The sequence below is a fragment of the Manacus candei genome, unplaced genomic scaffold, assembly GCF_025592945.1.
Source record: "Manacus candei isolate 608988 ecotype Guabito, Panama unplaced genomic scaffold, ASM2559294v1 h1tg000014l, whole genome shotgun sequence".
Lineage (NCBI taxonomy): Eukaryota > Metazoa > Chordata > Aves > Passeriformes > Pipridae > Manacus > Manacus candei.
Genome location: NW_026138062.1, coordinates 73,759,006 through 73,830,693, shown reverse-complemented (window position 1 = coordinate 73,830,693; position 71,688 = coordinate 73,759,006). Strand labels below are relative to the sequence as shown.

General features: G+C 39.9%; 2 protein-coding genes across 4 annotated transcripts; one reads left to right on the top strand and one right to left on the bottom strand.

Moving 5' to 3' along the window:
• Positions 1-12,151: 12,151 nt before the first annotated feature.
• POU1F1 (POU class 1 homeobox 1) lies at positions 12,152-35,617 on the top strand. 3 transcript variants are annotated; one of them, XM_051779082.1, is made up of 7 exons: positions 12,152-12,351; positions 27,676-27,741; positions 28,660-28,773; positions 29,813-30,058; positions 31,767-31,931; positions 33,323-33,383; positions 35,279-35,617. In XM_051779082.1, exons 1-7 carry the CDS (start codon positions 12,219-12,221, stop codon positions 35,490-35,492), a joined length of 999 nt encoding a protein of 332 aa, XP_051635042.1. In that variant the 5' UTR covers positions 12,152-12,218; the 3' UTR covers positions 35,493-35,617. The 3 variants fall into 3 exon arrangements, with proteins under 3 accessions (XP_051635042.1, XP_051635041.1, XP_051635040.1); XM_051779081.1 differs by lacking the exon at positions 12,152-12,351 and adding an exon at positions 24,652-24,826; XM_051779080.1 differs by lacking the exon at positions 12,152-12,351 and adding an exon at positions 24,652-24,826 and having other exon boundaries at positions 28,660-28,777; positions 29,817-30,058.
• Positions 35,618-38,390: 2,773 nt separating this feature from the next.
• On the bottom strand, positions 38,391-50,512 carry CHMP2B (charged multivesicular body protein 2B). The gene is made up of 6 exons (XM_051779083.1): positions 50,346-50,512; positions 47,148-47,239; positions 44,134-44,328; positions 42,190-42,292; positions 41,058-41,164; positions 38,391-40,917 (listed from the first exon to the last, which is right to left on the bottom strand). The coding sequence occupies exons 1-6, from the start codon at positions 50,377-50,379 to the stop codon at positions 40,804-40,806; spliced, it is 645 nt and encodes a 214-aa protein (XP_051635043.1). The 5' UTR covers positions 50,380-50,512; the 3' UTR covers positions 38,391-40,803.
• Positions 50,513-71,688: the final 21,176 nt, after the last annotated feature.

The window sequence follows — 71,688 nt, the reverse complement described above, 5'->3', positions numbered from 1 at the left end:
CTGAAGTTAACAACTTTCTTGAAAGGAGCTTAAGAGAGAGTGAAGCACTAGAACAGTGCTTTCATGAAAATAATGAACAAAGAAGTCAAGGTAAATGATATGAAAGAAACACTGATCCTCTGAGCATGAGGAGATGGATTTTTCAGAGACAGGCTGCTGTGGCACAAAGTGAGCTGCTTTGCCTTGGAGGAAGATTGCAAGGAGACATTTCTGTTGAATTCCAGTGGTGTGAAACTACAGCAGGTGTGCAGCACAATGCTGAGCGTGGGTTGTGTTCATCTCATCCATGTGCTGCCTTCTCACTGTGGTGATGAGCAGAGGTCTGGGGCAGGAGAACGGCAGCTGAGCCCTGGAGTTGCGCTTTGAAAGCCTCTTCTTACAGGGGACCTGCTGCTGACCATGGAGCTTCCTCTTCTCCATTCAGACCTGGAGGATTTGCAGCATTTCAAAGTCTGGCCTTGTGCTGTTCTCTGGTGAAAACACCTCTTCCACAGGCACAGTGTTTTTCAGAACTGCCATTTCAAATTTTTCTGCTGTTTTTGAATCTATGACCTGAATTTTGTGTCTTGTATGATCTAACTACGTAGTTCAGGTTGTAGCTTGACCTTAATTTTCAGTATTCTCTCTTCTGCTGCTTTGTAAGTAACAGAAAAGAGAGATTTTGGTGTCTGGAGTGTAAAGAACAGATGCTCCTGTTGACTTGTGTTTTGAGTTTTGTGTGCTGAAGGAGGAGGGGTACCTGAACATTTTCCTAAAAAATAATTTCAGAGTTCATCCAATGTCAGTTTTCCCTGTTCCTGCACACTTCAGTAGCACTGAGGGGTCTCACCCATGAGTTACCTCAGGTGTTTTTCCCTGTGTTTGCCATACATTTTTTGCTTATTAGCAGTAATTAAATATAAATAATGAAAATAAGACAAGAATAGGTGTCTTACCAGAAATCAATGAAGAAATTAAACTTTTATTCTTTCATGAAAAAATAATATTTTGTTTTCCAGTGGCTTTTCATCCAGGGAATCTTAGAGCTTGTCAAGCATATACAACTCTTTTCAGAGATGGAACAACTGAAGGTCAGACACACAGAGTACAGAGTACAACAAAAGTCCTAAAAACCAGTGGTCCCTAATTCAGGTGCCCCCCACCCCACTAAAGGCAGTGAGTGGTGCTTTGGAACCTGAAACCTTTAGAGGAGTTTGGTTTTTCCCTTGGACATGCTACTTCCATATTCTGGGAGAATATCTGACTGTATTTGGGATGGCCTGCAAATTTGCTTTCTCTTCTCCATCTCTGCTGAGACTACTGGTGACAATGCCAGCATTAATTGGGATGGAGTTTGGTTTGTGATCTGGATACCTACCTGTCAGGAAATTAGTTGGAACAACTTGGTCTTCTAGGGATTGAACTGAGGGAGAAAAACAATCTGTCTGTCTCAGTCATATTTTTTGCTTTGTACAAGAATGGATTTTCCAAAGTCCAGATTCTGAATTCATCGAGAACAACATTTATGGGTTTCAATGGCAATTTTTCAGGAGCAAAGGCCACGTTTCTACATATCACATAGGGGAAATGTGATTTCAGGGTAACACAAAATTTAGGAGAAGAAGAACTCTAGAACTTCTAGAATGTTTCCTTTACTGTTTTCCTGGAGAGAAGGCAGTTTTTCAGAGACTTGGTAGACCTGAAGTCCAAGAGTCTACAAGACATCCTTTAAGGTACTGTCTTGTACCTGATGCTTGGATTTGTGGTTGGGTTTTTTTAATCTACTGAACAGCTTACATTCTGGAAAACAACTGTGTTTGCAGCTTTGCCAAAATGTTTGCTTTTAAATAAGAAAACATTAAGCAGAACTCGGAATATTCTCTTGTCTTTATTTGTTTCTGTTTTTGCTTTATTCTTTCCTTCTGTCTATGAGGATGTGCATTTGGAGCAGGAACTAATTTAGCAGGCATTTCACCTTCTGTTGTTTTATGAGCCACCAGCAGTTCATGAACTACAGACTGAAAAACAATTTAGTGTGTTGGGCTGGAGCCCTCTTCCTGTTTAATCATGCAGAGCAGTAGGATAAAATTTTGGCCTGATGTTCAAAACTGGAGAGAAATAGAGGGAGAGATTTGACTGATCATTTCTCCCAGTGTGCCACGAGTCCTGTTTTCTTGGCTAGTGGGTAATAGCCAGCTTATTCCCTATACAACTAGAGGTTTTGCTGCATAGGCTGAGGTGCATGGTAGAAGGTACACACACATTTCTGTATGTCCTTGTGACCACTTCCCTGTGTTTTATGCAGCTTTTGATCCATAAGTAGTGAGCATTGTTTTGTAATTAATTCCTGATTCGCATTTGTTGAAGAGTATTTATTTTCCAATTCTCTTTCTTTAAAGCATTCTAGATGCTGGTGCAGCTCTCTGGAATGTTAATTATTTTCTTCGTGAGCTTGTTATTCTGTTAAATCACTAAGACTCAGAAAACATTCTTAGGGTCTGAGATACTCTGCCATTGCTACTACAATGTGCACCTTTATGGTAGTATTTTTTGAACTATAAGCACATCAATGAATCTCCATGAGAGTCATTTCTATTGAAGGTCTATTTCCGATGCTTAAAAGAGATGATGGTTTCTCACTGTGTAGTTGGGCAGAGATCACAGTGCTAATATGAAAGCAAAAGCAAAACAGGTACCTAAGGGAAAGGATTGGGACAAATAGCCAAGGTTCAGAAGCTTTCAAGTCTAAGGAAATCCTCAGCAGGGGAAACCTGAGGGATCAGAACCTTGAAAACAGGGACAGATGGTTTTTCTTGTTAAAACTCTCATAAACTGTGCATTTCCTAGCATCTGATCTCTAGTTATTATTCTCTTCTGTGCCCAGCAGAGTGCAATGCTTTCCTGCTCCATAACTGGGAATAAACATGCATCTTAGATGGAGTAGCCCCCCAGCAGAAAAAAAAGCCTGACTGGAATTCCTTGAAACAAACCCAGCCTTTTCATCTTTAAAATCATAAAGATAGCCACCTGGATGAATAGCCAAGGAGCAGAATCTTAGAAAGAAGTCTCAGAAAGCATAAGATTTCACCAAAATGTACATTTGGGTTAGTAAAATAAAGCTGCAAAATGAGCATATTTGGTGTTAGACAGTGGGCAATCAAGGGAGGAAAAAAAAATACTACCACTGCAAGGAAAGCTTCACACACGAACCAGTGATCTGTGGAAAGGCAGACTTAAATTGTCTTGCACAAGAAACGACTTGGGGTTTTTTGGAGAGACTGTGGCTGTTCGGTGCCACTGGAACAGGACTTCTAAGCTTGTATTTGAAAAAACACAAGGGTGCATTGCTTGATGGATGAGTTGCAGGCTCAGGTCAGGCTCTGCTCCCACATATTTACTCCATAACACTGTGCTGGGGCTACTGCAGTGGAGCTCCTTCCCTAGGGCACCCTGTGTAGGAGTGCAGTGTAGTGTAGGAGTGAGGGGAGGACACTGAACAGGTCCTTGCTCAGGCCCAAGCAGGGAGTTTTAAGCAGTCACTGTGTCATTCAGGGTAACTTGTGCCTCAAGGGTCTCAGCTGAAAGAAACGTTTGGGGTTATATATTTTCTAAACTGCTTCCAGGCAGCACTTAGTGCTAGGAGAAGGGACTTTGAGAAGTACAGGTGACAAAATCTGAGTGGCTATCACACCTTAACTTATATTTTCGAAGTTTTCTTTTTTGGGGAGGAGAAAATTAAGAGTGTCAGAGAACTCCAACCGGAGGAAGACAACTACCACCGTAGGTTTCATAGTTTGATGTCATCCCCTTAAAACGACTGTTGTTCTTCCCAAATGATCAGCCACTTTCCTCGTTTGATATGAAACATCTTTTTTTTTTTTTTTTCTTTTTGACAGTGTATTTCTATACATAACAGTGAGGATTTTGACTTCTGGGCTCCAGGAGTAAAATCAAGCAGTAAAAATTGCTGCTCACTGCTTTGAAACAGTGTTTTGTGTATTCTATTCTGTCAGATCTCTGCTCAAATACTCTGTCATTAGCACCCACTTCTCCGCTACAGACCGACACAGAGGAGTATCAAGACCTGCAAAACAGATCTATTAACAATTTAACCGGGTAAACAACCATGTGTGTGGTGGCAGCCCCCTCTCAAAGGTCTGTGAGATCAGAGGATGGTTTGGAACTGATGTGAAAGTGTGCTGATTCCTTCAAAGAGAGGTCAGAATGGAAGTTCTTGTGCTTTTCCCTTCAAATGAGCACACACTAATCTTTGTTCCCTTTCAGTGCAGGAGGTTTACAGAGTGGGAAAAGCGGAGGTGCGAAGAGCTTAGTCTGGAAACAGAATAAGAGCAGTATCCAACAGAATAAGAGCAGTATCCAGCCGTCTTGAACATTAGTACTGACCCTTCACTTAAGGCATTGATTCAGCACATGAATGTGGCATTGCAACTGTTAGAGTTGAACACCCACACGCTGTCTGACGTGACACCTGGGTTGGAATGCCTTTTTCCTGCAAGTTTCTTGCACTGTCTCTAAGTTTGGAAGCAACACCATAGTGACATAGGACACAGAGGGTAGAGGACATGGTTTCAAGCTGCGTCAAGAGGGGGGTTCAGGCTGGGCATCAGGAAGAATTTCTCAATGGAAAGGATTGTTAAGCATTGGAACAAACTGCCCAGGGAGGTAGGAGAGCAATCAAGATCCACAGGAGCGATCGAGAAGCAACTGGACATGTCTCAGTTGATGAGGTCTAGTTGATGAGGTCTAGCTGATGATCTAGATGATCAGGTCAAAGGTTGAAATCGATGATATTGGAGGTCTTTTCCAACCCTGATGATTCTGTGACAGTGATCCCTGTAGTGATATAGCGTCCCCTCCTCAACCATCATTCAGCATTTAAAGTTCTTTTTCTGTTTGTCTGCAGAACAATCAATCCGTGCTTCTTTATGTTTGTAACAGCCCTCCTACTGCTTTTAGAAAGTGAAGAACTGTACACCAGGCAGAACACCACTCTCTCCTTCCCTTGACTCTTCAGTATGGGAAGTCTTTTGAATGGTTCACTGACACTTCCATGATTTGGCTAGTTCAAAAGTGTTTGATTCTTTAAGCACCCTCTTCAAAAAATGAGTATTCACATGCTAGCACATGAAATGACTGTGTGTAGAAACCTGGTGGGGAGCCAGAACCTTATCTGCCAACTGGTGTTTGGAAAGTCTTGCTGGTTATGGCTAAAAGTCTTGCTAAAAATTCTCTAAGAGAAATGCTAAAGAATACACAACTCTGTAGCAGAAATGTCCTTTATTGCTCTCATCCTATACATATCTAGGCAGAAAATGTGGAAGAAACTATCATGTAGTAGCTTCCACTCACTAAATGAACCTGTTGCTAGAGCTATTAAAATTTTGACTAAGTTAGCTGTGCTGTGGATGGACTTACAGACACTCACCTCTTTGGAGGAAGACATAACCCACATGCACTAACTGTTCTAGGGACTTCTGTCATGAGGTGATGATCCTAGCACTATGGACAAAACTTGCAGTAACAATAATTGTGAATGTCCCTGACTGCATTAGAGGTGGGACTGACTTGGACCAAGGGTTTACAGAGCATGTAGGTCATCTTTAAATGATGTTTCTCAGTGCTTCTGTGATTAGAAAAAATACTGTATTGAAACCTGGATGGACAAAGAGCTATAACTGGTGTGGTTGAGATGGGTTAAACTGTTCCCACAGGTTTATCAGCTTATGCTCCATGAGATAGAAAGGAATGTACTAAGCTAAACATCATGAATGGAGAAACTTTTCCTCAGTGAGCAATATGCTCATCTAAGAGCAATTATGATTTAGTTCTGCAAGACACCAAACAAATAAAGCTTTGAGACCACTGATGATGTTTAAGACTTTAGAGTGTTGAACCCTTTGTATTCAGAACATGGTCTAAGGCTTAGAGTTTAGCCCATGAGAGAATTAAGTTTGTCCTGTTGTTCTTTCACTACTTTTACTATAGATATGTACATGAGACACTTCTATCAAAGGATTAAATGAAATACTTAGAGGCTAATTCTCTCAGCTTTACTGAGGTAGTCAACTTAATTTATTGTTCTTGGCTTATACAGATAGTAGTTCTCACCAACTAACTTATTCTCTCAACAGGTGGTGAGATAATTAAACTGGATATTTTATTGCAATGAAAGGATGAATTTTTTTGTGTTTGCCAGGAATCATTCATATTTTAAATCAGTGTATGAGAGCAGTAAAAGTATTGGGCAGGGGGGAAGGGTGATGGAAATGGCTTAAGAGTGTTGGAGAGAAGTTTTATTCCTTGGAGCATCTGACCTCTGCACATGGACTGTCCCAATTCTTCTCCTGTTTATCACATTGAAGTCTGTATGTTGGTTCCCTTGGTACCTCACCCTTGTTTTCCCTTGGCTGAGATTATGAGAGATAAAATACGATTTTTATATATATAGGTGTATTGTGAAGTTGTAAGATATCCAAGTTCCAAATGGGACTGGTATCAGGGTCTCTTTCGGCTGGATAAGGGAAATATAAAAGTTCTGAAAAATTAAAATCTTTCAGGGCCATGTGGAAATTTTGTACACAGGGGTTTCTTCTCTCTCTTTGGGCTAAGAACAAAGGAAGATCCATCATTTTTGACAGAGGACGCCTTGGAATCACAATGCAACTGGAAGGAAGGGAAAACCCCTTTTTCAGAGGAAAGAAACCTTTTTAGGCAAAAATGAATATATTAAACTTATCTGAAAAGGGTGGGATTTTGTGAAACTGTAAAATGTATGGAATTTAAATCCAAAGGGTCTTTCTCCCTGGAAAACTCAGTGTGAGATGAGACCCAGTACGCTGAATAAATCCCTTCTTTTGTTTCATGAGTTTTTGCCATCTTTCAAAATTCAAATGAGAGATATTTCTCACAAGATGGTGCTTCCATTGCACAGATAAAATCACACTGTGTTACGAGTTCCCCTGCAAAAGCTGCAGTGTTGAATAACTGTTTGCACACACAATAACCATGAGGGAATTGGGTAAAGAAAGAATCAGTGCCTGCTGAGATGTGTACCGTGCACGTCTATAAATAACCTCTTAATGCATTATGAAGATTTCATCGAAAAGCTCTCAAGATAAGTCAGGTCATCTGGAGAAAGGAGAGAAATCTCCATCTGCAAGATGTACCTCTTATGAAATTACAGAAAACAGGTGTGTTGTATCCTGAGACAGTTGTCCAACACTACACCTTGAGTAGCTTCCTGAAACAGTGTTCATGTCCCAAAAAATAATGTAAGGTTCACACTGTCTTGCTTTAAAAATACAGATGGTGTTTTCATGTGCCTCTCTTTCTGACAACGGACCTCTTAAAACCTTATCTGCAGATGCTTGTTTTTCGGGGGAGATGGAGAAACGTTTTACAGGCACGTGGCCAGGTTGCTTTTGAACTGATGATGTTAATTGTGCAGAGAAGTGTTAATGGCTCTTCAGAGCTCCCGGGGAGGGAACAGTTTTCACTGAGAAAATGTGTACATAGGCCTATTATGTCTGACCCTGTTGTCCTGCATCTGTTTTATGGTCAATGGAGAGAAATGGGCACTTTCCGTTCCAATTCATCTCATTTGGGGGGGGGGAGGGAGGGGAAGTAGTCTAAAGAGGATCAGATAATTGGGCCCTGAAGTACTTATTTCTGGCTATTGATTATGAAGAGAGTCTGAGGTGACAGGCTCAGCTACTGGCACCTTCACTGCGGATTTCTAAAGTTAAGTGAGATAAATAGGCTTTGGAAATAAATGGAAAATGAATCTCACTTTAACCACCAACATTCCCTCTCCCCTACCCTGTTCTTGACTCTAATTTTAAGAACTGAGGTGTTTTATATACTTTCCTCCACCCTGAGGTATCCACCCAACACTACACAGAAGATTAAAACCAAGCAAGCTCTGGTAGCAGAGTCTTTCCACTGACTCCTCTGCTCCTCTGCTTTTTTATCTTTCCTACAGTCTGTTAATTTCTTGTATTGTAGGGCCTGAGGTGGCTTTTTTGTGGTTGTTGTTGTTGGAAGATTTCTTTGTTTGAACAAATCAATTATTTTAAGTCCTGGAAAAAAACCTAAGAATTAAATGAATTTGAAGGTGATAACGTTGCCTTTGTGTTCAGTGGTCATTAGCATAACCTTCACCTGTCATAGAATCATAAAATGGCCTTAATGATTATCTAGTTACATCCCCCTGCCATGGGCAGGGACACCTTCCACTAGACCAGGTTGCTCAGAGCCCCACCCTGCCAACACCTGAAAATCTGTCGAATGCAGTTTTGCACTTTTTTGGATGTGTTAAGGAAGACGATCTGACTGCATTGTAAGTTTGAGGCTTTGTTCTTTGTCCTCGTTGTCCCCGGATAAATGGTAGAAAAAGGCACGCAATGTTTACATTAACATACTTTTATCACACTTAGCGCATTGGTTTCTAAGGTACAGAAAAGCAAGCACACAGGGATGTGTGCTTTTTATACTGTTACACACATTTTTTAAGTTTACACACTTCTTTCAAACCTTTTAATAACACAGTACTATTGTTAAATATATACCGGTACGTATTCTATAAGTGGTGTTAGCCTAAAACAGTTTTGTCTATCTTATTTTTATCTTTAAGTGCAGGTACCCAAAACAGGTTTTCCTCCCCAGGAATTAACAGCTTCTTTTCTCTCCTTCCCAGGCTGCCCAAGGTCTTTTAGTGAATTCCTGCGTTATCTCAGGACCTCTATCTGGAACACCTGTTTGGTTCCCTACACCACCCAAACTGGCCTTGAACACTCCCAAGAATGGGGGCATCCACAGGTTGTCTGGGCAACCTGTGCCAGTTCCTCACCACCCTCGCTCTGTCCTGAAGGCTGGGGACCAGGAAGCATCAAACAGCCTTGGGAATAGCTGAACGGGCGTGTGCTGAGGTTCAGAGCCGTGTTTGACATCCGAGACGGCGATCCCCGAGCGAACCTGCCGCAGCTCTGCGGGCTGTCAGGTCTGACGGGCTGAGCTCTCACCTCACCTTCCCCCCCGCCGAGCTCCCAGCTCAGCTGCCTGTGTGTTTTCAGTCAAACCGCGAACGATGTGCGCCACCGAGACAGAAATACTGATGTGCAAACAGATGTGCGCACACACGAACTGCGAGCGCAGCCTCCTCTTCCCGCTGAGAAACCGGGACGGTGCTCGGCTGGCTGTTGGGGGCTGCTCCCTGCTGGCAAGTACAGGGAATAACTTGCTTTTCCGCCTTTCAGGGAGCAGACCGAAGCGCAAATGAGCTGCAAAACTACATGGGCATTTCTTCTGATTAACTTATTTATTTATTTTTAATTTATTTATTTTTAATTTATTTTTAATTTATACAGTTGTTATTTTTCTCGAATATAATTCACGTGGGTTTGCTGCTAGTTTTTTGGGTTTTTTTGCAGATTAAGCAGATTACCAAATATTTGAAAGCAACGTGTAAATTATATAAAATGCCAAGGCTCAGTTCTCATTTATTGTGGTTTTTTTAACAACTTTAACGATTTTTTTTTTTTCAAAGGGACCTAAAAGACCTGAATTCAGCTATCCCATTAAAGCCCCAGACTTCCAAATTGCCTATAGCAGCTTTGGAGAACTCACCCTGACATGCCTTTCAAAAGCTGCTCAGGATGAAAAGAGCATTATTTGGTGCCCAGAGCTGGTCAGCATGCAAAGAAATGGTATAATACCCAGCCTTTATTTTGTCCAAAGAAGATGCCTGTCCTGTTCATTTTTCAGTTTTCAATGTATCATTCTCCAGAGAGTGACTAAGATGACAGGAAGAGGGAGGTGCTCTGGATTTCCTCCTGGAATTAAGTGTGACCACTGAACAGCCCGTGTTGTTCCCGCCTCGAATTCAAACACGCAAATTTTGTTGCAAAGTGTAATATTAATATTGTAGCCACTGTCTCTGCTCCATCGACTCCCTTTGCCTACACAGCCTCTGTTATCTTGAAGATCTTATGCACTACAAGGCATTAGCAGCTTGGATCTCTGCTGTTCAAGTTCAGAGGTGCACAGCAAACATGACAGAGGGTGAGGAGGTGTTCTTGGAAGGTGTAAGGTGTGGTGTGTGCTACAGCTCCGTGCTGGCTGCCGTGAGTCGACACAGACCTGCTGGTTGAAGCAGGTCAGTTTTGAGAAACACGGCACCTGAGAGTCCCAGGGAGGTGTTGCTGGACTTTGGTAGCCCTTTGGTAGCCCCCAGTGAAGGGGATGTGCACCGGAGAGGGGGCCTCAAGCATCACACTGCTATCTAAATGCTCACTTGTGACTCCTGGCTTAGTGTTGCCAACCTAATCTCATTGCCTTCTGAATAACATGTACTTCTGCACAGTACAATAATTACCAGCTATCTCCTGGCAATTACTAATTGAAAATCCTGTAGAGTGTGTGCCATTCCCCACTCGAGCAGCGATTTGATGACTTGTGAAGCAGGAGCTGGGTGTGGGCGAGGTCTGAGACATCCTGTGGCAACCGCGAGGAAGGGGAGACATCTCGAACACCTCGAGTGAGGACCTGCAGGTCAGATGCTTGAAGGGGACCTGCTGTAGCAGGGTGGTTTTACTGAAGACCACAAAGTCTGTGCTCTCTGGTCCTGCTCCATGCCATTGCACACACCTCTTGTTTGCCCCTGACAGGCACAAAATTAATTTTCAACTGGATCTGTGCATAGGGGTTCATGGGGTAGTCCCTACTCTCTGCAAGGAGACCTACTTTCCATCCTTTCTGCATGGGTACAGGGACAGGGAGCACACAGGGTTCCCTCTGCCTCTTTTTTGGGTTTTGGTGGGTTTTTTTGTTTAGTTTTGTTTTGGTTTTGTTTGGTTTGTTGTTTCTTTTTTTCCTTCTCCCTCCAGTTCATGAAAGGATTTTCTACTTCTCTACCCACTTTCCCTGTTGAGGTGTTTGGGTGCTGGAGGTGGGGCAGCTGATTCCTTGGCTTTCAGCTTTGTTTCTTTCAAGGCATTAAAACAGATGTCTATTCCCTTCCCTGACAAAAAATATGTTGAGTTATATATCAAACTACCTGTTATTAAGGCTGCCCTGCCTTAATTGTGCTTTGATATCTACAGCTATCAGGCTTTGAGCACTCAGGATGATATTATTTCAAATAATAATCCAGATTTAATTTGCATCAGTGGAAGAGGAGTAAAAAAAACTTGCATGACAGTGAAGTACAAATGGATATTTATAATCTGAACCAGTTATCATATTGCCCTAACATGCACTGACTGGTATCAGGGTATGTTTTTCCTGTTCTGTGCTTAAAGACCATAATGTGTCAAGGGATTTTTATTTTATAACTCCCACTATGCCTTTTTTGCTAATACTTTTGTTTCTTCAGCTTTACTCTGAACTGTTAATATTCAGGAACACTGTGAAATTATTATTTCAGTGTCCTTTCATGGAAATAAAAACTATCTTAGTTTTGAAAGGGGCTGTAGACCTGCTGAACAGCTTCTGTATTTCAGCTCTATGTGTAACATAAGCACACAATCAGCTGTCTCTCTGTCCAAAGTAAGGTATGTGTATGAATTTGTATAGAAACAAATATATGTTGCAGACTTTTGCCTTTTTTGCCCACGGATTTCCTATGGTTACAAGATGATTCCTGATCACAGAAAAATTCTGATCTTGCAGAAGTTACCTTCTGAGAGTTGGCAGACCTGCAGTGAGAGCAAAGCATGCTGCCAAAACTACTGTTAGATTAGTAGCCTTATTTTTAATTTGGAATTTAACGTAAGAACATGGAAACTCTTTCTGGATTATTTATGTGCTTAAATCCAAACACACTAAAATGGTGTCTTGCCTTCCCCTTCCGTGACAAATAATTTTGAGTCAGCATATAACTCCTTTCTAATATCATTGTAGTATCTTTGACTACAAAGGTGATTTTTGAAACAAATATGACCCAATGTGGTAATTTACTGATTTGTATTATTCTTAACCATTGAGCAAAGAGTGAAAATTAAATAAGCAATCTTTACCTAAGAATGATTATTTAAAGCTAAGCTATTAATAAAATCCTCTGACAGGTGGAGGCACTTAGTAATATCAATTAGTTCTCTCTTGAGATATGAAGTATTCATTTTATAAATTTATTTATTCTCTATATAAAGTTTGTTGCCCCTTGGAAAATGGCTTGCTATTGGGAATACATCACGCTATTCATTTGGAAGAATATTCCTTAGATGACATGGACATGCTTTCTGAAGCTTGAGGGAAAAAAGAACAAGTGGCTATGTTTTGCAAACATGAAGATGAGTCTGAATGTTGGATTAAGAAAAAGATTAAGAGATGGCTTTGTGGAAATCTTCTGCTCAGGTACCGTGTTTGCCGTGTGGAGATGAGGGGTTATCATAGGCATTGCTAGCAACATATGGTTTTTTCTATAATACCATATTTCTTAGTTATCTTTCTCTGTTTTAAACCTTTTGTGAACTCAAAGATGATTTGTTTCAGGCTAATAGAGAAGAGTCACTGAGAGTAGAGGCAGAATTCTGTTGTAAGGACTTAATTTATCATTCGGATTGCTTGGCTGATGATCTGTTTGAAAACCTTACAGCGAAATAAATAACAATAGCTGTGAATCACATCAGCATGGGAATGTTAAAAAAATCAAATATGGGGGTTTTTTTCTTTTTTTTTTTTCCCCCAGGCATTTTAAAAAGTCATCATGTTCTCTGTGTGCTGTAATAGAGATGAGTGATATGATTTCATGTTCCTTTTGCTCTGTATTGGGGTGGAGGGTGCAAAGAGGGAGACAGACATGAGCAGTCAGGTAGTTCACCAGGTATTTTGAACTGCTCCAACAAGGCTGAAATTCAAAAGCTGGTGTCTACTTGGATCTAAGGAAGCCTCTGTCCTGTGGGAAAAGTAGACATGTAGTCAATCTGAGGCAATCAGGAGGAAAGCTCTGGAAAAAATCAACCTGTGGTTTATAAAACTGCTGTCAAATACAAGTAATTGCAGCATGGTGGTATTACTATGATCTGCTTCTAGTAAATGCTAACTGGCAGAGAAAATGGTGGTGGTTTTCTCCTTTATTGCAGTTTTGTGACAGGGGTTGTGCTGGGCTTTTTGTTATTTTCTTGTTTTCCTTGAGGAAACAGTAATACATCACCCAAATTAACTGCTAATCAAGTATAAAAAGAGTAGAGCGTACCTAATCTCTGAAAAAAGTGTGCTAATGCTGGCTTTCTTTCAGATAGGACAACTCTTTTTTTTACAAATTGTATATTTTTGTTCAACTTGTAATTTTTAGTTTTACTGGACAAGAAGAAAAAGGTGGTACCCTCCAATGCAAGTGAATTTGCACCATGAGTCAACTGAGTAGTTGCAGGGAGCTTGGAAAAGGGAAGTTCTAAAGCGGGGTGGGGTGGGGTGGGGGGGAACACGGCCTGAAAACAAGTGGAAACAACAAAGAGAAGTAATAAGGTAGCAGAAAAAGGAAAAAATTCTGTCTTTTGATGAGCAAAGGACGTAGGGAAGATGCACTCACCTGGATTACATTTTGCAGGGTGACATGTTTCATACAGATACTTGGCTTAGAGGTTTTTATTGTGGCTTATGATGAATCATATTATAGAAAAGTTAGTAAAAGTGGCCTTTTTCTTTTCCTTTTTTTTTTTAATTTTTATTTTTTTATTTGTTATTTGCTATAGTCCATGACTCTAAATATATTTCATAGTGTGGTGGTGGGGATATGGCACAATTATCAGTTAGACCTTGAGGCTCTACCAAACTCAAAGGTGCTGTGCTTGCTTTCCCTTTGCTTCTGAAAATACTCAGTTGTACTGATCTGAAGGAGAGAGGGAGAATGGGGAGGGGAATTCTCTTAGTGCTCTTCCTAGGCTGTGTTATGTGGATAAGGAGTTCCTTTTACTCCTGTGTCTGCACAACCTTTGTCCAGGTAGCATGATTAGGAAAGGTTAGGATTTCCTTGTGTGTAACCCTTTTGGAGCGTGTAGTCTGCACAGAATCCTCTGTATTACTGACTTGTAATTCAGCATCACACATGGATAATTATTATTTTTGTAGAAGAAGCCTGAGAGTTTGACAGTGACTTATAAAGAAAGTTATTCTTGTTAAGTCTTAAGTTCCTGCAACGACTGGCTTATGTCTTCTTTGCAATAACTTCCTTATTTCCCCTCATCCACTGCAGGATTGTGGTAAATGCTGTAAAAGCTGTGGAGAACGATTTTCAGTTACTTCCCTTCTCCATCCTTGCTATCCAGGGGAAGCTGCAATGGCAAATGATGGAATTTCACTGCGGCAAACTCCTTCCCCTTACAGGAAGGAGTGTACCGAGAAAAATCATGTTTAAAGTCCCTAGGTTTTGTGTATTGTGCTCCATACTGTGGGAATCCCCTGACTTGATGCATCTTTTGCGAGAGTGTCCTAATGGAGACTTCCTTAAAATCCCAGCTCTTGAAATGCCAGGCAGTCCCAAGGTGGCCAGGCAAAGCGAGGAAAAAAGACATTGCCTGGAAGGATCTTTTAGGTTCCTTGCGTGGGGGGGAAAGGAAGATTTTGAAGGTCTAAATGCTGCTGAGTTAAACTTAGGATTTCATTAGGATGAAGAGATTCTCTGTAAGGAAGCAGAAGGGCTGCCCCTGTTCTGCTTCCCCCCCTCTCTCACGTACACGTTTGAGTTGCTCTTTTTTGTTGTGACACCTGGAAAATGGCATGGTGTTTAATTTAAATATTTAGTCCTTCAGGCCAGCACGCTTGCTGGTATGGTAAGCAGCCTTTAGCTATATGTTACATGTATATGCTGTCAGACTAAAATGCAGTTTCTGTGATTTAAAAGGAAATTTCAAAGCCCTGTTGTGCCTGCCTCTCAATATGGTTTCTGTGTGGTTGGGCACTTTAAAGTGAGGTTGTGAAAAGGGCTGTAGATGCAGTTCCAAAGAGAAGCATTAAAATATTTGCCCTGGGGAGAAGTGAAAACATCCAAATGTTTTCAAAGAGTAAGTAATTCTCGTAGACTGGAGCAAATTGTTAATGACAATTGCTCCATCAATATTTTTTGAGTTACTTTTTGTTCTGGAAAGGTTCCCACTTTCTGACTTTTACCTGAGTCATGGTTTAGATGGGTGCATGTGTGAATGAGATCATTTTAATTCTCACCTTTAAAAAAGTCAGAAAGCCCCATCTCCCTTCTCACTTATATTTGAATTGAGAAGAATGATCCCTCAGCTGTCAACTTGCATGGAGGCTGAACCAGCTCAGATCTCAGACAGTGGCTTCTGAATTTAGGACTGGACAAGTATGGTCCTTTGCCCTTGGATGCACCCTGGAAGGTGCAAGTGGAATTTTTGAGTTCTTATGTCAACCTAGTGAGATATTTCAGACTTTTCCCCCATGGCACAGGGGTATATTTAAACGCTGTATAGTTTTATAAGGGAAGCATTGATCAAAATGTCATTGGTAGTTCTGGCTGCTATCCCTATGCTGGCCACTGATTTTGTATTTTTTTGGGCAAGCTACTTAACACACCATTCCCTCACCCAGAAAATAGAAGTGATACCTTTGGGGACAACAATGAGGTTTTTAGATGAAAGGAGACATTGAAAGGCAAAGTGCTGCTATACCATGATGATTATTCTTTTCCTGAGAAGGTGCACTTTGCGATTTTAACACCACTTGGTAATGATTAATTGAATTGTGTGGATTAAATTTTCAGCAAGAGTTATGAGATACTTTCCTGAAGAATAATGCATTTTAAATGTTATGCGAGATTTAAGAATTAAAATTTTATCTTGTATTTCAAAGAATTTTAAATGACCTTCGGACCGAGCCAGTCAAGGGTTTGAATATGTTAATGAAATCACTTTGCTGGCAAGATGTTTTGTTTGGTAATGAAACACAAAACTGCTGACCGTGTTGAACTGATGATGTTTGTCTGCCTGATACAGTAATATTCATCAATGCACTGTGTGCAGGCAAAGTTCAGGTATGAATATAGATGACTGGGATTTTCTGGAAGCTCATGTAATAGTGCCTTTTAGGTTTTGATCTTTGTACCCAGTTGATGACCTTTATTTTACACCGATAATGAAAAAAAGCGGCGTTACTTTATCACTCAGATCCATGAATACAAAAATAATTGAGTTCTCATCACTAATCGTTTCAGCAAATTAGAAAGTCCCATTTAGCCCACATCTTGTCAGCTGTGCCTGCATTGAGTAGTGTTTTTGAAGTATTCTGAGAATGTTTACTGCTTAAAATGCACTGCTCAGTGAGGATGCCAAAGTCTGACCTTAATGTATTCCGGGTATTTTGGAGTCTGGTTTTGGCTTTGTTTTGTGGGTTTCTTTTTTCCTACTTGATTGTTGCTGTCATTTTCATTAGACTGAATCTAGAGGAATACAGGTAAATTTTCAGGTGGAGGTATGAACGATACAGTTAAGTTGGCAAGGAAGAGCAAAATGTATCTGAGTAAGTTGTGATCTGAAGTATTAAGAAAATCCAGACCTCAGAAAGATTCAATTACATTTAGAAAAATCCACAGATTTCTTTTTTATCTCGTGCCTTTACTACTGTAAATCTTATTAAGTCATACTGTAATCCTATAAATTAGCACAAATCTGGATTTATTTCAAAAGGTTGGATGTCTAAAGTTACAGTTTGTCTGGAAAGCTTTCCTCCCACAGTTTATTCTATCTGTACTATCTATCTCATACAGCATTTGTAATTTGGCACATTGAAAAACTTTGAATATTTTTTTTAAATAACCTCAGATAGTTTGAAAAAATAAGTTATTTAATTTATGAAAGCTTGTGAAAGATGCACAGAGAATTAAGAAATTCTGAATGAGTTTTCTTCAGAGCTGAAAATTTCCATTTAAATACATTGATTTAATTTATTTTATGCCAAAACCTGCTGAAACTGAAGATTTTACTTTTAGTCTTGGAACAATTTTAGAGCTGAATAGTGTTCCCCAGTTCTGTTGGCCAGATATCCAAATGTAATTGGGAACATATAATCCAGATTCTCTTTCCTGTGACACATACTGAGGGAGGAGTGGGGACAGGAGGCATGGAGCAGAGGAGAGAAGAAGATGAGCACATTGGAGGGTGATTGTTATACCAGAGGGAGAAGAAAGGAGGGGGAAAAAAGATTCCTCATTATTCAGTACATTTCCTGTGAGTTTTACCATACACTTGTCCCAAGTTTCCAATAAAGTTGAGCGATGGGCAAAAGTATTAACCAGTCTCACAGAATTTTACTTTGGTTGTTGTTTGTTGTGTGGCTCTCATACTTCTCAGGAGAGGCTTGGGCACGTGAAGCACACATTCACCTCTGTCTGTGAATCTTGGGAAGCTGCTGACAGCTTATAATAAGGGCCTAGCCTTCCAAAATTTCTTTGGTATCCCTTCTAACTAAGTTAATTGTAAAGACTTGGAGACAAGTCACATACATGATGTGAAGATGCTCATGAGGATTTTCTTACTTATAGCAGAAACTTTGCTGTGACCCACCAAGAGCTGGACCTAAACTGCATCACAAAATCCATTTCCCCAGGAAAATACAGAATGTGTGTGTTGTTCAAAGATGGCCCAGGCTGTAATGCCAAAGGCATCTTGATGTGATAAATGTCCATGGAAGAATGTTTTGAGCCTTTAAATGTACTCTGATCCTTTCAGGACTTTTGACCTTTAGAGGGGAATTTCTGAAATCCTTTCAAAAGGTAGTGGGGCTGGTATTCAATGACCTCTCTGGAAATTAAGAAGAAATTTTGATTTTGGAGACCTGTGAAGTGAAAGACACTTTCAAGAAAGGTAATTGCTTGGTTGTGTAAGCTTAGTTTCTAACACAAAGTTCTGTTCAGTAGATTTTTGCACTTTGGATAGAGAAAAATTTGTACTGCTGGTTAGTTTCTGGCTTTTCTGACAGATCATGTCAACTTTAATAATAAATGGACTAATTCATAGGAGATCTGCAGGGGTAGATGATGGGGTCTTTGGCTATGGGTAATGCTGATGAATTTCAGTATTAATTTGGTAAATATTCATGTGGCGGATCTGGGTGGTTCCAAAGCATTTTTAGGACAATTTTATGATCCCAATGATCTGGGTTAACAGATCTACCCTGGGAAGCTGTCTCTCTTAGGTCTGATTAATTTGCTGTACTTTTTTGCCCTGGTGTTCTTACACTCATTTTTTAATTCCTTCCATCTTTGCATTGTTTCAAGTTATGTGTAAAGGAGCATTTCAGTAGTGTTTCAGACCTGGAGATGGTCAATTCCCTTTATTTCCTTTTTTTTTTTTAAATTACTTAGTTTTTAAATAAACATGACTTTTTTATTAACTGCATTTGGGGGAAAAAACTCTTTTGCTAGTGGAAGTATAAACTGAGAAGCAGGGGATGTATACTTTTGTTCCATTTTGGTTAATGTGAAGGGACCTTTGAAGTGCAGGTGAATGTAACTCATCTCTATGCTATAGGAACTTTTAAATGCTACTTTCTCAAATATTCCATGTTATTATCCAGCAGGCAAAAAACCTCCCAAAACATATAACCATTATTGTTTTGCTTTGCTGAGAGCTTTTCTCTTTATAAGAAAGTGCTATGAAATCAGTGTCTTAGTGGGTGATGCCATTTTCAGTGTTTGATCCTCACAAAACTACTCTGACTTTTTTGTTTGCTTTAGCTAAGTTTTAGCAAACAAATATTATATTATATGGGTGAATAATCTGATGTTATTTTACAGTTGGACTCTCTTCTGAATTTGAAAATGTCAAGAAATATGAATTCTGACTGCAGAAGTTTATTTCATAATTGACAACTCAGTTTAGGTGCAGGCAAATAATGAATTCAAGTACTTTGAAGTTGTCAGGCAATGTTGAATTTGCAGGATTCACAGTATAATTTACACTGTATTCTGTGTACATTAATATTTACCAAAGCTTTGTGAAAACAATGTTTATCTTGTAACATGAAAGGGAAAACTAGGAAAGAATTAATAGTCTGGCCACTGTAGCAATAGCCCATGTTTGTATGATAAAATCCTCCTGGGGTTACAGACAGTCTTTCTGAAATGACATAAGAAAAATGGAAAGAAGTCATTTGGTGAGGAATAAAAGCACTCCCTGAAAAGTTAGGCTGTTAAAAATAGCATTGTGTGGATTTGAGTTCATAACCACCTATATGAAAATCTTTCTTTGTATGGAAAAGTTCTGATTTTCCAGAGGAAAAAATGTGGGGAAAAAAAGACTCTTGCTGCTAAAAGTGTTGTTACGTGGTCCTGAATTAACTGAAAATGAGGCAAACATAACACATGTGAGTTTTAAACCTGGCCTTTAATGATTGTGAAATAATTATTAGTAGTAATATTTTGTAAATGCTTTAAAGATGTTAAGTGCAACTTGGGATTTTTCCACCTGCTTGGCTAAACTCATGCCTGGTATAGCTCTGCTGGCTGGCCCCTGTCATAACTGTTTCCAGCCTGATCCTGTGCTGCTTTTCATTGGAATTACACTGGAATGAGCTTGGACCACTGCCATGAAGTGTAGGGGTCTATCTCTCTATTAATACAATTGCAGTGTGTATTATTTCGAGAAGCACCCATCTGACTGGGGGCATGAAAAGCAAAGCAGCGAAACTTATAGATAAGAAGATCTACAAATTTAAATAACAAATATATAAGTTTAGACATATTTTATGAGGCGAGGCTCAGGTTGTTCTTTGAGAGCCGTGGGAACACCACCTTTCCCTGCAGATAACAGATCATGTCTGTGCTGGGTGTCCAGGGGGCTCCTTTCTGCAGAGATGATCTAACGTTCAGGACAGGTGGTTTGGAGAAACAGGTAATCTTAACATTCTTTTCGGTCTTTATCGAGTAATCTTGTGTTCTTTTTGGTCTTTATCAAGTAGTCCCACTTGGTCTAAATCAGGCTTAAAGTCTATTGTTTGCTCTAATGCAATTACACATGTTTTTCACTCAGACTCCAGTGAGCCAGACTTTGGCAGCAAGACCAGATAAGCTTTCTATAGGTTTTTAAAAGCAAATTGCATTTTGCTGGTCCCTGGGAAAGTGTCTTCCTTGGAAATGTTTAATCTACCCTCTTTCCCTGTCAGTTGTGAATGAAACTATCCGTGGCATACACTGACAGTTAGTTAATCAATTTATGTCTTACCTAAGAAAGATTTGTTTTCCTTTGCACAGTAACATGTACTTAGATATGTCATTTTCATTTACAGTGTGGGAAGTAAACCATAAATCTGTGATATCCCTCTATATTTTAGGTATTTCGATAACATGAGCATTGTCATTTCAGTTAAAGATCTTTCTGGACAGGAAAAAGAAGGAGAAGAATTGTGTAAATGTGCAGATCTTTGGAGGAATTGCGAACTACCAAAAAATACTATAATGTTGCAAAAATTACAATTATATCTCCAATTATTTCCATCCAGGTCGCTGGCTTTGTGTGATAATACTGGTATGTGTAATACTTGCCCTCTGAGACATACTGAAATCTCTCTCAGACTTGTCTTTTTGTGATGCTCAACACTTCCAGCTCCTTTTGATACCACCTATTGCTGGGGCTGCTCACTCTGTGAAGAAAAGTCCCTAAAAAATAAAGGGCACTTGTGATACTGAGGAGCAGTCCATACATCTGTATTTAAGGTGCTACCCTGGCCATTCCTGTGGCCTTCCCAGACCAGCTTTCCAAAGTAGTCTTTGTAGCAACAACAAAAGTATTTCTGCTTGAGAGCTGAGGCCCAAGTGTGATGGTGGGGAGAGGAGGAACTGTGCACTTGCTGTTCCAATAAGGATCTTTTAGAGTCTCTTTGCAGGTGAAATGGCCCCTAACTATGTTTTGCAGATGCTCTTTTTGCACAGCCTCGTGCAGGAAGAGCTTGGATGCAGAACTGTTAGGTCAGACTCCTCAGTTTTGCGTGATTGCTGAGCAGTGAAGAGTGTCCCAGCAGCAACATGAATTAAAAAAAACACCCTACACAGAAGAATGATAAAAATGAAAGTCCTGGTAGAGCTGGGACTCTGAGAATCTGGAATGCAGCTAGATCATATGCAACCTATTGTTTTATTGTGTATCTGCAAGACTGCCAGTGGAAAAATAGAAACAAATCTAAATGTAGTTTTCTTTTCTATTTGTTTTATAGCTTATACCCAGCACAGTGAAGACTAACCATGAAATTATGGATTTAAAAACTGGGAATTTTGGTATTCTGAATAAAAATGAAATGTGGCAGACAAATATTTACACACAAAAGTGTACAAGGTGACAGGATGGAAATTGCTGTAGTATTGGAAATAGAAAAAGCTGTGCAATGAAGGCAGAAGTGAAGCTCACTTCCAAAGAACCACAAGTTCTCCAAGGTGCATCATTGGAAGAGAGATATATACACAGATGAGTATCTGTGTATATATATGTATACAGATATATATATGTGGATATATATTACACATGTGTATATATGTATATATACACACATACTTCTCTATAGCATGTAAAATGTATGTGAGTGATAGTTTCAGTGGGACATATTTCAGCTGTAGGAGTATCATAGTGATTATTCTCATAGAGACTTCCATCTCTGCAAGGTCTTTATTTAAACAAGCCTTGTATTTTTCAGTTTATCCAGAAAAGAGTTTGGAGACCTGGGAAAAGGAATGAATGAATGAATGAATGAATGATGGTGCCAAGACCTGCATTGTGCCAGATTTTCTTTGAAATTTTGTAGTGCTTGGCAAAGGTGGGGGTTAAAATCTATGTTGTTGATCAGCATGGGATCATCTCTTGGGAACAGGGATGCTGTGCTCCCATGGAGCAAAATGATGGTGTTTCCCCTGGCTCTCACAGCCAGTCCTGAGAGCCTACAATGAAATGCTGTTTCTAAGCTGAGAAAACCATGTCAAGGGAACTTTTTGCCATGAAAACAGACAGCTTAATGCTGTCTAAACAAAACTCAAAGGGTTTTTTTAAGGCTTTCTTTGGTATTTCTTCAGGGATTCAATCAGAAGAGATTCAGTGGGAAAAGAATCAGTCTACTAAAATGGAATAAAGATTGGAATTAAGGAAAAACATTAATGTAAGCTCAGAGTTCTCCCACAGTGGACTGTAAGAAAAGGGCTCAGTCATTAAAATCTTCATTTTCCCCATTCCTCCTTATGGAAATAATGCCCACTCAAAAGGCCAGTTTAACTGAGGGTTCAGCAGGAAGCAGATGAGTTTTGCTGTAACATTTACTGACATCATACCACCATCCAAATGGAGAATGGGGTCTGTGTATCAGGGCAGAAAACTCCCACTGAAGCTTTGAGGGCACCTGTAAGTGTAAACAAGGAATGACCTCCTTCAGTCAGCCTGCCAGAAGCTTTCACTCAACTGTTCTGCTGTGAGGCAGAGCCTTAAAACTGACCATGAGATCACAGTACAGGGAGCCATCAGGTCACTCAGGGTAAGGCAATCTGAAGCCCAGCCAAAGAGCTGAGTGTGGCTGGTGTGACAGGACTTCACCACCAAGGTGCCCTTCTTGGCAGAACAGAGGGTTGTAACAAGGCTTTAAGAGAGGTGCTACTCTTTTTAGAAACAAGCTTTATTTCATACATCACCTGATGCATGTGAAATTTGTCAAATACCTGGGATTTGTAACAGTCTAGCTATTCAGAATCCTCAAAAATTGTGCCAAACAACATTATTTTAAACTGGACATGACTAAACAAACTTGGTCATAGTCAAAATGAAAAATAGTGAAGCTTTTACCTTAATGAGAAGAAGGTGGTACAGCACAAACACACACAAAAAAATAGAAATCCAAGTCATCCAGCACTATAAAACATAAAATACAGCCATGGCATGAAAAACTCGTTTCAAGTGGTGGCTAACATGGTGTCACCTCAGGAGGAAATGAAAAATGGAAGTGAGCTCCATCCTGCATTTGGGGACAGGCTACATCTAGTTTGCATCTAGACGTGAGTTTGCAGTGATACATTTGTTACCTGTTGGGATGTGGGAAAAAAGAATTGTCAAGGACAGGGCTGTAAAGTTATTCTTAGTGTTTCTTTTTCTCCCATAGCTTCAAAACCCCAGTAGGGATGTGGGCTGAAGCCCCTGGCAGATGTATCGTGCTCCTTACTGAGGGAGAAAAGGACCTCAGAGGTGAAAATTATTAAAATAAATTTTTAATATGAATCCACAGACATTAATATTACATTGGGCCTAGCCCAAAGTAATGCAGATGGCAGTTCATTTGATGACAGTATCTCCCATAATATTGCAATAATTATTTTGAGGGTTTTTTATATTTTGCTGTACGAAAGCATGTATAGATAGTGGTTATGAATGTAGAGCCTCAGCATTGTTAAAGCTCATGTACAATTTGCATTATGCAGTAATTCTTATGAAATTTCTCAACAATCTCAGACACAACCTTCCCCAAAACAAATGTACATATAATAACTGGGCTTCTACAGAATGGCTCAATGCAAGAGCTCTTTTCTGCAATAATACATGAAAAATGGTGCAATGACATGTATGATTGCTCCCACCTAATGTATCTGAAGTTTGTATTGTCAGAATTCTAGTTCAGACATTTGAACCAGTTAGGAATACCAAACACACAAAAAGAATCATCATTTTACATAAAATAAGACCAACCACCTTTGGTCACAAAACCCAAAACAAACCAAAACAAGCTAAACCAAAAAACCCCCCAAACAATGAACATCCCACCTTTATTGCATATACACAGAATATGTGACTATGGTGTCCTCCAGAAATTTTCATCATTTTTAGGGTAACCCAAAGTAATTCCAATCTCCTACCAAAAAAAATCACTCAACATCTTTGAGAAAAGATCCTGGGTTTACTTAGGATTTTCTGGAGAAGATTGTAGGTGCTGTGGTAGTATAAATTAGTGAGAGGAAATATAAATGAATTTTTTGATACTGTGGGCTCTTTCAAGAGTTCTCTTAGACAAACATTTAGCACATCATTGTATTGTAAAGCTATCTGTTCAAAAACACCCTGCTGGATACAGCTGCTCCATTTTACACATCTCTGATTTGTACTATTGTAGGTTAAGACAAACAATCACTGTGCAACTGCCCTGGGAATTAGGCTAATTCAGATTGTTTTGCTATAGGTTCTTGACTATTGCAGACTTCTGATTGAGCTCTCAGACAGGTTGCCTTCCAGACAATTGCCTGGATGGGATTTTGGGGGCAGGTGTTAACTGTGGAAACTTATTTAGCATTAAGCTTCTCTGTTGCTACCGACTTTTATGATACTTTTATATATATATTTTTTTTCCTGGTCATTGTCCTTTACAAAAGACCTAATTGAAAATATCTGTCAAATCGTGTCTCTGGTTTCCCTCTTCTTCCCCCATCAGCCCCCTCCCCCTGACCCCCCATTAATTGGAGGCGTATTGTGTTTGTGTGGGAAGGAAGGAGGCTCTGTGGCAGTATGGCAATATTGCTGGGAAAAAAAGAACATTAAAATGGATAAAGGGATTTCCTGGTGGTATAAATACCTGCACACGACCTCCCCTGTGCTCTGGAGCCCTCCTGTATATGCATATGCAGGTAAAAAGCCGGGAATAGGGTCTGAGCTGCCGTGGATTGCGCAGGATCTGTCCTGTCAGAAAACAGGGGACAAGCGGCTCTCCTGCCTGTTGGAGGGTATGAGTTGCCAAGCATTCACTTCATCTGACACCTTTGTACCCCTGAATTCTGACTCTTCTCCCTCCCTGCCTCTGATAATGCACCACAGCGCCGCAGAGTGCCTGCATGTCTCTAACCACGCCACCAATGTTGTATCTACAGGTACTTTTTCAAAATAATCTTGCTCTCAGTAACTCTCGGGGGTTTTTTGTGATGCTTTTTGGATGATCTGTGTTCATCAAGTTCTGCAGTATTTAAAGTGCTCGGTTGTCAGTGTTACATGTGATTGGGATGATGTTAAAGCAGAAGCAATTTCACAAAACTCTGCATACGAGTGAACGAGGAAAATCACAAATGTTTGTGTTTTAGCTAAATGAGCAGCTTTCCCTAAATTTGTTACGAGATTAGGCTCAAATACGCTGCCAATGCACTGATTTAAAACAGCTTCAAACATTGTCACTGTTGCTACGACTATATAGTCTTCAATGAGAAGTGTCATGTAAATTAATTGAAAGCTTATTATATAACCACCATTTAAAATAACATAAATTACTTTAAATAGGAAATATATTTTAAACGGCTCAGGTCTAAATATCACTTGGGGAAGCTTTAAAGAAGGAAAAACCTTGCTTTTCAAGGCATATTGCATACTGAATGAAGACTAAGATTTAAGTGGGATGTTCAAAATTGGCAGTACAAGCCTTGACAATATTTTTGAATTTGGAATGTTTGTGTATATAACCCAATTATATGCACTGAAATACTCAGCCTATGCAATCACTGAACTATCTGAGAGAGAGACAAGGAGAAAGAGTTTTGTCACATCCTTAATAGTGCAGAAGTGGGATTCTGGAATGCAGGAATTGTTGATGGAAAGGTTTCAAGAACAGAAGAAGACATAGTTTGATTTATTTGAAATGGCATTAAGGTTAGAATTTTATTTGGAGTCTTAACAAGAAACTAGCTTTCTCCTGAAATGCTCTGGTAATAAAACATTTTAACGAAAAGCAAAAGCAGGTAAGTAGTGAAAACTGATCACTGGTAATAGATAACAGGATCTTACACATTAAGGAGGAGGCTCAAAATATCCAGTTGGTTAGCAGGAGTGGTAGGGAATAGGAGAATTTAAATTTTGTATGAGGTCAAATTTATGTGTCTGCATCACAGAAGTATTTTCTAGATTTGTCTGGCTTGTAATAAGAGGTACATGATGACAGCCAGCCAAATGCAAATGCTCACCTGCTTCAGGTTTAAGTTTTGATATTTTGTAATTGCCTCCCAAGGACAAAATGACCCTGCAGTCCTGGGACATTTTGATTGCAGGGTCACATCTAGCAGATGACCTTGTAAAAACAGGGTCAAACCTCGTGAAAAAATGACCCTGTGAAAGCAGTAACAATTATAATGACTAAAGGTTTACAGATTTCATACATAGATTCAGATGTTGTAATAAACAATGCTATTCTTGTGACAGCATATAGGGAGAATTTGTGCTCAATAAAACAGTGAAAGAATTTTGAATAACAACTTATTTTAAATGGCAATTTTTTGAAAAATGGATGTAGCAATTCTTCATCACAAAAAGGTGAATATATTTCTTTTCAAATACTATGCCATGTAATTCAGCTGATGTTCTGCATTATCCTCAGCATTTTAATTGTTATTATTTAATCTGAATGGGATCATCTTCACCATTTAATTTTAAGTCATTATTAGCAAGTTGAAAATTATATTTTCATGCATAAAAATAATAGTCAGTGGATTATGTAATAATAGGAAAAAATCCAATAAACACTTAGATCTTACCTCAACAGAAAAGTTGCGTCGTTCTACATGCATTAGAATTATTAACACAGTCTTTATTTTCAGTGCATTTATATTAGTATAAGCTTGTTTGTCTTAGTAGATTTTATATCTGTATAAGTGTATCTAAAAAGGACATTTTGCTGTTATGATTAATGTTGTAAAAAAGAGGGATTCTAATCCCTAATTAATTATACTGTTTTGAACAACTGGAGTATGTTCTCTAAAATGTGGTTTTACATATCTGAATGTTCTTGAACATTAATTTTTAATGTTATATTTTATAGCAGTTGTTAGAGGGGACAGTATATGCATTTTTATTCCTACTTATACATGAGAAAGAGCCATAGCTCTTATTTCACATTCAGCAAAAAAATGGTCTCATTCTTCAGGCCCTGGCTATTACTGAGCACAAATCTGAAATAGCCCTGTGAAAACGCAAGAGGCAAATTAATTGTGTGTTTGCTGCTGATAGAAAGTGTTTATTTAGGCTCCACTTTTTACAGGAGCCCAGAATCTACCATCATGTTTCTCTACCTCCTTGCCAAAGCACTCTGAAACGGTTTTTTTTGTGGATTGGCACTTAAAAAATTCTGTCTTCTGGATGCCTCAAAGCAAACGTCCCAAACTGCTGCCTTTGGAAACTCAGGTCTTGGGCATGCATAAAATATTGCCTTCCTTGCTGCCTTCGTTCACGGTGGGGTTCGCATGACAGTGAAGGCAAGTGATTTTCTGAGAGCATAGAATTGGTTTTTATGTAAGACTGAATGAGACAGCGTGTGAAAGGTGTGTGAGGAGAAGAGGTGGTCTCCTCCAAAGAGTTCAGTGTTCCCCTTGCTAAGCAGTGTATGCAAAGTGAGTTATAACCATACAATATGTTAAAAGCAGTGCAACAAGACCACAGTATGGCAATTTCTGGTCTTAGCTCTGAGAGTGTCTCACTATTTATACTGGCAGTTTACCTGCTGTGACCTGGCAAACTGTCTGGACTTCCAGAAGTGTTACCTGATGGTTGTGGCCCAGAGCTAAATGCTTACTGATTGCACACCAAAGCTGCACAAGGGCACTCTCTGCCTCTGAATTTAAAGGCTCTGTCTTGAATCCTCACATGTTTTCTTACCAGTCCCATCTGTTTTGTCTTTGGTCCAAACTTGGATTGTTCCTGTGTGTTCCCTTTGCCACGACAATGCCGGGACGTGCCTTGGCAGGACTTCATTACTCTGTGCCCTCCTGTCATTATGGAAACCAACCATCCACCTACGGGGTGATGGCAGGTAAGAGAGCAACCCGCAGCTGGGTGACCTATTTGCATGCTGATTTTATGCAGTTTTCCTTTAGAGGGACCAATCCAAGACGATTGTTTAAAGGAGATGGGATTTGGATTAAGGCGCTAGAAAAAGGGTTAGGAAATCAGGGTCGGTGCCCGGAGTTTCCCCAAAACCTCTGCATCTTTCATGAAATCACTCTGTATCTTATTTCTCTCTACATAACTGGGAGAGTGCTGCTCTTTTTGCTAACCTATGTCCATTTTTCCTGGTGATAATCACTTTTTGAGGGACCGGGAGTGACATATCCAATATACCTCTATATTACCAGTGCCTGGGCTGACAAAGCCCTGACCAAAGATTTAAAATAAAATGGGGCATAAGGCAAAGATATCTGAATTCTGCAGGCAGATCAGACAGATGGTCATGGATTTTTACACTCATGAATATATGCTAGCATCCTGCTCCTTTTTGCATGTGCCAGGCTCAGTAAGAAAGAGGAACTGTTATTCTGTGAGAATGACTATTCCATTCAAGTAGCAGTCAATGAGATAATGACATGAACCAAATTAACACAACTCCCAGGAGATAATTGTGATTTGGAAATAAACCAAAATCAAACTCAGAATTTTATTTCACTTAAGAACGAAGGAAATATTCAAGCTAGTCAGCTTAGATGAATATATCTGCATAGGGACAGAGTGTAGATTTCCTTCATGGTGTGCAAATGTCCAAATGCTGCTACTGCATTGTGCTTTTATGTGCCTGTTGCAAGCATTCCTTGCGTTTTTCAGATCCCTTGGCAAAGTTAATAGACATTTAACAAAATATACTGCTCACAAGTTCATTTTCTTTCTTTCCAAAATAAACACATCTTTATTCTTTCTCCTTTCTTCTTTTTACCCTTACTTTTTTCGGATTTTTTAGGCATCAAACCTTCAACTCCAGAGATGCTGTCGGCAAGTCTCTCCCAGACTCGCATCTTACAGACGTGCAGCATGCCCCATCCCAACGTGGTAAACAGTGTCAGCACCTTGCAAAGCAAGTCCTCCTCTTTTTAAGTTGTTTTTGTTGGTTTTTTTCTTTTTTTTTTTGAGAAAATATTTTCCTTTTTTTTTTTTTTTGGTGGTTATCCTCTATGTGGCGTGTAAAGTGATTCCCATGGGGTTAGAACCTCCAACACTGGTGAGAGCATTCAGGGTGGTGAAGAAAACCCTAACCCTAATAAATGGAGGAAGCAGTGGAGGTTAATGAAGTTCTGAGTTCTTCTAAGAAGTTTTGTGTAATTTAGAAAATTGGGAAGGGTGTCCTGAGAACCTGGAATTTACTGGCTGCTCCAGATACACCGAGGAGTGTTAATATTTCCCCAGTGATTCCCCCTACCCCTCCTTTAGGTCACAGACTCTTTAGCTCTATGTACAACACCTAGAGAAAAACAAGCCTTCACTCTTAACCGAATCTCCTTGTTAAGTCTGATATTTGTGAACAGAAGGTAATGTAAGCTAGTTCTGGTTTGTCCTTGAGTAATTTCTTTTTAAGCCAGAAGGATCATTTTGAATGTGTTCTGGGTTTTGGTTGTTAGGGTTTTTTTGCTTTTAGGTCTTTACCTTTGTGCTTTCCCCTAAGAAATTTTATGCTGAAGCCAAGCCAAGGTAGTACCCCATCCGAGTATCCCATATCCGAGATGGGATACATCACATGGCATTGACACGGAAATATTTTTTGTACCAGAAAGTAGAGACTGGCAAATTTTGGGTGACTTAAAATGACATAGAGCTGTCAATCTAGATGTGCCCCTTAATTCCAGTTTAGACCTCGGATTTTATTTGTTTAGGTTTAGACTATTTGCTATGTTATTTAAGTGCTTCTCTTTACTCAGTAATAAGATAGTCATGGCTGTTGACTGGTTTTCATGAGTTCGGATGAGAAAGAGACAGTACCTCCTAAGAGATCCTCACTCTTAGATACTTTCATAGGTTATGTAATGAATATTACAGGATTATGAGATGGTGAAGGGAGGTTTTTTACTGTGTAGTGGTAGAGAATAACTGTTCTGAGTTTTCTCTTTGGTGCTGCTCAGGTAGTCTGACCCCTTGCCTTTATAAATTCCCGGAGCACGCCCTGAGTGCCAGCTCCTGTGCCCTGGGCCACGGCTTCACTCCCATGCACCAGTCCCTCCTCACAGATGATCCCACCGGCACGGACTTCAAGCAGGAGTTCCGCAGGAAAAGCAAGTCCGTGGAAGACCCCGTCGACATGGACTCCCCTGAGATCAGGGAGCTGGAGAAATTTGCCAACGAATTTAAGCTGCGGAGAATTAAGCTGGGTATGTGCTTTTTTTGCCCACGAACAAAAGGCTGAAAAATTCCAGTGAAAGCCTGATTATTTCTGAGTGTTTTATAGGCTGGCCTCTTCAGTTGCCTGATCATAACGTTAATCTCGCCTTGTACTGCCAAACTTTCTCCATTCCTAGAAGACTTGATTGGAATTAATGAACTTCAGCTTTTTGCAGCTTAGTATGCAGGAAGGGACTTCAAACTTGCCTGCCCTTAAATTATTTGTCTTAAGCGCAGAGAAAATTATTGCTGTTCAATAAATTACATTCAGTAGCAGATGAAATATTCTGCACGGCTCCAAATTATCTGCAACTTAGGGCAGCACGTGCTCTAACCTCTTATACCCTTCCTCTTCCCCACAAAGAGTTTCATCTGAGGTTGTAGTGTCATTCCAGTGACAGCCATGGGAAATCTTCCACACAAGTAGGAAGTTTCTCTTCCTGATTTATTTTCTTGTGCCAAGACACAGGTACAGCAGCAACTGATGTATTTGTTGCTGTCTGATTCATGCAAGATGGATCACATTTGAGAGTCTCCAGTGAGCTGCTTGTCTTTCACTGGCCAATCTTAGCTGAGGACAAAGGCAGACTGAGCCTTGTCTTTCTCATCTGTAGGAAATAGGGGTACATTGCAATGTAAAAACCTCACCCTTGCTTGAATTGTACTGAAAGAAAAAAATAACACCCAGCAGTGCAGATGCAGCCCATTTGGGAATACTGAGTACTCTGTAGAGTTGTGATTTTGTCATTATCAATTATTACATTAGAATCATAGGAAATCGTACTAGTTTCATAAATCTAAAAAAAATTAGAAGGTGTTTAGAGGTATCTATGCACTATCTCAACAGCTAGAAAGCAGGTGTGTTTCGTTTTCAGTCTAAACTCAAATAAATGAGGGTTTAAAAATATTTGGAACATGGTTGATTTTCCTGTATGTCATGTATTCGTTGTCAGGCACGGCAATGGAAAGTGTTTGCTAGGCCTCACATTGTTAGTCACTGCATCTTCATCCTGAATTTTTGAGGGAACAAAACTTCCTTTGCTGGAAGCAAATGACATGGAGCCTGGGCTTGGTGCTCTGATGGGAGAAATGCAATGTGCACAGGAAAACTAATCTGAGGTTGAGCTTTACGAGGGAAGACAAAGTTAATATGGGTTGTGTGCCTGAGGCTGAGAGAGTTGGAGTTAGTGCAACCAAAATAGAGGTAAAAAGTTGCCTCATGAGACATTCAGTGTCCAAAGAGATCCTTCCTGTTCTGGTGCAGAGGCAGAAAAGGAGGATAATGATCCAGCCTCCTGAACATGGCAGATATATGCTCAGAGCACTAAAGAGGTTGCTGCTGAGACAAAGTCAGTGTCTGCATGGAAACTGCAGCATTTCTCTGACCACTTCAACTTAGTTGTTGCAACGAACAACAGGAGAGCCACTAAGGATTAGTTTATTACCATTGCATCATCTGTAGAAAAAATGGATGTCAGGATCCTTCTCAAATCCCTAATCTTGAAGTGTAAAGCTCCACTGAAACCAACAGGAGACTGAACACATTTGTGAGGAGAGCTCAGTCAGCCACAGAGACCTCTGCAGAGAGCTCATCCTGAAGGCACTGCAGGCACACACTGCCCACAGGAGTCAGAAGTGAAGGTCTAAGCACTCAAGAAAGCTTCAAAGTTACTTTTTTTCCTCTTTGTTTTTTGGCAGGTTACACACAAACCAACGTTGGAGAAGCACTGGCTGCTGTGCACGGCTCTGAATTCAGCCAAACAACCATTTGCCGGTTTGAAAACTTGCAGCTGAGTTTCAAGAACGCCTGCAAACTGAAATCCATACTGTCCAAGTGGCTGGAGGAAGCAGAACAAGTAGGAGGTAGAGAACTGAAATCATCTAAATATTGATTAGCATTTGAACCAGAATGCAATATATATGCCCAAGGACTACTATGTGTAGTCCATAGATTAAAGCTGTTTTTTTTTTTTTTACCAGATTTAGATGCTAAGGTGTGCTTGTCTTAAATTTTAGTCATCTTTTTTTTGGATGAGCAAGGAGGGGCAAACTGAAATGTATGGAGGGTACAGAATAGCAGAAACATCACTTGGACTGCTGGGAGAAACTTCCTTCAGTCCCATCCCAGCAAGCTAGCTCCAGTCCTGTAGCATATTATTAAGACCTGCAGGACACCCCCTTTAGCAGCAGGGATTTTTCACTATCAAAGGAGTCTTCCTTCCAACCTCTGGCATGTGAGATATGGCCATGGGGAAAAGGATTTGAGTTCAGCTGTGGCAGTGAGCTTTAAACCCTGAAGAAGATTAACACGGTATAGAGTTTTTTGTTGTAAGCTAAAATGCTCTTCCTTTTTCCCAGTTAATTTCTAGTTGCAGGAAGAGCCATAGGGCTCTCTGGGCAAAGAGTACTTTAGGACAGGCTGGCTGACTTAAAGGAAGTGGTTGCCTTTGAGAACAGCCTTTTGAGCTGGACGAATTGCAATGCTGGGAAGCAGCAAGCCTGGAGGTGGCAGCGAAAGCACAACCACCAGGCAGCACTTGCTGGGCATGGGAACAAAGGGAAGATGATCTTAATGCTACTTTTTTGGATTTGGCATTGTATTCAACAGTAGGAAACGTTGTTATTCTGCCACACACTTCAGTTTCCTTTGAACCAAGTGTAGAAAGCTTCCTTCCCCTGTAACTGTGCTGGAAACCAGGGGCTCTGCTGTTGTGGTTGCCACAAGGCAAGAATCGCATGTGAGGGGCTGTGGTGGGTGGCAGATCATGTTTGCAGACAGTGGCAGATCATGTTTGCAGACAGTGGCCTCTGAGAAGAGAGCAGAGACTTGTCCATCAGAAGGTGAGGTGGACGAGGCAGATGAATAAATGGGGTTGGGGGCCAAAGCTGTGTTTCTGAAGGAGGATGAGACAGTAGGGAAATGGACGCCATCTCCCCAGACTGTACCCTGAAGGGCAGGAGGAGCAAGGTATGTCAGAGGAAGGGACAGAAGCACAGCTCCTCTGCATCTTTACTGGTGCCACACCACTTTTGCTTATAACCATTTATAGCTGGAGGTAAAACAATGACTGACCATCCTACACAACAGAAAGATCCTATGTGTGATGCTCCTCTCTGTTATGCTTTCTTCTCTCTTCAAAGATTGACTATTTTTCTGGAGATGATTCTGCTTGTTTTCCATTCCCTGTAGAATGGAAAAACTACCAGGTTTTGTTCTCTTTTTTAATTTTTTTCTTTTTTTTTTTTTAATACAGCTTTATATAATGAAAAAGTTGGAGTGAATGAGCGGAAGAGGAAGCGCAGAACCACCATAAGGTAATAAATATTTAGGGCTTTACAGGTTAGAAACCACTTTGGCTAAGATGCTTTTTCTTCTGTTCAAAATTGAAGTGCTATATTCCATTCATGAATATCTGCATCTAGTGCTTCTAAAAGTTTCACTATTTGGAAACATGCCCGTGGAAAATAACAGCATAACCCATCAGACCCCAAGTTATTCCAAAGATATTATTTTTCCCAATCAAAGGCTTTTTTTTCAACAACACACTTAAGTATGAAAAGATACTTTATTCCAGATCTGTCAAAAATTCATTATATCTATATAGCAAGGTATAAGAGCACCCTTGTTTTTATTTTGAGAGATTCTACATTATACCAAAATAAATTGCATTATTTTGGTATAATAAATAAACACATACATTTTGAAACAATTAAAAAAACACATATAAATTTGCCAGAAACTTGAGGTCTGGTGTTTTTAAAAAGCTATTGATAAAATCAGTCCTCATATTAAGCATTTTAAAAATTATTTAAAAATTATTAAATTGTTAATTTTTAAATTATTTTTAAATTATTTTTAAATTATTCCTGCTTTTACATGTAAGCTTGCTGCAGTGGGAGTATCAAATATGGCAGGTTGCCAAGGACACAGATAATTGAGAAGTTCAGGACCAAATCCCATACAGTAAGAAAATATTAATTACTCCTTTAAAGGTATAGGACCTCAATTTAAAGACATGAAACTAATCAGGGAGATGGGCTTTATACAAATTCTTAGTGGATGTTTGAAGGTTAACTAATGCTAAAACAAAAGCCCCAATAACTAAATTAGAACAGTCATATCCAGAGCAAAAACTACTTAATTTGAATTTGTGGAAATTATTTTATTATATACTTTGCCCAAACCCTTAGAAGCTGTTAGTAAAAAATAATGATGTTTCTATAATTCTGTGTGTGCAGAAGACCATGCTATGAATTAGGTAGTTTTGGTAACACTAGTAAATATTGCAAAATTGACCTGTAAATGAGAGACCAAACAGCATAACACAGATGAAGCAATGAAATAAGTTAGAACTCCAGCAGACACCGCGTGTATTTTTGTGGCAGAAATACCTTCACCTCACTTTCAGAATAATGCATGAAGTGCCCTCTTGTGTCCAAAGAAATTACAGCTGCTGCTGAGGCTGTTCTGGGTGCGTCCCGGTGGCACAAAAGCATGTCACAGATGCTCCGTGTTTTCTGAGACTGTGTAACAAAAATTAGAAGCAAATTCTATCTGAAAATAAGAAAAAATAATAGTATTAAATTATTTTGTTTAGCGAACCACTCAACTTTCGTGGCTGCTGGCTCTGAGGAATAGGTTAAGGCAGAGTTTTGGAAAGTGTGGTGATTGCTAAAACACCTTGCCAGAACCTCTGCAATTTCTAGAAACACTCTAGTGCTCTCTCTATAACACGATGAGATGCAGAATTTGATACAGCACACACCTTTTTGCAAATCTTCCCATTTATAAATCCAAATTATTTGATACAACCAGGTAATGCCACTGATGAGCATTTGCTGAACCCCTACGGCCCTGCTGTGACTGGAGCAGACTGTTCCAATTCCTGGGCCCCCGTTTATGGCTAGTTAATAGTTGTATCTCCTAAACAGCATCAAGAAGCACAAATAATTCATAGTTAACACTGAAATTGCACTGAACTTCATGCTAGTTTTGCCTTTTAATTACTGTGTGCTGAAATTCTGCATCATGTCACACTGTTCACGTCAGCAAAGAACTATAGAAACTGTGGGTTTCCTTTATGTAAAAAAGAGGAAACAAACCAAGTCACTGCCTTCAGTGCTGCCCCTTGACCCTTCCCCTGAACCAGCAGTGAAAGCTTGAACGCCCAGAAAAGCTTCTAAAGGCAAAATTTTATCCCTTTCTCCAGTATCGCTGCCAAAGAAGCCCTAGAGAGGCACTTTGGAGAACAAAGCAAACCTTCTTCTCAAGAAATTATGAGGATGGCCGAGGGGCTCAACCTTGAGAAAGAAGTCGTAAGAGTTTGGTTTTGCAACAGAAGACAAAGGGAAAAAAGAGTGAAGACGAGTTTACACCAGAACACCTTCAGTTCTATTATCAAGGAGCACCATGAATGCCGGTAAAGCTTTTCCATGTATAGATGTGGATTTCTGTTTTGCTTTCTGTAAATATTGTAAATGCTATGTTGTTAAAAAAAAAAAAAAAGGAAAGAAAAAAAGAGAAAAATCAGTAAACTACTTGTTTCTCTCACGAGCTAGGCAGCTTCAGCTGTAGTGCGCTGTGGAGGGCCTAATTTTAAATCCTACAATGTATATTTAAAGCCATAATTGCTGTCATTACTTATGGTAGGGCAAGTTTACTAGTACAGAGGTGTCAACACTGTTCCTACTGTGTGCTCTGTCTCAGCATAACATTTGACTGCCTTAAAAGGGTAGCAAGCAGAAGTGTCTTTTTTAATATTTGTTATCGAAGATAATTCTTGCTAATTTGTTATGTGCCTTGAAGTTTGGTTTGGATAGGCTTAGCTATAAAAATGGGAATACAATTTACCTTTTACCTTAAGACCTTGTGACCTGAGGGGGGAAAAATAATCATCAAGGGACTTATTACGTTGGGCTTTCTCTGCATTGTACTTTTTTTCTGATTAAAACCATGTGTGGACATACTTACACCAGAGGTAGTGTTTTAAGCTAAAAAGTACACTGAAATAAGTATCCAAACAAAGCATTTATTGCACTGCACATTCTCACACTCTTAAAGCCCACTAATTGAAAATAATCCCATATTTGTCATCCTCCAGCCTAGAGAGATAATATAGGGAAAGAAATACCAGTGCCAGAGCTCCACCTATCAGACAGGCACTGAGAAAAGTCAGTTAATGACTCTAGTACTCACCAGGGATAGATTATCCAGCCATCTCATCAGCCCTGCTCATTGTTATTGGAATTAGCCCGTTACCATATATGTACTTTCGACTGTTTTCCCAGGGCTGAAATTAAGTGAGTACATGCGAGTAGTACTGGCCACATACATTTTATTTTTCCATAAAACAGACCTGATGATTTAGAAAATGTCTAGATAATAGGCCCACAGAAAGCAAAAGGAGTTTAATGTTCGAGACCTCTTTGAAGCAGCGTGTACAAGTTAAGTGCTCCCTCTCTAGTGTACATTAAATTACCTCTGATACTTATTACAGTGACCACAGGCATATTCAGCTATGGAAATCAGGCTCCTGGATTTTTTTTAAAAAATATCTTTTTATGGATGAATGCACCACTTAATTCAGAACTTCAATTTAATAATTCAGAGGGGAGAAATTGCACTGTGTGCTGTCTTCAGGCTGTTCTCATCACTGGCATAGCTCACCCACTACAGCAGAGAAAGGCCAAGCTGGAGACTTCCCCAGAGGCTGAAGGATAAATATAGTTGAGAAGATTAGCCCTCAGCAAAGGTGGTGGCATGTAGTCATGTACCTTTTGTGTTATGTGATCTTATGTATGTATTTTGAAAACACTACCTGATGTATCTAAACTTTATTTATGTTCTAAATTATTTTCTTAACTATGCAAGGCTTCTTAGAAATGCTATAAGCCTGTATTTCCCAAGCTCCCCCATCCAATAAAATATTCTTATACAGTTGGCACTCTAGGTAGTGGTTTGTAGTTCTGTTTTGGTGACACTTTACCCTTTTTAGCTGTGTATCATGCTGAGGTGCTTATGCATTTTAGCCTGCTGTAACAGTCAGTTCAAAAGCAGCCTTACCACAACACAGTGGTCTCTTGTCCTACAAAAAGTCTCACAAGTGAAGGCTGACTGCAAAAACAGAGAAAAAGAAAATGAAAGGTGACACATAAGGCCATTTTCTTGCAAAAGAATGACAAAAGGCCAAGTGGGGGAAGCAGCCACCAGCTAAACACATCTAGCTGTTGCCAGGGAAATACAAAGAAGTTGGAGTAGAATTGTTTAAAGAAGAAAGGCTGGATGAAATAAATTTCAAGGGCTGCAGCTGCAGCCATTACTTACAGAAAGTGGCAATGCATTATTTTTTTTTTAATGTAGGAACAACTTAATTGCCATCAATCACTCTTGATTGGGTGAAAAAACCCACCCTAGATGAGTCCTGAGAGGTAGCTTTACAAACCTGCAAGAGTTTAGCTGGCCATTCAACCAAGATGGGCTGTACTATTTTTCTTTGAGATATTTGTGTGTGGTGGTTTGTTTTTTGGTTTTTTTTTGCTCTTCCCATGGCAACTTCAGGCAGGGTGTGAGAACCACAACAGAGGGCAGGAAAAGGTGTTATCACAACGTATAAATCTGTGTTCACTTGTTTCCATGTCCCCTCATTGGAAGGACACAACAGACATAGCAAAGGTCCCCATACAGGCCAAGATGCTGATCAAAGGTGAGTTGAAGCTGCTGACTCCCTGCTAGATTTAATGTGTGCACTGGATGTTACAGATGACTCCTGAATTATGAGCAGTACTGAAAGGCTGGATGGAGGCAGGCTGTTCACCACCTTGCCTAATGTCAGGACTAGGAGTAAACACGTGAAGCTGGAAAAAAGCCTAAGAAAAGAAAAAAAGTGGTAGTTCTTATCATGGTTAGGGAAAAAAAAAACCACTGTGGAGCTTCTCTACTAAAACATGTGGGTGCCAGAAGTTTACTGACATGGACAAGTCCTCAGGTGGAAAGACACTCAAAGCTGTTGTGTGTAGAACTTTTGTAAGGCTCTGGAAGTGCTCTACGTTGAAAATAGGTGGGAGACTGGAAGAGTATTTGGGGAGAAAGTGTCATTTACGCTCATCATGTTCTTGCTGTTTTCCTGGGCATGGCTCCTGGGCACTTGTGGAGTGGGATTCTGGGTGAGATGGACCTTGGTCTGCCCCCATGGAGCAGAGTTCTTAGGTGTGTGTGCACAACCATGTCACTGCTCTTGGATGGAGGACTTTCAGCTCCTATTGAGGTGTCAGCAAGGAAAAAGGAGTTTAAGGATTGAGTGGTGGGTTGGGTTTTTTTGTCTGCTAAGAGTGATTCCAACAGAACTTGTTTCTAAGGAGGGGATGTGATTTTGTTAGAGCAGATACAACATACTAACTACACCTGAATAAAAACCAAGCAAGCCTGCAAACCTACCACACTTCTCAGTCTGTTACCAAAAGATTTTTACAAGAGATTAAAGCTGAAGGATTTCCAATGTAACTTTTAACAAAACACCAGATTGATATTGATAGTAGCCCTAGATCAGCAGCCCTATTCACTCAAAACAGCAATGCCTTTATTCCTGTTCATCAAAGACCTGTAAAGAAAGAACTCATAATAGAATTATGCTCAATTTTGACAGTTATTAAAAGGATAAAGTGCACACCTCATTCAGAGAGTACATAAGCCTTGGTGTTCAATCTGACTGAGCTACAATCAGTCAGTAACATTTTATACTATGTTCACATTATGATTTCTCCTCCTGTGCTGAAGAGCAGCACTTGGGCACCCAGTTACAGACAAGGGAATGCAAACTTGAAAAAGTCTTTTACTTAATGTTGAGTTTAAGACAAAGGTCCAAAAGGAACTATTATCAATTTTATGGTGCTTTATGGCTCAAGTCAAAGGAGTATTTATCAGAGCTCACAGGAGTACACAGAAAGCCTGCTAAGGGACAGATGTATAAGACTAACCCTACAGAGGACAAAGTCATTGTGGAATAAAAAGCCTTTTATTAGATTTTTACAAAATAACTTGTAAAAAAAATTCACCTTGTATTGGATATATGAAATATATTAACTTACACATTCCTACCCACTACCTGACAAATTCATAGTTTGTCCATTATTTCCTTGAAAGAGAAAGAACACCTGCATGTTCCATGCCCAAAACCCGAAGAAGGCTCTCCTATGAATTTTCTGTCTCTGCTGACTTCAATCCTACACAGCAGATGGTGTGACAACAGCAGATTCATTGAGGTTTCCTGCTACAGTTTCTCTAGCAGCAAAGTCTCTATATGAAGTTTGTCCCCCACACAATTATCCTGGTTTTGCTATTAGGAGGTATTTTACTTTTCTCTTTTTATAGCCAAGATGATTGTTGTTTCTGTTCAATGAACAGCCCCTCTAAATCAGCACAGCTGAGGGGCAAATAATCTCCAGCAGAGTCAGGGCTGAGGAATATCTGGGAAGTCATAACTGGGAACTGCATTTTCAGGCCTTGTCATCTGTTTCAAGTATCAACAGTTCTTATTTCATTAGCCCAGTGCATATTCCACTTAAAGCCAGAATCATGTTGATGCAGTTCAGAGACCATAGAAAAACCTTCACAGAACCAGAACACTTTTATTATAGTGTTTTAGACAAGTTAATTATCATTTATGATCCAAAAGTGTTCTCAAAACTAAAATTTAATTTAGCTTATCAATGTGATCAATTGCTTCTTAGCAAACAATACAGTTATGCACAGTTATCTTCCATTAAGAAATACTGTAAAATATATACAAATGTTGCTTCAGGCAAATGTCCTTTTTGCAAGTGCACAAGTTGCATTTTTCAACAAGTGCATTTCTCAGCTTCAGCACTGAGTCCCATCAGGTGCACAGAGAGGTCTCACCATAGTATTTTGTGAAACCATCTTAATTACAAGTTTACTCACCTCTCAAAAACTCATCCTGAAAGAAAATCACAAAGGTACAAGATTTATATACATAAAGGCACAGCAATTCTGTTGAAACCAGCTATGTTACAGTACAATGGAGTTCAATCAGTGCCTTTCATGCAACAAAGTTCACTAACAAATGTAAATCCTCTTCCAGAAAAATTAACTGCACGAGGAGTGTATCCTTCCCTTCCAGTAAGAAGAATAACCAGCTAGTATTTAATCAACTCAAAAGTTGCTACAGGAATTTGAAAGCATGGTATAAAATGCCTTTTCCTTCTGCTTAAATTTGCTAGACTTTCAAGGCTATTTCTTAAGGAAAAAACAGTTTCCAACGAAGAGCAAAGGTGAAGTGTTAAAATGACAGACTAAGAATGTTTCTATAGTGATAGTTTTATAAAAATGATAAATCTTACATAGGTGCTGTCCTAGGAGGTGGCATCACCAGCCACAGAATAGCCAGTTCTAGAGAGATATCAGGAGCTGATAGAAGAAAGCTTTGAATTCGGAGGACAGATTTGGATCAAGTATAAATGAATTTATCATTAGAACTACACCCCTGGTTGGTCCAGAGTCAAAGAGGGTCCATGCAATGAACATACCAAATGTACTTCTCTCTGTAAATTGATTTAATACATTCTCCCCTTCTCCTTCCTCCGGTACCAACTTCGAGTTGTCATTTCTGAAGCTTCAGAGTTTTCCTAGAAATCAGTTGCACTGAGAGAGTATTTGCACTTTGTACATCTGTCTACAGCTGAATAATTAGAAGGCAGACTCTAATTATTAGCCACCAAGCTAATCCACTCCCAGAGCTTTGAGCTGTCGTTCAATCTCTTCATCTGATATGGTGGTAGCTTTTGATGTTGATGCAGATGGCAAACCTCTGGCAGCTGAGGGAGCTTTGGCCATCTAGAAGAAGACAGAAGTTTTCTTTAGCCAGAAGAATAACACATGTTATGACAAGCTGACTTTTAGAATAAAACTGTAAAATAAAGGCAGCTAGGATAAACTATTTAAAACCCACATGAACTGAGTAAAAATAGCCATACCTTGCCAGAGATTTCAATTCCAATCTCATCAAGCACTTGATTAACAATATCTTGGCTTTCTTCCTCTTCATCAGAAGCATCAAAAATATCATCCAGAGTATCATTAACTTAAGAGAAAGAGAAAAAAATGTCCACATGAAGCAAGAACATAACTAATATAATCTAGTACCATCTTTCTACCTTCCCAGAACACAGGACTACCACTGCAGAGTAGTAATACCACTGGTAGTACCATTCCCAGTAGTAATAGCACTGTGTAAGGTACCAACAGGAAGCATCTGGACATTGGAGAGGCTCTCTTAACCTCTGCCTTGCAAAGCCTGTGAGCACAGCCAGGGAAACAACAGGTAAGGCATTTATAAAAATACTTGGTTTCACCAAAATAGTTTGGTACCTGTATATCCCCCCCACACACACACTGGATTTTAACATTTCTGAAAAACGTCTCCAATAGTTTCATAAAAATCCTTTTCCTCTTATTCCTCCAAATTGCAAAGTTTTTGTACTGGTTTGAGTCCACACCATTTAGTATGACCAACACAGTGGAAGGGATTAGGACAGGGAGGAGACTGTGCCAGCAACACCAGGAAGTCTGGCATTATTTAGTTGACAGTGGACACATGCACTCAGGAACAAGAAACTTGATGCCTCCCCAAGAAGTTGCCTTGTGGCTTAAAATAAAAAAAAAGGAGACAAAACCAAACCATACCACCATTTGGGTGAGGTTGAGATTATCAATAATATCTAAATGAAGTGTCCAGTCACAGAAGAAAAAGCATGTGCAGAACTATCAGTTACAGAAAAGACAGTTTTACAAGTTCCCCCCCCCCCCAGTTATTCAAACAATGTTTTGACTTGGTTTCAAACCCTCTTCCCTTCCAGCATATTCTTTCCAAAAGTATGATGAATGTTTTGCAGGAAGATGGGAAGGAATGGATCCTAGACTTAATACCTAGAGGTTTTAAAAACCCTAAGGTTCAGTCTCACTGCTCAGAAATCCATTATTTTGTTTGCTCTTCACTTTTGCTGTCAGTCTCATTAACTGTAGAAATAAAACTTCAAGCATCAATATTTCCAGACTGGCTATACCCTTCCAAGAGCAGCTACCTGTTCCCCACAGTGCAGAACTTACTCATTTCTTCAGTCATTTCCATCTTCATGTTCTCCTTCTGGAAATTCTGCATAGTTTGTAGTGTCTTTTGTGGATCCATTTTCTTATTAACTGCTTGCATTGTCTATTAATATGGAAAAAACTCTTAATCACACAATGAGACATTATAAAATACCAATATATTCATTTAGAAGGAATAAGAGTTTTCTGATAAAAACACTTTAGTCCAAATTTCTCTTTCATTGTCTCTTTACATCCCATGAGAACTGTAGACACATAACAGATCAACAGTACAGTCTGCACTTAGTAAGAAATATTGCTGTCTACTACTCTAATAGATATACTTTTAAATGTCTGCATCTTTCTTGCACCATGACCCTCTCCTGGTCTTATATTAGGAAAAATCAGCTGGTCTGAATGAAAACAATGGGAGAATATTTACTAACCTGAAGGCTACACACTTTAAAGAACTAATTGGCTGCAGGTTCTAATTCAGAAAGGAACATTTCTTTGACCCACCACTAGAGGACATCAAAAATATCTGCACTGACACAGAGTTTATATATCTTCAGAAAATAAGGGTCAGATGCATGATTAAAAGAAACAGGTAACTTAAATGAACTTAGTACCATGTCCAAAGTTAGTGCCATCCATGCTAAAAAGAACACCGAGAATACTTTGAAATCTTTGCATTCATGTATTTGCCTTGCTTGTTGAGACAATTGATCTCATATTTTTTTTCACTGATGGTTTTATGAGATAAACAATTCTTTAAGCTTCCCAGTTGATAGGGCAAAATATTGACTTTAAAAGTGACCAAAAGAACTTAAGGCCTTCCTCTCCAATACCGTTACACAAACTAGTCCATAGAAGTACCTGCTGTGTTTCAAAAAACATAATTTTTCTGGATGATGGGTAATTTATTTAATATTTTTGTGGGGTTTTGTTTGTTTTTTTTTCTCTACTGACTTAATCTTGATAACTAATCTAGCAACACTTTGGTCTGGAGAAACTTAATTCAAGATATATCATAGATAAAAACCAAGCCAACCATGTAATAATTAAAAAGCAAGACCAACTTGTTCACATGAACACTGTTGCAGGAATACTGTGTCAGCTGTTGAACCTGATCAGTCAGACAAGTCCCCTGTGTAAGTTTTTGCTACAGAGCCACGACTTTGTACCACTGAAGGGCTGGGATTGGCATTGCTGTGTTTAACTGGCACCTCACTGGATTTAGCTTGGACTGGGATAAAAGCACAACTTGGTTCTACAGTGCTGTGTGCTAATTCTGTTTCCCACACCTCAGGCTGAACAATCCTCCTTGCCAAAAGCAAACTCCCTCTTGATCAATTCAGGGAAATAGGGAAAAGTTCAAAACTAACTCCGATAACTGAGATTTTTCACGCTCTTTTATGAGATGAGATTTGTGAGAAAACTTAACGCAATACTGTCCCCTTAGAGAGCACAGAGAGAATAACAGAACTCCAGATTAGATTTCTTTAGGAACTTAAGATTCAAAGCAATAACCTACTTCTTGCCCAAGCCATAAAGCTATTGTGACACACTGCCTTGATTTCTAGATGAAGCATGCCCTACTTTTTCCTCAATAAAAACTGCTAGTGACAATATATACAGGCAAGACTCTGTAGCAGCATGGTTTGGGGGTTTTTTTATGTACTAAAAGAGTTCTTTCACTGGCATTAGTTTATTTTTACCATGTAAACATTTGACAGACATCCAACCTAAGAAAATATGCTTAGATAGGTGGTAAGTGGCTGGACTGACTAAACAGAAATTCAATACTATAAATAAAATTACATTTCTCTCCTGTATCCTCAAGACCATTTGGGGCAGCAGGCAGTAACTTCTACCCTTTCGATTGTCTTATACAAAGCCACACAACTTAGTTTTTGCAACCCTGTGCTGCATTTTGATGTGGAAGAATGTCTTGCAATGCCTTACTTTGGCTGTGGTTGACATGGCTCCTGCCATCTTCATCTGAGAGTTCATGACCTTCGTTTGGGTCGACATAGAAGTGACTTTAGAGCTGACAGCGTATGTCCGATTTTTCTGCTTCCTCAGCTGCACCAGCTGTTTTGCCAGCACTTTACAGGCTTCTTTGTTACCAGTCTTAGCCATTTTCTTTATTTCCAGTTCCTGTTCAAAAAAGGGGGAAGATTACTTCTACAGAATTTTCATTAGAAGACTATAATTAAGCCTTAATGCTGACAATGAAATTCCGAAAGTGAGCTATCTCTTAATTTTTTTTTTTATGTCATTTAAAGTTATATAAATAGTTCCTTGATTTTCTATCAAGGCTGTTTATCAGAACGAATGTAATGCTGGTATGATGTGACCACAAGAAAAGAAAACACAACAGAACTGAATTACAGTGTGGCAGCCCACAGTTCCCCCAAAGACCTCCACTTCTGCATGATGTCATATCCACTTATATGTGCACATCCAATTCCACATCTGGATAGGGAGCAACGCTTCAAAAATCTTCAAAAAAAGACCCAAAAAGTGAAGAAATTCTTATGGCCAGTCAACTACTAGTGCCAGGACTCTAATCATCTTTGATTTCTTGCATTTACAGGTAATCAAACCACATTGCTCACGTAAGAAACACTTTTTCAGCCTTGAGATAACCTCAAAACCTTTTCGGGGAAGAAGTAGATAAAGTTGGATGAACAATAATTAGAGGCTGTTTATCCTCATCATTTAGATGGACTTAAATTAAAACATAATAAAAGTGGTATAATTTATATACAACAGCATGTGCTTATTCCATAAGAAAGACACTTCTGGCTTACAAGACAAAAAAACCCCAAACCCCAATATGTCAGTTCAAAGAGAAATAATAAGCTATTTAGCCCAGAGGTACCAGGAAAAAGTCTGGCACAAATGTCAGCTGGGATTCTTCAAAGTATGCCTTCTGATTTGTGACTTGATAATGTAAACTTTGCAACCACTTTTTCCTTTACAGCCTTTTCAAGGAGGTCTTGCCATATTAGCTCAGTTTTTTTGTATACAGCCATTCAAGCATTTTGATTTTTACCATTAAGTACAAGCAGCCTTTAAAAGACCAGCTTTCTCTTGTGATCCTTCAGGAGAATATGCCCACTACTGGAATGAAGTTGCTTCACTTTATGTGCACTGGTAATCCAGAAAAGTGAACTTATAAAAAGATATGGAAATAAAAAGATAAGTACTAGTCACCAGGACATGCAAAACATGTAAAGGTGAGTGTAAACTGAGCCACTGCATCACCTTGACTACTAGGAAAGATCATTGTTAGTCTACTACAGAGATGTCACTGGTACAGAATCTTCTCTGTAAATTCCTAATTTCTAAAGGGTGTGTCAAACAGTATTTTTAATCCCAGAAGGTAAAGACTGGCAAGTAAGAGGCATGAGATTGCTCAAACATTAGAGGCCTGTAACAGAAGTAAAGCACACTAGCAAACACTGGTTTGTACCCCTAATTTTAACAGCAAAGATTTGAAAACAGGGGTTTTCTCACTAAATTGAAGACCTACATAGCATCTATAACTTGCCTTTTCAAGGTGAAATACAAAACTACACCAACCATTGCCAAGTCACTGCAGATAATTCAGCTGCAGAAATCATACATGGATGATTTTTATTCTTAATTAAAAAGTATTTGGGTAAATTTTGGGTCCATTATTTGGTTTTTAGAGGTTTGGGGCAAGTTTATTGAAGTCAGTTATGTTCTTGTGGAAAAAAACAATAATCAAAATTCATACAGTCGTATCAGGTCACTGAACTGAAACAGAACTGTCTGCATACTTTGAGGTATTTTTATACTTAGAATTAATATAATTGGGCTTTCTCAGAGTAGTACCTCAAAGATAAGGGAAAAAAAGTCTTTGTGAAGGAAGTACAAAATGAAATGTCCTAAGATTGACTGTCAAGCCCTTGGTCCTTCACCTGATCTGACACTGAAAATTAATATTTATTGTACATTGATCCTCTCATTCTAACAGCAAATTTTAAACTTTTTCAAAGACGTATTTTACTGCTCCTTTCTTCTTCTCCTCCTCAGAAATCCAACATTTCTGAAACAATTTACTGTACTGACCAAAACTTCATCCTGAGTATTCACGAACATTTAGGCGATTTCCAGAGTCGGAATATTTCACGCTGAAAAATGCCTTATCAATGAGCAACCTGTTATATCTTACATGGTCAAGGCTTCCAGAAACAGTTTCTCTTCTCTCTTTTAGTTTCTTATTCCCAGTTCTTGGTATTCACACGACCTGCTGCCATGAAACATCACCTCAATAGCTCCTGAAACCGGCTGGATTCACGCAGCTTTTCCCACACTCTGAGTGTGTCTTCATGCATCAAACCCCACCATCTGTCACATCCATTTATCCAATTATACTGCCACACAGGTGCAGCATTCATTCACTCGATACTTGAAAGCTCACACACAGTCAGTTTTAAATAGATCTTAATTTAGGCAAATAGTCTTACCTTTATTAGCTAATTTTTGGGAAGTTCTTCGTGAATGAAAATAACCACCCTATGGGATATTCACAATATCCTATGGGTTTTCAAGTGCTCTCTCCCAGTGGTAAGTCATGGGAACACGTGATAGCATTGACACTTTCCACCACAAGACCACCAGTTTACAAGCCTTTTAGAAAAAGCCTTCTGAAGGATAGAAAATGTCAAGAATTGCAGGAAAAAACGATGTGGTTATTTTATCTAAACACATTGTTTCAGGGTTTTCCTGTGTCAAGGACTGAGAATCACTTTTAAATATTAAAATTACGTTGGAAAAAAAATTACTAACTGAAAAGTGAAAAGGGGAAGACAAGTTTTTTTAGTATTCCAGTATTGTAAAGATACACTGAGTTGTATCTTTAACACTTTGCAAGTTTTCCATTACATCTTGTGTGTGTGTGTGCTTGTTTGAAAGAGCAAAATGAAGTTCCCTGCTCTACTTACCAGTTGTTTTTCCTGCTTTTCAAGTGCTGCTCTGTCTCTGGTTATAGCCCTCTGTGTACCTCTCAACTCTCGATTCTGCTCCTTTATTATATCTGGAAAGAAAATATTTATAGGGAAAAGTTTTCAATACCACATAAACATCTGCTAAGCACCCTGCAGGCATGCAGCGTGTTTGACAGCCTCTCTTTGTTCAGAGTGAACTGTCAGCACTTCAGATACATGAAATATTGCCACAGTACAATTTTATGGATACCACGATTGGGTTTCAGCAGCATAGGCCATATCCTGTAAGATAAATAAATAAATAAATAAATAAAGCTACTTTACTTGGGATGTTTCTTTGCACCATAACCATAACAAGAATCTTCACCCCACAGGAAGAGTTCAGTACAGACCTTTTTTTGGGAGTTCAACACCAACTCAGCCATAGCACATTCAGTGTCATCCCTCTGCTTTTCAACCAGTCAGGCCTAACTGCAACAGGTAGAGCAGCTGAAGAAATCTGATGTATGAGATCCCTGAGCAGCTGAGGAATTCCCAGGTCCACTAAAAAAGTGAAGATACTCCAAGATGCAAGTCCTGGGTCCTACTCTTCTCTATCCTTATTCTGATCTGACAGAGCTTACTCTCCTCCACAAATGTACCACACTGCACAGCCCAACTTCAAGTCGGACTATAAAGCCACAGTGTTTGAGCCTTTTCAATTAAAAGATGCTTAAGAATATCAAGATAGGAAAGTGGAGGCCTTTATAACACATTTAAGTCTCCTGACAACTGATGCAGCCAGCAGAAGCTTGAACACTGTCTGTCAGGTGAAACCTATCATCCTTCATAGGGGTTTTGTCCACTGTACTATTAAAAAAATTATTAGTGATAACATCCACTTATTAAAGCAAGTATTTTTGACAATCCAGGTATCAATCATGCTAGTTGCAATTAACTTCTGTTAGAATTTACAACATCTGCTTAGGTGTGATTCACCTGGGCAAAGGCAGAGAGGTAGGTCTGCATCTGACTCAGCATCCTCTGACCTTTGTAGAGGAAAGAAGTTAGTGGATTTAAGAGAGATTCCTCTCCTCTTAATGTATGTGTCTACACAACACTAGATAACTTTGGGTGAGAGTTTGAAAGGAGCAGACTTCACACAAACTTTGTTTAGAGCTCTTTTTTCTAATCCACAGAAGTAACATCAGGGCAAAGTTTGAAGCACATGAAAAGCAAATACGTACAGGCAGAGTTAATAACAGAAATGAAGGCATGAAGGATAAATTCTAGAACCACAGGCCATCCTTTTCATTTCTTAAGGCTTGGGGCAATTTTTCTATGAACAGAAAGAAGTGTTCACATTCTTCATCCCCACATTCAGAAATACTGTAACACATCCATTGCTGAAATTATTTCAACAGTAATAGGTTTGAATAAAAAAAAAAAAAAACAACCCAAACCTTCAGTAGCATTTTAAAGACGGAATACACACTACCTCCTTCAACCAATATAAATTCCTATTCCAAACAAATGCCCTGAAAAAGACACCTATTTTTACAGTGCTACTGCTACTCTGATAACTACACAAAAAGCATCTTTAGGAGATGCAGACTTTTCAATAGACAATAACGAAGAACTGAAAGAGGACACGGAATATAACACTGTTCTTCACACTGACAAAGCAGCAGTGGAAATCATTCTGAGAACAACGCTAGAGGCAAGTAATTTTGAAGGTAGATAAATGTATATTGCTAGCATAGCTGCACTTGCAAAAATTAAAGAAAAAGCTTAATAGCTACATACCAGACTGGTTTTTCTAACTATGCTAACTATTTAAAAAAAAATCCCTTAGTGTAGAAAGCTTGAGAGGTAGGAACTTCACAATGGTAAGAAACAAGAGCTGTACTTAAGTCAGGAGACAATGAGGGCGAGCATGATGCTTATGTCCATGCTTTCTGGTCTCACAGAATGGTTCAAACCATGGATAGCAATAAACTGAAAGCAACCACTGTCTGCAGCTACAGGACTTTTCATTTGCTTATAGAGGTGAAGGCCAAGATGGGAACTTGGCTGTTGTTTCTCTCTGACAACTGAAGCAAATTCCCAGCTTTGCTTGAGCAGACAGAAGATGATGGGGTGTTCCCAAGACAGTCTTCTGCCAACAGCCATTCCCGTGTGTCACGCCACCGTCTCGCACACCAGGGCAAGGAGGAAGCACCGCCATTCCTTAAAACAGGTTGGACAAGAGACATCCAGGAAGGGCTTGACCTGGATCCTACAATCGGCCTTGGTCACAGCAGCTTAGTGCTGTCTCACTCTCCTACGACCTGCCTTGGTCGTGGAAGCTTAGAGCCAACACCCCCTTCCCTCCCTCCTCAGGTGTCGCACCAAAGATGGGAAGAGACAAGCGGGAACCCTACGTGTTCTCCCCAGGTGATGCACAATTGGTGGATGCGCAGCGTCATTTTTGGCGAGCCCTTTTCAAACGCCGACCCTCCAGACGCGACACGGGGCACCCAACATGCCAGAACAGCCGGACCTGGGGCTCCCCAACCCACGCCACACCTGGGGCACAGCGACCTGGGGCGCTGAGGGGTCGCCAGCAGGACTTGCTGGCAGGTAAGTGACCTTTCCTGGCGTTACATTGGGAGATCGTCATTTCTGCTCAAGTTTTAGCGTTCCGGTGACAGCCTGGCTACAAAGACACCGACGCCAACTTGTTTCCAGCCCCCAAGGGCCGAGCGGTGGCGGCTCCCGGCGCCTGAGCCTGGATCCCACACCCGCTCCCTCCTGGGCCCCGGCAGCTCCCGGCGGGCCTGCTCTGTTCCCTCGCTCCTCCTCCCTCACCCACAGCCCGGGACCGCCGGGGCCCCGCTCCCACCCCTCCCGAGGCCTCAGGAACTCCCCTCCCCGCCGTGCCAGGGCCGGCCCGGCCCGGGGACTCTCCCCGAGCGCCGCCGGTGAGTCACGGCGGGCGGGCCGTGGCCTCCTGCTCCTGCTCCTCCTCGCCTTCCTCTTCCTCCTCCTCCTCTCCCTGCGACTTTCTCGGGACGCGGGGCCCGAAGCCGCGACCCCCGCGGGGCTCCCGCTGCCCCCCGAGCCCCGGCCGGGACCAGCCCCGCGCCCGGGGCCGTGCGAGGGATGGGGATGGGGATGGGGATGGGGACAGGGCTGGGGGGCGGCCGTGGGGCCTCCCCCGAGGCACCCACTCACCATCCACGGTCTTCTTCTTGAAGAGCGAGGCCATGGCGGCAGCCGGACCCCCACAGCCGCCTCCGCCGGCTCCTGCTGCTGCCACCTCCTCCTCCTCCTCCTCCTCCTCCTCCCGCGGTGACCAGGAAGCGGCCGGGCCACGAACGCCCGACCGGCTCCGCCTCCGCGGCGCCGAGGGGCGGGCCGGGGCCGGGCCGGGGCTCGGCGCTGCCTCCGCCTCCCCTCGAGCTGTGTGGGGACGGGGAGACGCTCCGAGCCGGGGGTGCTCCGGCGGCTTCGCTTCTCCGCCCGGCGGAGTCCTTGGCAGGGATGGGGCAGCGGTTTCTCTTCCTCCCCGCCACCCCCGAGCCGCGGGAGAGGAACCACCAGCCCCCCACCCCACCCCAACCCGGGGGTGGTGATGTCCCGGCATCCCCGCTCCCTGCACCGCTAAAATGTTTTTTGGGGTTTTTTTGTTTGGTTGGTTGGGTTTTTTTTTTTTTTGGAGGGGTTTATTCGCGTGTAATTATTAAAAAAAAAATAAATAAAAGTTTAATTCAGTTCAGCGGTGTGGCGCTCTTCCCGAGTTCGCCGCCTGGTTTTTCTGAAAGCGCCGGTTTCGTTGCGAGTAACAAGTTTTCGCTGTTTTCTTTTCCTGCGTCCCTTTAGTTCCTCCTCACGGCTTGTTCCAGGCTGGAATCCAGCTCGTGTGATGGCACAAATCCTACGGAAATTCAGCGGTGCAGCTGTAGGGGTTTGGGCGCTGGTCGCAGTCGGACACGGGCAGGGTCGGTGCCTGACTGTGACACGCACCGTGGGGCTCAGGATTTTTTTATTAAGGACCATCCCAGCCTTGAGCCCTCACCCCGAGCTGTTGCCGCGTCTGGGGAACTGATTGCGCATTAGTTTTCTAAGATAAGCCTTTGTCCTGAGGGTCACCGCCACCGTGCTTCACAAGATGTAAGGGTATGGAAGAAGGATTAATAATTTTCTTGGGTTTCAATGTCTAATTACAATTAATTTTTAATAAGGTAGTTCATAAGGTAGCTGAGGTTTCATCATGGGCAACTGCCTCCGTACACATCATGGCCTTAGAAAATAATTTTAAAAAAGGAGCTACAGTAGAAAATACAGAGCTGTTGGTTTGAATACTGGCTAGATATACCTTTGATTACTTTAAAATGTTGGAGGGGGGGTATGTAAATTTGCAAGAAAAAAAAAAAGTGATTGGAACATAGTAATGCATTTTGATAGCTAGATATAAATTCAACCCAAGGAAGAATTGTAAGTTTATTGTAGCAATAGCCTAATAAACCACACTTTTATAACCTTGCATGGAAAACCAATTTATTAGAATATTATAATAGCAGTGGAAAAATGTATGTGGACATAGGAGGGTACAGATTTTGTATTTGGTGTCAGTATTCCTTGATTTCCTGAAAATACTGATTTTGTTGTAAATAGCAAGTTTTCATTATTTTTCACGTGTCCCTTTAGTTATTTCTCAGTGATTGTTCTAGATTGAAATCCAGATCACGTGTGATGACATAGACACCACAGAAGTTCAGTGATTCACTAAGAGGCAAGCTAAGCAAAATACACTTTACAAGTTTATTCCTGTATGCCTGTACTCTTTGTTAGGTCAGATCAGTCAGACATGGGTTGGTAAGCAAAACTGAAATCCTGGTTTTGAAAATGCACAGATGAAGGGGAGGAGAGCACTTGTAATTTAGATTCGGTTCCCCACTTTCCTTGAGAGAGTGGTTGGGCAGCTTAACTATGGGGTACTCTTAAATTGTGCTAATTAGCTATGAGACCAGAAATGCATTTTTCCACAATATTTCCTCATGAATGTTTAATTGTGATGAGGTAAACAAAGATGTCTGTAATAAGCTTCATGGTTGCAATAAATAAAGTATGTCTGAGCTATTGCTTGCCAAGACTTTTTTTGTGCTCCAAGCCTCAATGCTGCGATGTTATTATATACTTGATTTGTATCTTTTTGGTAGTAGTGATAAGAAAAGCCCTTGAATTCATCTTTTGAATGAGTAATGTTTAAAGGTCAGTGTTTCAGGATCTATTCACAAATCAAAACGTAAAAAGAATATCTTAGTACTTTATGCTATAGACAAACTTTAAAAATCAATCAGACAGAAAAAAAAATAACCTTTCTTAGTGACTATATGCAGATATAGTCATAAAAGCAGGGACTGTGTGTTTTCTGTTTGTTGGATATGGAGAAAAAGGGGGACACAAAAACTGTTTCAGAAGGATGATACAATATCCTGTTCAATTTGAAACTGAGCATCTTTTAAAAAAAAAGTATGAAAAATGAATGATAACAAAAGCAGGTTAACAGCAGCAAAGCTGATGTTCAGTGTTCCAGAGTTGTACTTAGAAAAAAGAAAGGAGGAAGGGAGGGAGTGTTTGTTTTTAAAGATGTAGATAAGGAACTCTGGAGTATTTGAGCCTGTAGTTAGTTTAAACCAGTCGAGTAGGTTTGGTCTGCTTAAATCTAAACATGTTGGGGTGTTCAGGTGAAATGGCTGCTGTGAAGAGACCCTTACAAACTGGCAGACTGTCTTGGGATGCTTTGTGGATAATGACCCAAATTCAGTACTGTTTGATCTACTCTGGGCCTGTCTAATTTCTCCTCTGCAGATATAAGGAAATCAAATGAGGCCACGTGCAGTAAAGAATGAAGCTGTTAAGTTGAAAATTACAGAGGCCTGAGAAAGATAAATGATCAAAGACTGTATAAATGCATTGCTACATGAAATGCACAGCACTTTACATGTAAAATAAGGTGATGAGAAGTGTCTTTGGGGCCTCAGCAACTGGCCACCTTCCAAGTTCTGCAAAGCTTCGCTTTATCCTGGAGGAGCTCTACCAAAATCAAACTGCTTGCTCATATAAGAGTTTGTGAGATAGTGCTCCAAAGACTGCAGGACTTTGCACCTAGTCATACAAAGAGAGGCTGAGCTATGAGGGGGACAGAGAGGAAAAAGCAGGGAGAAAACAGCAGACCCTAGAGGAGCTCAGGCTGCAGTTCAGCTCAACACCTGAATCAGCAGTGGCACAGGCTGAGTGTTGTGGCTGTGTCTAAATGTATGGCTCTGCTGAAGTCTGCATGTGTGTCATCGTGTTATCTCTAATTGCATTCATTAGTTATGGCACTTGGAAATTGGAGTGCACTCTCTAGGGTGGGGATGGGATGGCAACGCATGCCAGAGGCACCAAACAAGAGATGCTGGGAAGAAGGTGAAGCAGAAAGGGGCAGGGTAGGGTCGGTGGCAATCAAAAAAGGCACAAGAGTAAATTTGTGAAGAAGAATAAGGAGTTAGAAATGATAGGGGTAAATGAAGATGGCCCTAGAGAAGAGGAAGAAGAGCAGTGGAAGTGCTGTGGCTGTAAGATGCTGGAGGTTCCCTCCAGTACTGTGATCCTGAAATTCATTTTCATGTTTTGTTTAAAATGAAATCAGTTATTTATGTGTACAAGTGTAAGAATCTGTTTCATACAGCATATCTCGTATTAACCTTGCAGATTAGACAACTTTCCAGCAACATCTGTAAAGCTCACGAGAAGTAAAAAATACCACATTTGTAGGAGGAAAGGGGGAGTGATGTCTTGCAAATACACAGGTATGAAATAACCTTTATAAACACTGGAAGTAAAATTAATGAAATAGATTTCAGAAGAGAAAACTAACTGCCTACAAATGATGGCAGTAGTGAATTGCTGTCAAGTAAGAATAATACCACAATAAATGAGGTGGCAAAGGGAATCAAGTCAGTAAGCTGAAGAACAATCACTGGGTTATCCATCTGAAAATAGTTTATAATTATAAAAATGTTAATTTAGAAAAAGTATATTTTTATTAATTTAGAAAAATACTGAAGAATATGGTGAATCTGAAATATGAGGGAATGTCTTGCTTCCCATCTGTTCACAATTTAAGTTGGACTGGGTATGTATGTGAAGCAGAGTGTATTGTTGGTCTTATGAATAAATAGTTTTTTACTTTCTCTGTCTAAAAAGGATCAATTGTCAGTAGACCACTAGCCATCTATGCCTTACAGCACACAAGGTGCACAGAGTAGAGGGAAAGACATATTTAGGTGTGTAGGCATGGTTTGATTAAATTTGTTCTTGTGAGTACTTGTTGGTATCTATGAAGATTGATATTGTCTTTTTATGTGAGAGGATATTTGTGATGTGCATGTTTTACTTGATAATCTACTGAATTCACTTATACTTATGAATAAATAAAAACCAGCAAGAATGGGTTAAGGGAAAACTGTAGTGTCTTAAATTTCACATTTCTTAAATGTGAAATGTTACTGCAGTTCGCTGAAGAGATTTTAGTGAACTGGAACCTTGAACATATAAAGGATGTTGCCTTCATCTCAAATTTTTGCTCCTAAATGAACATTTGTGAACAACTCTGCATGGGAAAAAATAAAAACAAATAAACAAACACACTCCCCCCTCCTTAGTATATATGAGAGTAGACAAGTAAGTTTTTTTCTGTTGCATGGAAACAGCATAACAAAGTAAGATCCTTGTATATACAAGATTACACCTTAGTTTCATCACTTTCAGCATCTTCTTAATAAAGTAGAAGTATTTTGCACTGTTTATTATGTGCATGAAGTTCAGCACTTTGTGAAGCCCTCTAAATGCATACCCTCTTCTTACAGGAATCTGGTTTTAATTATTACCCTGATTGGTGATAATAAGACACCTTTGAGTTGCAGACTGCATCTTTTATAACCTTCACATCTGATTACAAGGTTTTTCCTTGGTGAAAGAGCAAACACTTCCATATAAAATAGTGCCACTAGTTTATACGAGCAGATTTAGTTTTGCTTCAGTGATCAAGTACAGTAGGACATCATATATCCGTGAGGCATTCATGAAATCAAGGGTTATACTTTTAAGAGCTTTTGCTTGCAAATATCATATCTTTAAATGACTTTGCCCAGGGAGAAAAGGAAATTCAGGCTGGCGACAAAATAGGTAAATCCTGATAGCATTTTATCACAAGCTTCGAGACCTCCTCAAGGCATCAAGTTTAGAAAAAAATAGAGCAAGATATTATGGGGAGGATATTTATTATTACAAACCACAAAGTCAACAGGGACTGCTAAATGTTCTTACAGTCATAATAGCCTATCTCATGTTAATTCTAGCCCAAAGCTCTGTGACTCTTTATGTGCAGAGATAATGGGGGGTAAAACTGTATTTTTAGTTTAGCAGCAGATTCCTCCCAACCATGGAAAATAAATTAGAGAGCTTTACAAACTAAAAATGATTTGGGCTTTGAAGGAATTCCCAGCAATAATATACAAGACTTATTACCCTGGGTAGTTAGAGGGTCCCATATGTTTATGGCTGATAGTAGTCATTTTGATTGAATATTGCCTCAGCAACTTGTTTTCAGATAATTTGCCTTTAACCCAAATCTGTTGATCCTAAAGAGGAGACCTTTTTTTGTAATGTTATTCTTGCCTGTACTCCCTATGTGTCTCTTGGATAAAATATAGTGTAGGTTGCCCAGAAAAAATGCTACATTACTGGTAAAGTTGCTATATTTGATGTAGCTGGAGTTCACTGAACATCAAGATTTAACACATCAAGACCTGTGTTAGGTTCATATTTAAGAATGTGTGTGCATTTTTTTTCCGGCTAAAAGACCCTACAATTAGTTGTTCTAAAATAATGCACTGCAAACCTAGGAAAATCAGTTTAAGGTTGTTGCTCTTCATTATTTGCTTTACATTGTTACCTAGGAACATGGCTGCTTTGAGTTAGAAATGCTGTAAATGTGGGGGACAAAAATAGGAGTCCACCCCCACCGAGAATATATTGTCCCAATATAGTAAGAAATAGTTCGTGGATGTCAAGAAACAAGTGCAAAGAAACCAGAAGTTTCCTTATGTAGCCTCACATACTGTCTGCACTTAAGAGTCAAGGTAAAAAGATGCTAAGGACTTGAAAAAAAAAAAAAGCAGTAAGTAAGCAAGGAGACAAAAGCTGCTTGTCAGAAGCAAAATTAATAACAGTTTGGGGAAATCCAGAGTTAACAAGAAGTGAAGGAAGGAGTCAGTGTGATCCATGGAGACTGGGATAGGCCAAGGAAAGCCTTGAATACACCGGCACTGTTTGTGGTGAATAACCAGAGGAGACAACAAAAATGGCAATGTGTTCAAATAAATGATCTAGAAGTATAGTCTTTTGGGGTTGAATCCATCAGGGGCATGAAAAATGGTGTTGAACTCATCTTGCACCACCGTAGTGAGTAAGTAACGGGGCTAAAGGTTCAGCTTTGTGCTACATTAGGAAAGGCTGGTCTAGCAAAGCTACTCTGCAGGAGGGAGTGGTCTGGTTTTTACAGTGGTAAGGTTTTTATGCAGCTAAAAATGATGTGGCTCTGGAGCTGACACTCAGCTGACCACCCTCAGTAAAGGAGGTGAAGGTGGTGGTGATTGTATTGATTAGGGAAGTGAGAAGGCTGGAAGCAAGTGAAAAATTGGAAACACTGCCCCGTGAAGTGTATTATTATGTACAAGCTGGTAGACAAAGAGCCTGACATTTTAATTAAGATTCTTGGAAAAAGAAGTCTGGAGCAGGGAAGCAGAGCTGCAAGTTATTCTAGTATGTGTGATAGTGAAAGTTTTGCACTAGTGATTGAGACTCCTTAGAAACAAAATAGAGAAAAAGGAAACCAGGGACAGGGCCTTATGAAGATGGGAAGGTGTATGCAACTATTTTTTTTAGAATTTTTGTGATTACTTTGGGGGGGGGGCTGGGAACATTTTAAAAAAGTTTCATAAAGTGGAATTAATTACTTTAATATTTCCTTTTTTCTTAATGAAATGCATTTTATTCTTCATCCCTTAAGTAGGTAAAATTTTTTTTTTAGCTATAATGATTCTGCAATACTTTTAAAACATTTAATATCCAGTCTTTTGATAGCTGTGAGGAGAAGCAAACATTTATTGAGTGGAGTTATGAAGACAAAGTAATTTTAATAGTGTTTAGGAAAGTTAATGTTTCTTTTAAGCATGAAGGGAATAGAAAACTACCTCTTAATACTGGAAATGTCAGATGAAGGATCTCTTATCTTGGTCTTTTTGTTAATGATTTATATTTTCACTGGGGTTCAGAATGCTTGTCATTTGCACTGTCCTTTGAGAGTAGCTATAGCTACCTATGGTCCAATCCAGCAGAAAATATGTTCAGTTCCTCTGTCACAAAAGTGCATGTAAAACTCAAAGTCACTAGAACCTGCTCCCAAGGCATACACTGCCAGAAAGTCAGATATATTTTATATTGCATTGGACCCTAAAGCGTTATAAAAAATGGAATATTCTTCTTTTTTTGTGTGTGTGTTTTTTTTTTTTTTGGTGTAGCTTTATGACCAGCAAGGCAGCATCAAGCAGTTTATTGCAGAGCTGGTTTATGCCTTGCAAGAGAGCAGTGTAGTAGACCCTTGTGCATGCTTTGTTTTCAGCACCAGCACTGGAAGCAATTTTGAATCTCATTTGATTTTAGTTGAATCTATGTTCTCTTTGTTGTCTGTGTGTGTATCAGTATTGAAAAAAAAAATTACACTGATGGTTTTTTCACTGTTAAAAAAGGCATTTAATTTGTTTTAGATTAGTTCAAACTCTGGTTTTTTTACACCATGCTTAACAGTTCCTTTCTTAACTCTTTAATGCCATTGTCACTTTATCCAGCAGGGATAAAACATGCCATTTCCATGGGGGATGGGGAAAGGCACTCAGCCACATGTAAATGAGGATTCCATTCTACAAAGCCAGGAAAGACATTTGGGCACATTAATTTCTGTAAGAATTTGTATGGATAATCCCCATATAAGTCAATGGGGATGTTTCCTTGGTAAATGAGGTAGCCAGGATCCACATGGAAGTGCCTGTAGCCTTCTGGGAGATTCAGCTGTCACTGATGGGAGTGATGTGAGCAGCCTCTGCTTTGCTCATACAACATCGAGTGTCCTGAGCTGAGCCTTTGGATCTAATTAGATCCTGACTCAGGAGACTTGTCTGGATTAACATTTAAATTGTATCTGAAAATACATCTCTCTATGGTGGCTCTTTTTTTCCTAACTTATATCAAGTTTTTGAAGTGAGCGATGTAGCAACTGTTTCCCTGTAAAATAATATCCCTAAATTCACTTCCTCCATGATTCTCATATGTCTACAATTGCCAAAAAAGTGTGTGTGTGACAGTCGTGAACCTTGGCCCTACCCTGATGCCCAAGTTCACCAAGTTGTTCTGAACCTGTAGGCAAGGGCTTGATCCTTCTTTCAGCAGCAAAGTCATTTTATCAGAACTTGCTCCAGTTTGGGAGTCAGAGATAGAGCTGTTCTCCTGAGAAGGAAGTCTTGGTGGCTGCCTCTGTTTTCACTGGTTTGTATGTCATGCAGCGAACTGTAATTTGCTGAAATCTTGCTCCATGGAGCAGAGAGGAAAGAAACTCAACCATAATTTTCTATCTGCTGCCAAGAGAGCTGAGTCCCTCCAAGCAGGAGGGGATCCTGTGGCTGGGGGAAATGAAGCTGGTTGGGAAGTCAGGGAAGAGCAATCTGTGTGATGTGCCTTTTCTTGCAGTAGTGGTTTCCAGTTGTAGCTGCTCCTGGGAATTACAGATATTTTGGTTTTAGAAACAGTCCCTGTATAACAAATATCTTACAGGATGGTGACAGAATTCTGACTTGGGCTGTTTTGTTCAGAGTTCTGATGACTGCATCACTCAATAAATGAGGCATTTTGTTACTAAGTGCCTGACCAGAACTGAGAAAATTTGTACTGTCATTCAAATCCACCGACTTGCAGTTTAGCTGTCATTGCAATATCAATTACAGATGGTTCTTGTGTTTGTTGTTGCCATTCACGTTCATGGAAAGCCTTAATAGAGGGAATAGAAAGAGGATTATCACGCACTTTCCTCTTGTACAGAAATAGATGATACAAGCACACCAATTTTGTCTCACTTATAAATAGCTCCCGGAAATAGTGGTCTATGAGGGAATAGGGCTGATTGACTCACTCGTTGTGAATAATTTAGCCTGAAAAATTAGCATTTTTGTACATGTATTATCCATGGAGAGCAGAATTCGTCTATTTGTTATTCGTAATCTTCCATTTAATAGTTTATGAATTGCTGTCTGGCTTTCTTTGAGATGGGCTTAATACATTACTTTGTTACATGTGATGTGTGATGGACCTCTGAGTCGTCTTGCCCATTTGTGAGTCCTCGCTGGAGGACTGAGACATTAGGCTAGAGAACAACTACAGCAGTCCATGGTTCTCTATGGTCCCAGGAGAAGATGGCTCTCCTCTGTGATGAGAACTCATGTGCCAGCATTTTTTGGGAAATGGACATCACCAAGGCAGGCATCATTCACACTTGCAGCGGTCGTGAAATCTGTTTCCTGGTGATTTTTTAATTCAAGTTGGAGCAAGACTTTGTAATCTGGCTTCCTTTCCAGAGAAAATTCCGCTTTCTTTTGTGAGAATGCAGGGTTAGTGCAGAGTCAGTGTGGGACTGGGAAATGTGAAGTCCATGGTTACAGCCCCCAAGCATGACTCAGTGCATATAGAGACAACAGAGAGCTGCTGAGCGAAGTGGTGCCAGTGCCAGAAACAGGCTGTGTACATTAGCATGGTATACTACCTATTAAAAAAAAACAATCAAGCTTCTAGTTCAAGAATTTCTTGGATATCTCTCCTGAGTTGTATTTTATGTGTGTACATTGTATATACACACACATGATGATGCACGTCTCAGTTTCCCTCTCTTACTCATTTCTGCTCTGTGTGAGAGTGGCTTTGCACAGCTCTGTTTCTCAGCAGCAAATAGGAAATAGCAATCATTTTCCACTTCCTTCTCAGTATTTTATCAGTCCATGTTTTTCAGGTGCTGTGAGCATACTGATCGTTTGCCTGGAAAACCCACCAGTGCTGGATTGCCAGGGTGCATTAAGTACCAGGAGAAATTCATGTTATAATCACACAAGCAAACATAGAAAGGCACTGAATGTTAGTTTTATGCATGGTTACAAACGATGTCAAAATTATAGGATGTTGTATAATCAAATAATTTATTGGACACAGCTGGTTAACTGCTTACAGCAAAACAACCTGTAGCTTAATTGCTCCTTCTACTACACCGGTTTTATGCATTGTCCTTCTGGCCCCAATACCCAAAGTAGAAAAACCCTGCCTTAGGCTTCTTGAGGGTTGTGCAAGAAACAGTGGGTCATAACTCATCCATGTCAAATTAATGTTGTTGTCATGGGACATCAATGGCATAATGAAGGGAGAATAAGGGCATTAAGGAGAGTTAGTCCTTCAATAGGACTTCCCTTCTAATTTCATTGATATGCTAAATGGAATTGTATCTTTTTTTTTTTTACCTAAGAAATTATGATAATGTTACCTAAACACTTCGAGGAAGAAATATGAACCTTGTTGTTTTAAAGTATTAATAATTTGTTTGTTTCCATTCAAAGTGGAATAGTTTTATGCATTTAGAATTACTTCAAGGAAAGCTGCTATGTGCTGTCAGTTCTAAAATTTCTTCTCCTCTAAGTAGTTTTTGACAATTTCAAGTATTTTACTTTCTAGAGTACAAAGTTTAATGCCCTGCCACATGTTCTAAAATGGCAGTTGACTATTTTAATTTTCTTTTCAGATTTTATAGCCAGGTAGGTGAAGGTCACTGATTCTTGGATACTTGCACGCTTGGGGATCACTTTGAACAGAACTAAGAATGTTTCTTTGAGTCCCTGATTGTAAATAAGAGAATTTGAGAAACAGTGCTTCATTTAGTCATGGGAGCTCTTTACATGGAGTGTTGGATTCTGAAAATAATTACCTTGATTTAGGTGCATGAGTCTATTGAAGGGACAGGTGATGTTCAGTCAAAAAAAGACTTGTGTCTTCAAGTTGCTAATTAACTGTATCAGCACAAATAGCTGTTCAGCCCTATGATGTAATAGTAAATAGTTGCTTATTCCTGTTTTGAAGAGAAAACAGGCACTTTTCCCTGCTTTAATTATATCCATGTTTGAAGATTATATCAGCCTAACTTTAGACTTCACTGTTAAATACTCTAGATTTTGTGAATAGCTCTGGTGCTAGATACTGTTGAAAATGTATTCATAGGTCTTTCTGTCTTCATCCTTAGAAGCAGTGATTTATTAAACTAGTCAATACATATTATACTAGTCAATACTAGTCAATAAAAGTCAAGTTAGTGTGTCAGGTAAAACTCTCTGCTTTTCACTGCTGTTTTTCTTTTTATTTATGCAATGCTCAGTTCAATTAATCTGTACTTATTCAATGGGATTGTGAGTTTCTACTGCTTTACAAATAAAGAAATGCACAAATTGACACGAGAACTTTCTCTGCTACTGCACACTGGGATTTGTCTACACTGTATTTCCTACACTTCCTTGTGAGTCTTTTGTCGGCATCCTCACTATACTACGGTTCACCCCCTGTGCAGACCATTTAGCACCTTCTTCTCGTGTTTTGTTCAGCTCCAATGTGTGTCATGGCAGGTGTTCCAGCGTCATTTTTAAGTCACATGGCTTATCACTGCCTCCTGTCTCCGAAGAACCAGAAGTGAGAAGCTGTGAACTCCATCTCAGCGCTTGTGCAAAAAAAACCCCTGAAATTTGTTCTCATACTTACTGCTCTCCCAGATATGTCTGCCTTGACTGAACAGGGCTGTGTCCTTGAACATTTGGTGAATTCCTAGTTTTCAAATATGCCTTTGAGGGGAAGGAAAAATAAGTTGAAAATTTGGTTTTCTGTTTGTGTCACTTGCTTAAACTCTTGAATGTGGCCAATGTACTTTGTTATATATTTCTTTCTGCTAATTTCTTCCAAGTTAGGTAATGAGATTCCCTTCTTTGATTCCTGACATGTTTGTTTGTTTGTTTGTTTGTTTTAGTCAAGGACCATGAGAAACAGGAAAAGAATTTTCTATTCACTTGCATGGTGAGCTGTCACTGGAATGATTTTTGTCAGGAAAATGTAACTCCTTCCAGTTTCTTCTACAGATCCCTCAACAAACTCGAGGCCTATTTCTAGCAGAACCATGAAAAGTCAGTCAGAAAAACATGCTCTGCAGTGTGCTTAAATACTTAAATATACACTTTCGCAGGTATTCAGCACTTCCATAGTAAAATTCTTATGGTACCTTAAAAAAAAAGGTTATGAGCCAGTGCTAATAATTTAGTGATGCACACGAAAGGCTGTATGTGTATTTTATTTATTTGTGCAGCTAACTGAATGGCAACATCAAACATTTTCCTTCACACCATCCTTCTTATCCTTCTTGAACCTTGAACCTTTCTCAGTTGGAGACTCAGTTTCCCAGGTTTTCTAGGTACTTTACCAAGTGTACAGACTTCAAGGAAATAGAACCATAAATTTCACCCAACACTTGGCTCTTGTTCCTGTTCCCAATTTCTAAAGAGGAGCATTGTTTATACAGAGTTTTACTCAGAATGCCATGAACGCAGCTCAACAAAACTGCATTAAAAATCACATGAAAGGGGGGAAACTGGGTTAACAAAGACTATAACCAGTCCCGAACAACAATTGCTGTGCTTAAGGACATTTACAACTAGATTAGAGAAAACACGGGGAAGTAAACAAGAGCTAAAGGGAGAAAGCTACAGAGGGAAGATGGGACCACATGATTCTTCCCCTCCCTGGTATCAGGGGTGTAGGAACAGTGTGATATATTCAGCGTGCTAACATTTGCATTACAAATGCTTGTGCTGGGTTTAGAAAAGACCTAACAGATTGTCATTGCCCAGAGCACTGGCATTACAGTGATTGCTCCAATATAACACGGCTGTTAAACGTCTTCTTAACCCTTGTGCTCCCTTCATCCAGCTTGAAGTAGAGTTATTTGCCTAGAGTGAGCTTTCCGAGACAAATGCCCGTTTTGATGCCCACAGAGATCTGGACAAAACAGTCATCTCTTTTAATCACGAGCATCTGAGATACTGCATGTTTTAAGTGCATGGATTTTCTGAAGTGCTGGAGTAATAGATGATGCACAGCTCGTTCCTCAGAGCACTGCCGAGATTGCACCCTTAGCTGGTGGGAAGATGAAGTATTAATGCAAGGCTTTTCACACATTCTGTTTCTCTTGTAATCTCTCCAGTTTTCTGAAAGCTGTAGGCAATAAAATTAACACCCTTTTGTTGTTTATACCATTGTTACAATGCCGTCGTTCAGTTTAATTGCAGTTGTTCTAATTTAGATTGGTGGAAGTTGGAATCTTGTCCTCTGGTTACTCAGTGCATACCCTATAAATGAACACATCTGGAAAATTGTGAGGGTTTGTTTTGTGAATATTTCATTTTTTAAAATTCCTCTGTAAATGAAAGAAAAACACCCTAAATTTAAGTTCTACAGGTAATTTGAAACAAGTAAATCTCGCAATTTTTTGAACTTTTTGGATTTAGAATCACAGAATGGTTTATTCTTGAAGGGATCTTAAAGATCCTCTGTTTCCAATCCCCCTTTCATGGACAGGAACATCTTCCACTACAACAGGTTGCTCAAAGCTCCATCCAGCCTGGCCTTGAACAGTTCCAGGCATGAAGCATCCACAGCTTCTCTGGGCAACCAGTTCTGGTGTCTCACTGCTCCCACAGTAAAGGATTCCTTCCCAATATCTGATCTAAACCTGCCCTGTTTCAGCTTAAAGCCATTCCTCCTTGTCCTGTAACTACACGCCCTTGGGAAAAGTCCCTGTCCAGCTCTCTTGCAGGCACCCTTTAGGTACTGGAAGGCTGCCAGTTGGTCTCCCTGGAGCCTTCTCTTCTCCAGGCAGAGCAACCCCAACTCTCCCTTGGCCTTTCCTAATAGGAGAGATACTTTAGCCCTCCAATCATCTTCTTGGCCCTCCTCTGGGCTCACTCCAGCAGGTCCACATCCCCCTTCACGCTGAGGGCCCGGAGCTGGATGCAGCACTCCAGGTGGGATCTCACGAGAACAAAGTGGAATGGGAGAATCACCTCTCTCAACCTGCTGGGCCCTTCTCTTGATGCAGCCCAGGATGCTCTTGGCTCTCTGGGCTGAAAGCCCATGAGCTCAGTGCTGGCTCATGCTGAGCTTCTTGTCACCTAGGATTACCAAACCTTCCTCCTCAGGGCTGCTCCCCACCAAGACTCTGCTGTACTTGGGATTGCCCCAACCCCGATGCAGGACCACGTATTTGGCCTTGTTGAACTTCATGGGGCTCCATCAACCTCTTGGCTGCAACTCTGAGTGCAACCATCCCCCCAGTTCCTTGTCTGTGCAGGAATCCCCATGTCCAATTCATGTCTCTCCAGTTTACAGGCACAGGTGCCGTGTGGGACAGTGCCAAATGCCAGGTAATTCTTAGTGTTTTCCATCCCACTAAAGAAAAGCAGATCTGTGTAGACAGATGTCTATCAGCCCCAAGTGTGCTTATAAAAATTAATAATCACCTCAGCAAAGCACTGACAAATGCTAAAATGTTCCTGTTCATATTAGTACAAAAACCGTGTATCTGAAGCAATATTGCCACTAAAGTAAAATAAATCCAAGCTGTTTTCTACTCTGTGGGAGTATATGAAATGCAACAAGATCAGTTTATGAATTAACAAAGAGATTTCTATTTAAATATTGGTGAATCCACTTCTATCACTAATAGAGTGCAGCAATGGGAAAAGGTAGTGATCTTAATTCCAGCCTGCAAACCTAGCAGAAGTGTTTGAACTTCATTGCTTAAAAAGAGTTCCTGGGAGTCATACTGAAAGAACCAACCAGGTAGGATTAACACACTTGCATTCAAACTAAATTCCACTACCTTTTTTGTCTTTTAACAAGATCAGTTCACATCTCTGTCTCAGGGAACATAGTCTGAACAATGTGGTCTGGGCCAGGACAATGTACTAGCATTTTAGGCTTTAACAGAACTTCAATTTGCATAAAAATAAACATAAAATGCTGAGAAATAAATAAATAAATCTTTTGTGCTTTTAGAAACTCTATTTCACGATTGAAACATCCATGTTTAGACAAGTATATATTTTTCTGATTCAAGATCTTTCAGGAGGTGGAAGAGCACTTCTTTCAGTAGTGTTTTGGTTAAAGTACCACTGTTGTATTTTCTCTGGCTCAGAGGTGTCATAGGATGATTCTACTGATGGCTCCAGCTCAAAAACATATAGGAGGTCACAACACTCCAACTTTCTGGTTCCTTTGATTTTGTCTTTTGGTCAGGAAGATGTAAGAACATCTTTAGAATTTTATTTCACCTTAGACATTAACTCAGCTCCAGAAAAGTTTTAGTAATAATTAAAACTAAACAACCAAACAACAAAACCAGAAAAACCCAAACCCCTCAAACCAAACAACCCCAAATAAACTATTTTGTTATAATAATTTAATAATATTTGAAAAAAAATTTAGTCTTTAAACTTATATATATAGTTTTAAATTTGACCAGTTAATCACTGTTTTGTACTGTGATGTCATCTTACATTTGCAACTGATCATATTTCCAAAAACCCCTCTTCATTAGCATACAAAATTTCCTTAATGTTGATATAAGCTACATCAAGCAATTGTTATATGACAGTTTGCAACTAGATGTAAATGTCTTAAATATCTGAAAGAAAAGTATATCATGTCAGCATTTAGTGGGCAACTAAAATGTGTACTTTGAAGGAAAGACATAGGAGTAGCCAATACTGTCTGGAAACTGTTGTCTTTATATAGAGGATCTGTATGGAATGTGAAGAATGGCAACTTCAGAAAATTTGCAAAACCAAACCTGCTCCAATGCAGATACATGCAGCAGAAACAAAGTTTCTCCTTGCCATAAGGAAAGGCATGAGGTCCTGTTTTATGACTGGGTAACACACTTAAATTAATTCCTTATTTTATTTAGATGTCCTTTATAGAGTGTATCATCACGTTGAAGAAGCTGAATGTATAAAAAAACCCACATAGATATTCTAAGCAATCTCTTTTAGAATAGAAATATCATCTCTGATATGTTGGTGTCTTGTACAAAGCAATGTTATTAACTTCTTTGAGAAGGTGGTATTTTGTGGGGGCTGGTTTTTTGGCTCTTGATATTACATTTTACCATTATTAATTAATTCATGACTAGCAGTAAAAATCTTCCATAAATATTGTATGTAGAAGACAAAAGGGTCTAACATGAAAATGTTTCAAAGGACTGTGTGAAAGAGGATGCAACAGCATGGTAAAAAAATAGCATCATAAAGCTGCATTCCAGAATTTGTGCAAATGTCCCAAGCAATAATAAATAGGATTTTGTGGGTGAGGGATGGTCATTGTATCTTTTTTATCACCTCTGAGAGAAATAAGCTGCAATTATCTTGACTATTTCATCAACTTAAAACAACCTTTCATTCTGAATTTCAAGAATGTTTTTTGGCTGAAAGAAAAGGCAGATTTGTGATTATCTAAATTGCAAAAAGACATAATATTTTATTAGCAGTCTTGGCAGCAGCACTCATGTATGCAAGCTGTAGCACAATCTAAGGTACTTGTTACAGTAAAATCTAATTAAAATTTAAACTGAGCTGATGGCATTCAAACTGCCACTGGAGAGGGAGGATTGGATTCTGTGGGTCTCTTCTTACATATGTGTGCTTCTGCCATTTTGTTCTTTGATAGCCAAACAGCATCTGTCTGAGCTCAAAAATGTGTTAGTCTGCAGTGTTTTGGTGTGCTGTTGTCAGAAACCCCCCCCACATAGCCTGTTATTTGCCATGTTTTTGTGCGATCCTTGATAACTTTTGTGATCCTGGATAACATCCCTAACCAGGCATTTTCAGCTGTCAAACACTGGAGCCCTGTTTTGGTCTACAATTTTCCCCAGCACCGTTTCAATGAAGACTTAGATATGCAAAATGGGTTTAATGTGAATTTCCCAGATAAGAGTAAGTCAAAATATCGAACTACCCACTGTTGTGGTGGCTCTATGAGTTCACTGAGGATGGCAGTGGTAAATCTTGTGCTTCACTTCTGTGTGTGAAGAGTGACAGCTCAGTAGAACGTTTTCCTGCACAGCCAATGTCAGTCTGGCAAATCAATGCATTCCTCTTGCTGATGTGCACCAAAGGCTTGAGCCAGGATTACAGGAGCTGAATAAAGAGCAGGATGTGCCATGGGTTGCTTTTACTGATGAATATGGCTCGGGTTAACTGTCAGCAGGGCTTAGAGGAAACTATCTTTTAAGTCAGGACTCTGCTACACACATAGTGAGCCATTTGCTCTTCTGAAAATTAGCAATTATTCTATGCAAATTTCTATGTTGCCACTTTGCTGGATTTGATTCCTACTGTTTGAGCTGGATGCGACCAGCAAATCATCCATTTTCTTCCCTGTTTTCTATAATAGTTGTTTTGGAAAACACACCAGTAATGGTGGAAGATCTATTCCTTTGTGATGTTTATTCCTGCTTTTTGCTACTTAGCCAGAGAAGACTAATCCAAATATATCAGCTGGTGAATTCCAAATGGCAAGTGAAGACAAACTTTGTGGCAAAAGCAGTGAACAGGTAAAAGATCGAGTGCTCAATTATTTTATTGAGCAGGTGTATAACATACTAGTTTTTCTTAATTCAAATTTTTTTTCTATGTGTGAAGCTTAAAAGGAAAAAATTTCCATAATTTCTAATCAATTCCAAATACTGTGATAGTATCTGTAACATCCTTTGAATCTCATATCCCTGGTTCCAGTATATGGAGAGATGCAAGAAAAAGAGAGTGGTTCTGTAGTTGGTGGAAAATGTCCTGCAGACAGTGGGAAAGTGAAGATCTTGACACAGTGAACAAAGTGAAGAAAGATTTTGAAACAGTCTTACACCAGAGATCCAAGGGAAAAATTGTAAAGAAATGGTGAAATATTGCAGACATCTCTTTTTACTACTGATTTTTTCTTGCTACGGTTGTTTTTGTCTACATCAGGGAAGTTTTCATTCTGCAGAGTCCTTGAAGTGCTTTCATTCAGGGCAACTTGTGGTTATGTTTTAATTTTTTCCTGTGCAATAGAAGAAAAAAATCTGTTGTAATAATTAGCAGATACAGAAGAATGATTGGGAGCAGACATAGAGTTTAATGGAGTGTACTGAAATTTTAGTGGAGCCTGAAATTTGTTTTGAATGGAAACAAATACAGTGAAGTTCTTTCCTGGTGTTCCACAGGAGTATCTCCTGTGATTTTTATATCTATTAAGGTGATTGGCAGAATTTTCAATATGTTTTCCAATTTTCTCTGCAAACACTTTGGAAAAATCAATTGCCTAAAGCTCCTTCCCTGACCCTCTCCCTCTCCTCCTTCCCTCTAGTTATGCTACTACTTATTTGAATAAGTTGGAAAAAGAAAAAAAATATTTAGTAACATTTGCTGTGGCAAATGTGAAAGGTCACATTCTTATTGAGAACAAATCGAATTTGGTGAAACTATGAAAATATTTTTACAGTAATTTATATCTTTTAATGATTTTACCAAAAGCTGTTATGGAGTGTAACGTGCTGTTGTACTCTCTTGCACTGTGTCAGGATAGAGTAAGTACACTGACAGTTTATTGTGGAAGAGATTGTAAGTGTATGAAGTAAATAACTCTAAAATATCACAGTGTTTTTAATTCTCAACTCAAAATATGTGCAACAAAGAGGAACTTGGCAGAGTGGTTTCCTGCTCCTCTCCCTGCAAGGGCTTCATCACGTATGCTAGTGATTATTACAAGCATGCTAGTAATCACTGAAATGTTATTGCTTTTAAGGAGAAATCAGGTTGTTGGTTTTTTTGTGAATGGACATGAAATTTATAATCTATTAATCTATTAACATCTGTTTAGCTCCCCTATAAACTACCACCCTCCTCCCCACCCCCAGCTCATGATCAATTAGCTGTGAATGGAAACTGAGAGCAGAGACCACTGGTAAATCTAAATATGTCAATGCATTTCAAAAGTGATGCCCTTGACATTAAATCTTTAAAAGACCCTCACTTGGTCCTCATCTCATGCTGTTGCCCAGCATCTTGTATAAGCCCACTACTAATCCTACTTGCTGCCAGCATATTCATTAGCTATTTAATCTCTTAAATCCCATGTGAGAATTCACAGAGCAATGACATTTGCCTGTAATTATGTATATATATATGTGCATATGGGTTGTATGCCTGTGCAAACCAAATTTTATTTCTGTTCTTCCTTGTGTTCTTGCTGTCCTTCTGTCCCTGCCTCTTTACAAAGAGCACTGTGGTGCCTGCTGCTCAACCACCCTCTCATGCTGAGCCTTGTCACTGGGCAAACAGATGTGCTGCCTGGAGAAATACCTCTGAGGCTTTGGCAATTAATCTGGGAAGGTTTCCCACCTCTCCATCCTAGATGTCATGACTCTGATGGATACTGACAGTCTGGAAGTCCTTGCTAAGAGCTTGGGTTGATGTCCTCAGCTGGCAGGACACTGTGGGCCTATGCAATGTACTCAGTCCAGGGGATGTGGAAAACAGCAGTGTGTGCAGAACTTCAGGAAAAAGAGCACAGTCAGTGCTGTCCCCTCTGAGCTGGAACCAGCGCTGGAGCATCATAAGATGCCATTTCATGGATCTTTTCCTGTATTTAAAAGACTGGAGTGTTTTGAACCACCATTCCCAGTGGTCAGTAGCTAACCACTTTGTCATAAGGCAGGTGTATCATGGGCTGAAAAGAGCCTCCTGCATTTTCATTGGAAACAGGGACAGGGTCACTTGCACCATTTCAGAGCTTGGAGAGTTGTTGGAGATGTCACATACCTCCTGGCCCCCTAGGTTTATGAGTCTGTGCATAGACATGATGCTTTCATGGCCGATTAAATGGTCTTTCTTGTGTGACATTCTGAAACGCAATCAGGTTGTGGTTGCCTGTCTGTGAGACATGAGGTCTATGACAATGTGCTAACAGCCTCTATGGATGATTGGATTTGAGGGTTCCTTTGCTGGCCAAGCTCTTCACATCTTTCTCCCATGCAAGGATTAAAAACCTTTATTTGGAATGTGAATGTGCCTTGCCAGCCTCATGACAGCCCATTCCATTGCCCCAAATCCCCACTACTTCATTACAAAGAAAACACCTGCTTGGTAGGGAGCAAAGACCAAAAATGTGATTGGGGAGAAGGTGGTCAGCAAAACTGTTCAAAGGAGAAGAAAACTATTTCCTACAAGAGCCAATATGATCCTCAGTGTGTGTGGAAGTGAATAGAGATGGGGCACAGGAGGTAATGGCATGTGTGAAGAGTGAGACAGGAAAATGTTGTGTGAAGCAAAAAGCCAAAACATGAACATTTCCATGTGTGCTGCCACAGCCTGTCAGAGTCCAGCTGTAATGACCTAGGTGCCATCTGACTTTTTTGCACAGCATAAGAACTTTGGAATATTATATAAGCTCTCAGTAGTTTGGGAACAGGTCTGTTGCATTGTGCAAGCTGAGAACAAGCTGGAGGACTTTGTGGTTGTATGGATTGCTCGTTACTTCGGACATTGTTTTCTCCCTTAGCCACTGAAGTGTGTTAAGCCTGTGCCTGGAGCACCTGGCCAGCAGCAATCTAGTTCTTGTGCACCATTCCACTGTCTGAACACGTGCAGGGAAGACTGGAGTGTGGTTAGGTGCCCTTCTGCTCCACCTAAAAGCAGTAATGAAGCCACTCTGAAAAACTGCCTTCCAGTATGTGCTATATGTATGTATATATATCTATATATACTGTATGTACTCTACATGGTGTTTCAATCAAAAAAACCCCACTGTTAAAAGTCTCTTAAGGTCAACTGTGTTTGTTTGAGCAGAACTTCCATGCCAGACTCTGTGTTGGGGTGTTGAGGCTGTGAATTGAGGACAGTGTAGGTCACTATTATGACTATTAACCTTGCTGGTGTTATTTTCAGTGTAGGAGGTAACACTTCAGATCACTAAGTTCTGTCAAATGATGTCCATTTTAAGTTGACCAACAGATGGCACCATCAGTCTCCTTTTCTCTTGTGGCTTAGAAACAAATCTTAATGCAAACTGTTGTCCAGGTCTCTCTGCTGGTAAATTCAGTAATCTCATTCTAATTAATATTTCATTTAAATTCCTAACGTCTTATGATTGTGCTTAAAAGCTGTGCATGCCTACACGTGCAATGAAACGAATTATAAGGATACATATTCATAATTTAACCTGCTAGTGTATTAAATGACTCTTGATTTTCAAGGGGTTTCCAAGTCAATCCTGAATTTGAATGATAAGTAGAAAAGGCACCACATGTGATCGTCTC

Excerpts from the sequence above, each read along its gene's own strand:
- POU1F1 (XM_051779081.1), top strand. The coding sequence starts at position 24,685 with ATGAGTTGCCAAGCATTCACTTCATCTGACACCTTTGTACCCCTGAAT. Across the intron at positions 27,742-28,659 it reads CACCTACGGGGTGATGGCAG|GCATCAAACCTTCAACTCCA; the intron begins GTAAGAGAGCAA and ends CGGATTTTTTAG. Across the intron at positions 31,932-33,322 it reads GGAAGCAGAACAAGTAGGAG|CTTTATATAATGAAAAAGTT; the intron begins GTAGAGAACTGA and ends TTTTTAATACAG.
- CHMP2B (XM_051779083.1), bottom strand. The coding sequence starts at position 50,379 with ATGGCCTCGCTCTTCAAGAAGAAGACCGTGGATG. Across the intron at positions 47,240-50,345 it reads CAAGAAGAAGACCGTGGATG|ATATAATAAAGGAGCAGAAT; the intron begins GTGAGTGGGTGC and ends TTTTCTTTCCAG. Across the intron at positions 42,293-44,133 it reads CCATGTCAACCACAGCCAAA|ACAATGCAAGCAGTTAATAA; the intron begins GTAAGGCATTGC and ends CCATATTAATAG.